The sequence below is a fragment of the Heloderma suspectum genome, chromosome 1 (genome assembly GCF_057233095.1).
Source record: "Heloderma suspectum isolate Gila_16-S chromosome 1, 16-S_ref, whole genome shotgun sequence".
In the NCBI taxonomy this organism is placed as follows: domain Eukaryota; kingdom Metazoa; phylum Chordata; class Lepidosauria; order Squamata; family Helodermatidae; genus Heloderma; species Heloderma suspectum.
This window is the reverse complement of record NC_139458.1, coordinates 330,043,178-330,114,578: the sequence shown is the minus strand read 5'-3', so window position 1 is coordinate 330,114,578 and position 71,401 is coordinate 330,043,178. Positions and strand designations below refer to the sequence as shown.

Sequence of the window (71,401 nt, the reverse complement as noted above, 5' to 3'; positions counted from 1 at the left end):
TCTGAGGCAGGGATGGGGAACATGTGGCCCTCCAGGTGTTGTTGGACTGCAGTTCTCATCAGCCCTAGCTGGTATAGCCACTGGTGAGGGATAATGGGAGTTGCAGTCCAACAGCCTATACTTGGAAGGGAAAGGAGGTCAGTGCTGGGTAGTTTCCCCAGCAACCCAGTCCTATGTAGTGTAAGTTACGTTGCTGGCATGGTTGTGATTTTTTTGTCTCAAAAAACTAGAATTCAGAGTTCTCAATTAAAATTGATAGGAGTTGCACACACAAAAATTATTTCTTCACAAATGCATCATGCGTTGCAACATAATGTGAACATAGGTCTGTCAGTAGTGACAACAAAACTGACAGCAAAACAACCTTAGTACAAGATTGCTGAACTCCATTGAAATAGATGACCGGTTGTCAGCATATCATGCGCACTTCTTGGGGTTGCTAGAATTAATTAGTGCAGCCTTCCCCAATCTGGTGCCCTCCAGAGGTGTTAAACTACAACTCCCAACATTCCCAGCCAGCCATACTGACTGAAGGATGCTAGGCATTCTAGTCCAACACCCCTGGAGGGCACCAGGTTGGGGAATGCTGAATTAGTGTATCAGCAGTTTTGAGTACTTTTGTTTCTTTCTTACATTTTAACAATGTATGGGAAGTACATGCTATTGTCTTTAAAATTTTACAAGTATCCCAATAAAAATTCTACACTGTATAAGATTTAAATCACATTGCATGAGGTTTAGTTTTTTCCCTCAAATATTTCAGATCAAATACTTGTGGTTTATTGGGACAAAAAAAAGAACATGGAGTACTTTTTTAGCTTTGTTGTTTATTTACTTGTATTTTATAAACATGCTACATTAGATCACTCTTCAATGATTTTCCAATGCAGACTGAAAATTTTCCAATGCAAATGACCCTATGCAAATTAGCTAATTTCCCAGAAAATTTTCCAGTTCAAAATTTTCCAGAAACCCCGCATCACTGATTTGCTTCAAGTAATGAAGATGATGTACAATTATTATCTTGAATATTTATAAATTTATACATTTTAAATATTGGCATTACCCTGACTTTGATGGTGCTGTGCTCATTTCCCCCCCCAGATTCTGGTTCTTTAAATTTGTCATAGCAGTTGCAATTACAGTCGGAGCATTTTTCATTCCAGAGGGACCCTTTACAACAGGTAAGATTGCATTAAAAGTCATTTAAGATGCAAAAGTAATTTATGGTGCAATCCTATGCATATTTCAACAGAAAAAGTCCTACTCTCCCAGCATTCCTCAGCAGTGGCTGGCTGGGAATTGTAGGACTTTTCTCTGTTGAAATGTGCATAGGATTCCACTCTTCTATTTCAGAGGTGCAAAAGCGGGTGAAGATGCATAGAGTTGCATCCTTATATTTCGAACAGAAACCATTTCCAGTACCTTTATTCCACTGTACTGAAATCTTATCTAGTCACTCTTTGACCTGGTTTGCATGACACAACAGCCCACGTATCTTAATTTACCTGTGGGGGCTTCACATCGTGCCCAGGTGCCCATGGGTGCCATTTTTGCACAGCTTGCTGTGTCTTGTGTCGTGCAAATCCAGGTGGCAGGGGTTGTTTGAGGGCTAGACAATGCTCAAGTAATTCATGGCTTGTTTTAGCTTTATTTGAGCATTGTCTAAACCTCAAACAACCCCTGCTGCCTAGGTTTGCAACAAGCTACAGCAAGCTGGGTTCCCATGGGTGCCATGGAAAAATTGTGCACCCAGCACAATGCAACAGGCCCCGCAGGTAAATTAAGACACAGTTGGCTATTGTGACTTGCAGTGCTGTATGTTGTGAGTTGTCATGCTGGAGGAAGTCAATAGACCTTTGGTGTAACCGCCTAATTCTCATTCCCAGAGAATCCTCTTAAGTATAAGCAATTGTATTTACCCATGTCTCCCCTTCCCTTTTCTGTGTTTTCTCCATTTTTGGTTGTAGATTCTAAGCTCTCTGGGGCATGGACTTGTCTGTTTTGTCCTATTAAGTTCTTTAGGGCAAAAGGAACACTGATGGCTCTGACTATGTCAGTAATAAAAAGTTGAACCCTTAGAAACCAATTTCTTTACGTAAAATTAATATGTTATCTGTTATTTTTCTTAGTATGGTTCTATGTAGGCATGGCTGGTGCTTTCTGCTTCATTCTTATCCAGCTGGTTTTACTTATTGATTTTGCCCACTCTTGGAATGAATCCTGGGTTGAAAAAATGGAGGAAGGAAACTCAAGATGCTGGTATGCAGGTATGCAGTGTGATTGAGATGTGTGATGCTCTGATTTCAGTTGTAGGAACGATGAGCCCCAAACACTGTGCTATTGCTTTATTTTATTTATTAAATTTATATTCCTCTTTTTTCCTCCTTAAGAAACCCAAGGCAGTATACAGAATCCTCCTCCCCCTCCTCTCCATTTTATCCTCACTACAACAACCCTGTGAGGTAGGTTGGGCTGAGAGTCTGTGACTGGCCCAAAGTTACCCAGTGAGCTTCCATGGCTGAGTGGGGACTAGAACCTGGATTTCCCGACTCCCAGTCCAACACTCTAGCCACTGCACCACACTGGTTCTCACACCCTAGTTGCTGGCAGGGGGAATTAGCAGGGGATTGGCATTTTCAGAAGCATCATGTTGATACTGCTTGCACAGGGGAGGGAAGAAATGCGTCCAAATACTTACATTCCCCACCACCAGTGATTACTAGGAGAAAACTGGCTTTCACAGTACTAACTTGCTGAAGTTGGGGGTGCATTCTGCCCCTAACAATGCAGGAACATTACTTGTGCATGAGGGCTGCTCAGTGTAGGGTTTCCCATTGTGTGCATCTAGATGTTATGCATGCCCATTTAGTAGTGTGTATGCTACCCATGGAGAACTGTGCCCCTTTGCCAGATTTTTAGAGGCAATTGGCTGGTTATCTTCCTACCATTCATAGATTGGCCTCTTTTATGATTTAATTAGTTTTTTTTAAGCTGCACACTAGTAAAGCTGCACACTGTTTCAAAGGTGCTAATAAAACCTTGATCTGCTTTTGTTTGCTTCTTCACAGCATTGCTGTCTGCCACAGCATTAAACTATCTTCTGTCTCTGGTGGCAGTTGTCCTGTTTTTTGTTTATTATACTAATCCAGAAGGCTGTTCTGAAAATAAGGCATTCATCAGTGTCAATATGTTGCTGTGTATTGGAGCGTCTGTAATGTCAATTTTGCCTAAAATTCAGGTACGAAGTTACACTTAGTGAATATTTGCTTGAAAATCTGGCAAAGATTTGAACTATTTCATCAAATTCCTATTTTATTTTGCTGTCTCTGCATGTAGGAATCGCAACCAAGATCTGGGTTGTTGCAGTCATCTGTGATCACAGTTTATACAATGTATCTCACCTGGGCTGCAATGACCAATGAGCCAGGTAAGAGAATTTCATAATCTTGTAAAGGTATTACATATGGAATATTATGATCCAGAAATGGCTTGAGCAGTACTCCTTTGCTTATTGCTTTCAGGCCTATGTTGTGGTAATGTTGAAGTTTTATCAGAAAGATTAGCCCACCCAGATTTCACTGTAGAAGTTAGCTGGAGTTAGCTGGCACATCATTCTTGTTTTTTTAGAGATGGGTTTCAGCTAGGGATGTACGAAAGTCACCTAAGGGTGACAATTGCGGTGGGGGGGAGGTGCTCTGTCCCTCCCCCCAAAATTCTCCCCGGCCGGCTCCGCTCCGCAGCAACTCTGCGGAGCCACCAGCCAGGGCCGCCTGCAGCCGGACATCCGGCCGCTGGGCTGCACAGGGTCGCAAATGGTGGCCGCCATAGCTGCCGCCATTTCTGTCCCTGTATTTTGCTGTGATAGGCTACGTATATATTTATGTAGCCTATCACGGCAAAAAAAAGGGAATGCAAATGGCAGCGGCTACGGCACAAATGGCATCCCTGCGTTAGCTGTGATAGGCTACGTAATTATTTACGTAGCCTATCATGGCAATAATGAAGAAGCAAATGGTGGCTGCAGATGCGGCCGCCATTTGCAGAGCCGCACGAATGGCACCAGGTAAGTGTCCCGTTTTGCACGCCTTTCGCGGGGTGGGGGGGTGGGGAGCTTCGTTCCACCACGGTTTTCGGGGGGCCGAATGCACTGGTATTCGGCCTCACCGAGATCCGTGGCGGAATTCTCTGACGTCCCTTGTTTCAGCTCACCCCTTTATTCTACCCTGTTATATCAAACATAATGTGTTTCACCAGATGATGTTTTTATAGTTTAGTCAAAGCTTCAAGGAAGAGGCAAATGATAGTTAAACAAAAATAAGACTTATTCAAGTAAATATAACAATGCTAAGTCATGGGTCAGATGCCATACTTGATCATTACAAAGAATCTGTGGTTATCTAAATTATTCCTGCAGCGCAATCCTATGCATATCTACTCAGAAGTAAGGCCCTGATTGAGTGTGTATATGGGATTGCAGCCTGGGTAAACAAAAGACTTTGTGTAGGATATATCCACCCCAGCAGTTTGTTAACAACAATAATGGCCAAAGCTAATTCTGAGACACACTTTCCCCTCCTTTCAAAAGGGAAATAAGTTCTTTTTCCTTGTGGGGAAGGAGATCAAGTCATTGGTACAGAATCCTGCTTCCCACTGTGGATTATTTTCTATTGTCTAACAAGCTTCAGAACTTCTTGCTGGACTTAGTGGTACAAGCCACATTCAGTCTTGTGTGAGAGGCCAGTAGCAATTAGGACCCCTCACAGGAAGATGTGGGGGAGGGGTGGTATAACCCACTACAATTTAAAGAATAATTTCAGTTGTAGTTCTTCTGTATCTCAGTTATTTATAACATGTTGTGTCATAGCCCAACAGTTATGTGGGTTAGCCAAAGGCAGAATATTGGCATTCACCATAATCCTCTGTTTTAGGAGGCCAGAGACAAATGTCAGAAAATTCAGAGTTTTACTGCTAAATTCCAAGGATTTGCTCTGGTATTAGGAACATAGGAAGCTGCCTTACATTGATTCGGACCATTGGTCCACCTAGCCCAGTATAAATGACACTGACTGGCAGTGGTTCTCCAGGGTTTCAGGCAGGATCCTTTCCTTAGCCCTTCCTGGAGATGCCAGGGATTGAACCTGAGACCTGCAGGCAAAGCATGTGTTCTACCATGATGGCCCCTCCCTGAGGGGGAGCTCTTATTATAGGCAGCCAACAGTTAGGTCCCTGCTCTGTATATCCTTGTCATTTTGAATGTCCTGCAATTACAATCTTCCTTTTCTCTGTCCCCATCCTTCTCTGAGATTGTGTACACCTGACCTAAAGGACTTGAGTGAATACCCGCTCTCTTGTCGCTGCACAGTATAAAACTAACCCAGCCCTGTTCCATTACAGGTATGGGTAATGCTACTACAGTGCTGTGCACAAGCATGGTTACTTCTATATTAAAGGATCTTTGTATAGAAAGGCCCTAGCTGTGCCTGATTGCAGTGAGGTAGTTCTATCAAAAGTGGCCCAACAATTACAACTTTAAAGTGTGTAAAACACTAGCACCTAGTATGGCTTTTTAATAGTATGTGTTTATTATTTACATTAAATGTTGCTTCTATTTTATAAGGCATCATCTTGTTTACAAGTTACAGATTCACCTTCAGTGAGAAATAGAAATTTTCTTTGAGTAGATTAGAAAATTCTGACTTTCAATTTCTTCTGTTGGTGCCAATCTAGACAGACAGTGCAATCCAAGCTTGCTGAGCATAATTGGCTATAATTCCACAAGCACTCCAAGCAAGGGCCAGTTTGTCCACTGGTGGGATGCCCAAGGAATTGTAGGACTCATTCTGTTTTTACTGTGTGTTCTTTACTCAAGGTGAGCAGAACTTTTGGAAACCCTTTTACAAGTTTTCAGTTAGAAAATAGCCAAATTGGACATCTAATGGCACTACCCACTTTTGTATCTGCAGCATCCGGACATCCAATAATAGTCAGGTAAATAAACTGACACTAACTAGTGATGAGTCAACTTTGATAGAAGATGGACTTCCTAGGAGTGAAGGTTCGCTTGATGATGGAGATGATGGCCGTGCTGTTGATAATGAGAAAGATGGAGTTACTTACAGTTATTCATTCTTTCACTTCATGCTTTTTCTTGCTTCACTTTACATCATGATGACTTTAACCAACTGGTACAGGTATGTAGATCTTACAGGAAGTTATGAAAGGGTGACTTTTGTATAGGCCATATTTTGTGGACAGATTAGAGTTGCTTTAGGCTCTGATAGTGCAGATCACCTAAATGTAAAGTTGGGAGTGGGGAAGCAAGTGATGGACTCTAGGATGGGTCCAGAGAAAAGTGTGCAGACTGGGGCTGGCAGAAGCTGACTTGCCCATCCCTCCTTCCCCCAAAAGCCTCTCCCAAGGCTTTGAATGAGGTGGGCTTGGGACCAGGGGCTGAGGCAGAAGGGAGAGAGAAGTTACCTGAAAATGAGGTGGGGATAGTTTCTGCAAGCTAGCTGTTTTTTTAAAAAGAAAAAACATAAATGATGATCTATGGAGAAATGAAGTTACCGTGTTCCACAAATGATTCAGTAAACTGTTTTTCTCTCTCTCAGTCCTGACCCCACCTCTGCATCAATGACCAGTAAGTGGCCATCTGTCTGGGTGAAGATATCTTCCAGCTGGATTGGTATTGTTCTGTACGTGTGGACGCTGGTGGCTCCACTTGTGTTAACAAACCGTGAATTTGACTAAGCTGAACATCTCATCTGAAGGCTTTTGTTTTGTTGCTTATTTGAAGCTAACAGTATTCCATACTAAGATGTAATTGTAAATATGTGTGCATGTGTGTACTATCTGTGCAGTTTACCATATTTATTCTGCATGATTACTTTTAGATCATGTTATTTTACCATTTCAGTGACTGTTTTCTAATTGAGCTTGATAATGATTACTACTAGATCCAGGGCCAAACCAGATGTGATGGCAGTGGTTCCATGGGTTGTATCCCCCATAATGCTAGCCGGAAACGTACAAGAGTCCACTAGCAGTTTCGCAAATGCTAGTGCAACAATTATACAAGCAACACCTAGTGTGATGAAGTCATAATGAGTTGTGAAAGTGCTTGTGCAACGGCTTACATAAGCAGAATCAAAATACTGGCTTTGATGCTTGTTCAAGGTTGAAAACGGGGTTTCTGCAAGTGGTAGAAGCTTTGCTATAGCATAATGACACTTTTGGATACTGTATTTTTGAGCACAGATCTTCCCCAGTTTGGTAGAGGAGGTGGGATATCTCCTTTTGCTTCAAAAATCAGTGTGCAAGTGAGGAATGCAAAATCCTGTGTGTATCTCTCTACAGCGCCTCTCTCCACGAATTATTTTTGTCCAGCTGGGGCTCTGATACTGGAAGGGTCTATGGCTGAGGGAGAAGCATGCAGTCAGAGGGGCTAAAGGTAAAACATAGGGCAGAGGAGGATTCAGTTCTACTCATCTATGGCTGCGTTTGGACATAACTGAACTATGGTTTATGTTAGTGTGTGTTGAATGGGTTGTCATTGCATACAAACCCAGAACTTTGGGTTAAGTATGGGTTGTTAACCACGAACAACCCACAAAGAGAACCCATGGTTTATTGTTAGGGTGTGAACTCTGGGTTGTTTAAACCATGGATTGTTGCTACGTGTAAACCAGGTCTATATGTCCTTTTTGTGCTTTTCAAATTGGACCCCCCACTGCTGTTTTCTACTTGATGGGAGCATTTCTGTGTTTTTAAACACAGAGAATGCTGGAAGTTCTATCTACTTTGGCCTTTGTTAGTCCTGTGTAGTAGGGCTGAGCTAGAACAGGGAGGTTTCTTGCACTGAACAGTTGCAAACAAAACTACCCCCCATTTCAGTTACCTTTAAGATTGGCAGTGGAAGATGCAGTAAGAATTATTTGCCTCGCTTAGGAGACAGCTGCTACTTTAAATCAAGCTATCTGTAGTGCTGCCAGAACATGCACTGTGATCCTTATACTCTCATCAACTGAGCAGGAGAGGATTGGGGCCCACATATTGCTATGAATTCTTTTCCTTAATGTAGCTCAAGCATCCAGTTTTAAAGGTACTAATCTGTTGGGCATTGCCTCCCTTCTTTTGAGAAACTGTTTTGCCCAGAAAGGGGGATAGAATTCAATTTTACAGTGAAAAGTAATCCCTCCGCCCCAGGAGAGCACTGGTTTTTCTGAGTGAGCATTGCTTGCCATGAAATGTCACCTTTCACTGCAAAAAATGAACCCCACAAGTATTTGGCTCAGCACTACTACTTACTACTGGAGTTTTCCTAGATCTAATGCTGGCTGAGTAAAAGGTAATTTTTTAAAACAATGGAAAGTATTTTTTTTAATGCATATAAATTGGCCAGGGTTCAAAAGCCAAATATTTGCAGCTTTAATCAGATGGCTACTATGAAGAATGTTAGAAATAAGCTAGGGCTGTCTTTGACAATCTTCTTGGCCTTGATTGCAGAGATTAATTCTAATAGTGCGGTTCGTACAATATTCGCTTTGGTCTTCCAAGGAGTGCTAAAAATTTCATGTCATATTTGCAATTGTGATGTGTGCTCTGGAAAGGTGAGGGAATTAGGGCTATGAAAGAGAGCAGGAGAGACAGTTGATGGCTGCTTGCCTTTGAGGTTATTGTAGTACCTCAGTTTTAAGCACGTATGGATGGTTGTTTAGGAGAATTTGATGCTGAACGAAAATCAAATGCCAGAGGTGTGTAACACTTGGTTAGCTTTAGCTGAACTACAGGATCTCGGAACTGGTTTGTTGAATGAACAATGCATTGACTGACAGGAGCACAGAGATCTCAGATCTAACAATGAGCCTTAGCTGATGAAAGAGTAGAGCAAAGAGTGGGCCTAATAAGGAGGGAATGAATGTATCTGTAATTCAGCAGCCACTTCCATGAAATCTTGTTTGTTTTTAAAAAGCCAGCAATGGAATATTTCTACTGAAAGCTTGATGTAGCTGTCATGGGCTGCTATGAGTACATAAGAAAACAGTCCCTTGCATTCTGTAGAAGGGGCTAGTTTCTGTACTTGTAGATGTGTCTCGGTAGTAAAAGGAGATGAACAGGAGTCATTGTTTAAGGGTGAACTTGAAATGGTTAGAAACTTGCATGGATTTTCTGGACATGAAAAATAGCTCCCATTTTGACCAGGTTTGCTTTTTTAAGTGGAATGCAGTGTAATATTAGTCTTATTAAGAGTGCATGTTATAGAATTCACATTGGGGGTTTTTGTATCCATTTCATACTAAGAGCAAGTCTTTTTTTTTTTTAACTAATCAACACTTGAAGGTAGCGTTAGGGCTAGTTGCAAGAAATGAAACATGAAATGGGCTAGTGTCCTTCACTGCTGATAACTATACCTTAGTGTATCCTATGCTAAAAAAGATTTCAGATACCAGTAGTTTAGTGTCCGTTTTGAGGGATGGGGGGAAGAGAGAAAGCAGTAACCACATGCTTTTATACATCATTCTAGCTCAATGTTCCTTGATTGGGTATTACCTAGCTTAGTTTGCAAGACAAGGAAAGTTTATGCCTCTCCTTCCAATAATACTTTACTGGATACATTGACATGTATTTCTATTTTCAGTTAAAAATCTTCTACAAGGATATCATTGATTATTCTGTCCAAACTATTACACAATTCTTTCATTGTAATTTAGTACTGCTGCTAGTCCTTTATGTCCATTGATGGCAGTGGATTTCTACCTGGAAAATCCTGAATCTGCAAACCCGGGAATGATTAGGTCTGTTCTGTATTCTTGTTGATTAATGCTGACATATTTTTAAATCTATTTAAAACACACATTGTAATATATACTGAAAGGCTGATGAAGTTAAACATGAATGCAGTTTGGAGGTAGATTTAATCTTTAGTCATTTCAGTGTGTATGCTGTAGCTATCAATAAACATTCTTATAAGATGGCTGATCGTTGTTTCCTATACTGTACCTGTAGGTTTATTAAGTATTCAAAGATGAGTGAGCTTCATGGGTGGTGAGCTCAACCTGGGTCTTACTGGTCCAATTTTGATACTTGATGCTAGGGCTGTACACACACACACACATACCTTCGCTCAGATGCCCCTATTGCAGGATCTCTATAACAAAGGGTGTAAGTTTCTTCCTAAGGCAATAAACCAAACAAAAGAGAATTGGAGCCTCGAGCCTGCAATGGGCTTTGTCAATTGAGGGGGGAAATTGCTGGTGTCAACACCCCCAAGGATTGTTAGCTATCTCCTGCTCATGAGGAGACATCTAGCGAGCAGTGGGGGCATGTGCCATGCTGTGGGTCAGCTGTTGGCACCCCCCCCCGCTGCTATCTTTTGCTCATGAGGAGACAGTAGCAGGGGCATGCGCTGTGCCTCCTCCTGCCTAGGCGATTCACAGTGCTTTTTGTGCATAAGCCTATGTGCACATAGATTTCCAGTCACCATGTTTTTTAAAAACATCAAGGTGAAAAGACCAGCGAGCAGAGCAGGGTCTGGGGTGTCTGGAGAACCTGGACAGGGGTGGGTTCTCACATCCCTGAGTAACACCACCAGCATGATCTCTGTCTCTGAAATGCAGTTGCTTTTCTCCAGTTATTCAGTCTTCCCCGCTCCTCTACCATCACAGAGTGGAAATTGCTGGGTTACATTCAGCCCTGATTTGGCAGCTAGAGTTTCCATTCACCAAAGCTCCCTCCCCAACCCTTTGCTGAACTTTCTCAAGTTGATACTTTTGGAGCCAGGCTGTCTGGGTTGCTCAGAGCGAATCAGTGAGTCAGACAAGGTGCTTCGTATACAAGCTGCTTCGCTTCAGGGCACTGCGTTGCTATTCTGCGCCACCTCGTTTCTTGCGGAGACACCTCTGAAGCAGCCTGCTTTTGACTTGTGATTTGGGCTTCAGACTGAAGCGGTGCACAGCCCTACTTGACAGAAATTTTGAGTGTTGGCAAGCTTTCACTGCCAGTTGAACCTACTTCGCTTTTTTCTCTTGCCTCACAGGCTCTGGTCAAACTGTATTTACAGGTTGATGTACTACTCTGCAGTATCTGGGAGCAAAGTTGTAATCTAGATGCCATGAAAACATTTGTTCTAGTAGCAAGTACTTGTTGAAGAGTACCTTTAAACAATACTATTGATCTTCATCCCATTATTAACCATGTTTTAGAATGTTAAACACTCATCCTTTCCTGTATTACATCTGTACAATGTAAACTTTTTAAAAGGAGAGTAATTGTGAAATTATGTCACACTTTCTAAGTTTTCCATGGTAATAAATGGAACTACCAAGTTGTCTAAACTGATCAAAACAATTTCACCTCTCCACTGACTTGGACAGACATTTTCCTCAAGTTTGTTCAATTGCCAAGCTAGCAATAATGTAGTACTAGAGTAGCATTAATAGTAATGTTGCTTTCATTGCTCTTTAGAATGGATTGTCTGCACACAGCCATTTCCCAGTTGGATGAGAGAAGCAAAGTGCTAGCCAAATGTACAGTCTACTTTCAGATTGTACAAAAACAGACTGTGGGTGGAATCCAGAGCTCCCCTGAGCAGAATGCCAGTCATGGAATGTTTCTGCTAGAGCAAAGGGGGTAGGGAGAGAAAGAGGTGATTTTCACCAATTCCTTCTTTCCCTTAAACTTATCTGCGAGGGTGGGCGATCCTCTGGAACACTGTGGGAGCTGGCTGAAGGGTCTGCAGGGGGAATGGGCAACAATTGCCTCTCCACTCCTTCAGCAGGAACCTTGACCAGAGGCTCAGATCCTTCTGAAAACAGAAGGTATTTTTTCATATGTGGAAGGAACACACATCTGACCCCAAACTGGATTCTTCACTACTTTCTGAAACGGACATAAGCAGTAACGAAGAAAGGGCGGAAGTGGAACACTGCCAGATCATAGCAGGTAAACAAATATAGCTGATCTTTTCTTCCATGTTGGCTAGTCTGCAGTGGACTAAAATATATAGCAGGAGCATAGAACCTCAGGCCTAGCTACCAAATCCAGTGCTCTGGAGTGCCCCAGGTAGTCCCACCCCCTTTCCTCCAACCCCCAATAGTGTGGTTTTTCACCTTTTGTGCATTTTTTCCCATTCTTAAATGTTGAAATGCCTGTTCTTAAGTCTTAGTTGCTGGCAATATGAACTTTTAAGGTAATATACACTGGTCTTTTGGCCCCACCCTATTTGACTTTGGGTTTACCCCCTTTGCCTTCAGCCCCACCCACCACTGGAATGCAGCCCTGAAGTCTTCTCCAAAATTGAATTCAGCCCATGTGCCTAACATAGTTTGCATTTTCATGGACCTGTCCAACCCAAGCCCCAGATCTCTTTCTTGATCAGTCACCGCTAGTTCAGATCTCATCAGGTTATATTGAAGTTGGGCATTTTTGCCCCAGCACTTTACACCTCTTTGCATTGAACCACATTTGCCATTTAGATACCCATTCTCCCAGTGTGGAGAAATCCTTTCAGAGCTCTTCACAATCCCTTTCCCCCTTGTAATGTATAATTCCTCCCCAGAAGGAGGTTAGCTTAACCCTCAGCAAACCTCTGTGGTGGCCCCCACTCTGTGGAACTCCGCCATGCCCCCTCTTTAACGAGCTTCTGCCTTGCATTAAAACCATGGTTGTTCAGGCAGGCATTTGGGGTGGGTTAGGGTATTTTTAGAAATACGATGTTTGAATGTGGAATTTATTGTTTTAAACTATGGTATTATTGTACATCACCCAGAGTGGCCAGGTGACCAGCCAGATGGACGATTAAGAAATTAATTAATTCAATAAATAACTGAAAAAATATACCACTCCAAAAATTCCCAAGTAATATTAACATCCCCCCTCCCCTATCAACAGCAACTGTGCGTCTGATGAAACTTAAGAAATAGTTGAAGTGTAAAGGAAATAACATATGGTATGTCTACAAAATTAAGTTGGACACTAGCAGTTGAGTGACGCACCATGTTAACTTCTGGTCCCCTAACACAGTTTTATTTAAACAAAGTTGTAAAAATAGAAAACAAAAGTACAGAAGGATAAAACTTGAGTGCTACGACCTCCATCCAGAATTACTTATGAATTACTTGTCAGTCATACATTTGGACTAAAGTGAACAAGAAAAGCCATAAGTGGTTAATACAGAGCATCTGATTACCTGCTGTATTCTGAATACATACCATTCAAAATATAACAGCACTAGAAGTGTAATGAACTAGCGTTAACAAACTGTTGATGGTTTGTATAAATGTTTAAACTGCTCTTTGACTGGGGAAGTGATAAAACTAGCTGTTTTAGGTTCCACATTAGCTGCTTTCACAAAATGCCATTTACAAAAGAGATCCCAAACAGCCTAAATAAATATTTTCAGCTCTCTCATGTTAGTTGTTCAACAACGGCATATCGGTGTCCATTGGCACAGGAGCAAGTTCACACAAATAAAATAGTGTAGCTTCGCTGGCTTCCGCTTCTGTCAATGGTTCCAGACGAACAAGTTTGCTTTGGGTTGGTTGAGTATCCAGACTGCTTTCCAGAAGTTCATCCACTTCCAATGGTTTATCTACAGAGGATACTGATTCAGGTGTCACATTTGTATTCTCCACTGCTGAGCCTGGATTTCCATCAAGGAATGCAAGGAGGGGGAAGGCAGTATACTGAATGAGCTGTTTATCTACAGCAGAAGAAACAAGTCAAACCAAAACAATTACCCAAATTCATCTACAAAAAGTTATTTGCCTATTCCTATAGAAAAAGACAAAATGTGTTTAAAATACAGCACCATCTTACAACTTGCTATATCCAGACTGATCTACGATACAAGGATATGTGCTGTTTTATTTTGTTCATATCTAAAATTAAACTGATGGGATTATGAAAGCAGGCAGAATAATGTAATCCAGCACTACTTACGCTATCTGAACTCACATACCAACCTGCTTTGGGGTTAGAATTAGGCACATCTTGTGTAACTTGTTGAGCACCATTAGTCTTCATAGTTTCAATTCCCTTTGTATCCACCTATGAAGAGATATGATTACACAAATTTGACTTTATATTAAATTTAGGAACAGATAAAACCTGACCAACTAAAATAAGCTGCAATGCTTTTAAAGAACATTCAAAGTGGATTACATGTCTAGAACAATCAGACCGTAGCATATCCAACCGGAAACTGCAAAAAACTTATGTTCAAGGACATCTCTAGTTATTAGCACTGAAAAGTATTCTGTTTGTGACCCATATCACTACACTCCCAATAGAAATGAACTCTGGTTATACCAGAGCCACACATTTACATTCATGCCAAGTTGTTTTAAAGTGATGCAAACCAGTTTCAGCCAGTTCTCAGCTTCTGCCCCCGCCTCCCTTTTCAACAAAAACACTTTTTGACAACACTAAAAATACTGGTGTTAAATTGTACTATGTTTTTGCCAGGATAAGTTAGTCTCAACTGACAGAACTTAAGTTGTGCATGTACAATTTTTTCAAAATGACCAACAAAATTCCAATAGTCAAAAGTATAAAAATACAAGGCATCAAAAAGCTGTATCTTTATAAAGTCACAACCATAGCTTTAAGACACACACAAAATAAAAGAATGTAACAAGCCATTAATTGGACCAGTTAGCCATTAACAAATGACACCATATTTTAAATTGCTGTGCTAATTTAAAACTTACTTTTGTACTATTGATATGACCTGTAGGATTCATCTGCACGGAACTTGAAAAAAGCTGAAGACAAAATATATCAAATTTTAAGATTCTATATTCAAGATGTAAAGTCAGTGATTTTTAAACTGCAAATTGATCTGTAGAATTTTTCTATAGGAGAATTTCTCTGCAGACAATTTCCAAATACAAACCCCTATTTTGCTAGATTTCTCTGAAACCTTAAAGATCTACAATTTGGTATTTATTAATACAGAATTTTTAATCAACACTTTAAAAATGTAAACATGTACTTCTTCTTCTGTATGTAAACATGTACTTCTCTTCCAAAAAATCACTGTGAAATTAAAAGCACAAACAAAACAATGTCAAATATTTACATCAACTAGAAGATCTGGATCTATGCTGAACTGCCGTCCTGACAGCATGGCCTGGAAATCCTCTAAACTGCAATCAATGCTCTCAAGGTAATCCAGGAGTTCCACTCTAAAAGAAATGTAAGAAAATCCCATGAACCTCTAGCTTTTCTGTACAATATGTTATACACATGAATCAAGTACGGTGAAAATCTTTGGATGCAACGTTAATACTGTCTGAATTGGTTCAGGAAAATAATTCGGATACTTCATTTCTGTCCTATGCCCCCAAATCTGAAAATATTTTTCCTGCTCCATGACTTGTAATTATCTAAAGCTTAATGCCATGTATTTTTCCCAGCTGGTACCAGAATGGAGATATCTAGGACAGTGTATAAATACAATCACATAAAAGTTCAAAGGGCAACCATTAACACAATTTGAAATTCAACAGGTGTAGTGTTTTTCTAGGCATCTGCAAATAACCCATGGTGTTTGTCAAGAGTGGGGGCACACACACTGATCATGCAAAGTGATTTTATAGAAGACCTTCAGTATCTAAGAAGGGTTTAGAACACAGACTAAGCTGGCATTTTCACAGTAAGAATCAGGAAAGCTAGCGGCACATCTATTCTAAAATAACCTCTGAATTCAGAACTTAGGGGAATACTGAAGACAGATACGAATCCCACCCATTATACCTGTTTCAAAAAGGAACAAGCCAGCGAACCAATGCAAATGTAAAATACTCATGCAGTTCCGCTTGAAGTCCTTAAAAGGAAAAAAGTGCAAGTCTAAACTTTAAATATGATTTAAAAGAAGTGACTCACTTTCCAAGAAGGTTGATATTTTGTGAAATCACTCCATTCTCACTGAGTATAGAATCCATCATCGAGACTGGGTCTTCTGCTGTTAAGGTTGACTGGCTGTTTAACTGAACAGCACTTGACATTAATGGACTTGTGCTATCAGTGGAAAGACTGACAGAATCACTGGATGGAATGGTGACAGGTTCACCGTTTGTATTTTCTTGAATTATAGGAGCATAATCATCTTCGTTGTCATCTTCTACTATTACAATGTCAGGACTATAGCTGCAATACAAATGTAGGATTACAATAAAAGAAACTACCACTACCTTTCTTTTGCAGCTCAGCTGGAAATATAGAATAGCTATGAAGTTCTTTCCCATTTATGAGGTACACAGCACTATTGTTTTGCATCCCCCACCCCCACCTGCCCCGAGTAAGAAGTTCAAGATACCATTATGTTTCTTCTTGCAGTGTTCATGTAAGAGGGAGTACAGATTTAATTACACCTAGCAATTATATAATACATTTCAAGTGTTCAAAGTTTACACATATTGCCTTCACACAATGGCACCCTGTAAGGCAAAGGATTATTGTTGTTGTTCAGTCGTTAAGTCGTGTCCATCTCTTCGTGACCCCATGGACCATAGAACACCAGGCCTTCCTGTCCTCCGCTCTCTCCCAGAGTGTGCTCAAGTTCATAAAGGATTATTACCATCAGTAAAAGTAGTGATGTGCAACTAGTGTTTTCACTGGTGAGAGAAGATCTGAACCAAAAAGACTTTTCAGCTCACACTCTTAAGTAGCACTACAAGAGCTATTATTTATGGTGTCTTTGTAATAAAACTTTTTAGAAATGTACATCCCGAGCAAGCATTAAAGCAGGGCAGAAGCATGCACAAGCATATTTAATTCTAATTATGCTCCTAACCTAGAGATGTTTCTTACTTTGAGTCTGAGACTGTGTCCTCGCTCGTTTCTGGAGTAACTGGAGCCTTTTCCTCATCGCCAATATCTTCAGTGATATCATAAATAATAATATCATCTGACAGCTGTTCTCTTTGCTTTAAGCCATCAGTCCGATTGTGTGGTACCTGCCCATTTAGAAGTGTGTTAGAAACAAGCTAGTTTCCTAACAAAGCAATGTTTAAAAAATCAGCCATAACCCATTCCTCAAAACAGATCGGAAACAATCAGAACAGCCTTCCCAACTCTTTGGACTTCAACTCCTATCAAGATGAAGCTGGACAGCCATCTCTAAGGGATGCTTCGACTTAGATTCCTGCACTGAGCAAGGGGTTGGACTCGATGGTCTTGTAAGCCCCTTCCAACCCTACTATTCTATAATTCTATGAGACCCAGCCACCATGGCCAATTGTCAGGAATGCTGGGAGTTTTAGGCCAAAATACCTAGAGGGCACCTGGTTGGGGAAGCCTGAATTAGAAAGTACTGAATTTGACAAGTTGAAACTCACTTGAACTAGATTTACACATTATCAATTCAGACATCATGCAAATAAAACATAGTTGAAAGGAAAATATTTTCCCATGGAAAAACAACAGTTATTCTGGAACATCCATTCATTGACCCTCCAACACAGAATGAAGGTAGAGCACACACATTTAGTAGGAAGGTACTGGGAGTGTTGCCACTTGTAGAAAAAGAGCAGGGAGCAATACCCTAGCAAAACCTCAAGGTTAGCCCAAGTCTGCTAACACTTCCCTCTTGTGCATGAGTGGGGTGGGTTTGATTTCATTTGTGCAAGCCTGGAAAAACCTAAATTGGTATCAGAAGGAAGAAGTGGGGTCCAACCAAGTATAATATGTAATTTTAGGGCTATTCCTTTAAAATGTGTCCTAGCAAAATACTGGTTATCTGTAAAATAAATTTTAAACCAGGGACTAGGGTTTTTTGCTTTTTAAAATGCAGATACTATACAGCCTGGGGGAAGATAGTTTGCCACAACCATATTTATTTGATTTGTCCCCCACCTTTCTACCAAAAAGCAGCCCTCAAGCCTTCTTACAGGCACAATTAAAATTGATTAAAATAAATCAATACATTAAAGAATAAAACGTAACAATTACAGAATAAAAATAAAAACACCAAATCCACTTACAGGCCAAAGGCCTTCTTGAATAAAGAAAACAGGGAGTGAACCCAGCCTTTCCTTGGGAGGAGTTCCACAGGTTGGGAGCCACTGAAAAGGCCTTCATTAGGGCTGCCAAACATGCATCTAAAGGTGGCGGTCTTGAAAGAGGGGCCTCTCCAGAAGATCTTAGAACTGGGCAGGCTCATATGGGAGAAGGGAGTCTTTTAGGTCGCCTGGTCCCAAGCTGTATAGGGCTCTATAGATCATAACCAGGACTATGAATTCTGTCTCGAAACAGACCAGCAGCCAGTGAAGCTTTTGTTAGAAGGGAGTCACATGCTCCCTGTAACCAGCCCCAGTTAACAGTCTGGGCACAGCATTTTGGAGCAGCTGAAGTTTCTGAACAGTTTTCGAAAGCAGTCCCAGCTCTACTGTAGAGCATGTAACAGTAGTCCGAATAGGATGTAAGGCATCAGACAATTTAGGAATGAGATCAGTTGGCGCACTACCCTCAGCTATGCAAATGCACTCCTGGCTACCACCGAGACATGGGCATCCAGGTTCAGGGCCAAGTCCAAGAGTACACTCAAATATTGTAGTTAATAATAAATCATAATAGGCCTCACCTCATTACCTATAATGAGATATGGTTTTGTGTTCTAAGCTAGGATGAGTACCAATCATGGTTTCATGTAATTTTGAATTCAACCACAGCATATTTCTAGAGACAGTGGACACATTTGGGTAAGAGTAATCAATTACTGAGTTATCTACTAGTGAAGAGGAAATCAAGTGTTGTGCACACAAGAACACGTCTAAATAGTTATCAGAAAGCTGACTGGTCATATTTTCTCCCTTTTCAGAAGTCTACACACACTGGCTCATTATGATGGAAGCTTCTGTTTGGAACTGCACTCACTATCTCCCCCTCTCATTACAAAGGGTAGTTTCTCCATGTTCTCATTTTAAGCAGCTTTTCAATTCTGTCAAAACAGCCTGCTTGTGGTTACTGTCCAACTTGGCAGTGACACCTTTCACTATCTTAAAGTAAAGGTAAAGGTGTCCCCAACCAGTTGTGCCCGACTCTAGGGTGCGATGCTCATCCCCGTTTCTAAGCCGAAGAGCCAGCGCTGTCCGAAGACGCTTCTGTGGTCATGTGGCTGGCATGACTGAACACCGAGGTGCACGGAACGCTGTTACCTTTCCCGCCGAGGTGGTACCTATTTATCTACTTGCAATTTCTTGCTTTCGAACTGGTATTTCAAAATTAACTCACATGATGTTTGTTTTCTGCTTGTTCTGTGACTATCTGCTGGAATAGGTTGGATTTTGGAGCTCCATTAGTATTCAGAAGCAATGGGCTAAATCAGAAAACAAGAATAGTTAGAAACAATTTGAATTTCTAAAAATGGCATGTCTGCATGAACGAAAACATTACATTTCCAGAATTCTCAATGTTACACTTACCGTTTGCGTTTCAGACTTACAAGTTGGTTATTCTGAACAAGGGTAACAATGAACTGTACAATCTGCACAGAAAAACAGAATGTTGCCTTAGCTGCAATCCTAAACACACACCTGGGAATACATCCAATTGAACTAAATAGGACTTAGTGAGTAGACATGCACAGGGCTGTCCTAAACATTCATTATACAGAAAAAAAAATGGCATTTGGTTTTACATGAATAAAGGGAAATTAATCAAAACAAAATTTCAGATTAAGTCTCCAGTTGCTAAATATCAAATAAAGTGAGATTTTAGTAAGAACAGATATTATACTGAACCCATTTTTATACAAAATATGAACATCCAACATAATGTATCTCAAGACAAAAGTCTCGTGTACACAGAAAGATGACAGCAAGTCATTAAACATACAGGAATATGCACCTTTAAGAACGAAAAGTTAATACCTTAAAAGGATTGAAAAGCTACAGTTACATAGAGGGGCTGTATCCAATGGTGTTCTTCCACCAGTGGAAAATACACTGTTGGTGGATCAAATTCCATCTCCCCTGCACCCCCCCCAAATGTCCTCCAGAGGGTTGGAGGATCCCTGGGGGCCGATATGGGGGAATGTGCAGGGAAGAAGAGGGGAAGGGAAACTCCTGCTGCACAAGCAGACTTCCACTTGCACAATACTGGATTTAGTTCAAAGAATCACAAAGGATATTTTGGGTAGATTAAAGATTTTGTGGTAAAGCAATATGGAACCAAGCACTAGAGTATGTTTCAAGCAATCTTTCTTCCATCACATAACCAAATCCTATTAATTTTTTGAGTCTTTAAAAGATGACAGCCAGCCAATGGACTGGGTTCACAGAAAGGTTTGGCAAACATTTAACAGATATGAACACTTAAGCAATACGTTTAACTGTGAGGGGAACAGTGTAGAGAATACACAACGGTGGTGCCCCTTCAGCCGATATTTGCAAGTATGGAACTCATGACCAATTCTTAGTTGAGCTAGCATAATTTCCTGCCTGTAGTTTTTGTGAGATGCATTTGACCATGATGAGAGTATTAGTGGGAGCTCAAAGTATTTGTCCACTATGTTTTGAGCAATTTCAACTTTTGCAAGATAGCACAGACACCTTGAAAAAAAGAGTATTTATTATTTTGGCTTTCCCACAGCTCTTGCTGTTATACCATCCATTTACATTCAAAAATGTTGAATGTAAAAATCACTAAATGGGATTCCCATGTGCCTAATATCAAGTTGGAATGCCATCTTGGCAGCCTCTTCAGCCAGCTTCAATTCCATTATGTTCAAGAATGGAACAAACACGACAGCCTGGGGATCACAGTTTCTCCAATTGGGAAAAGATGACAGAAAGCAAATGGGTGCTAAACAGCATGAGTCTGGCAGCATAGTTCTATGAATGTTTACTTAGAAATAGGTCCTACTCTATTCATTGAGGCTTACTTCCAATACCTATGATTAGGAGTACAGCCTAAGTAGAAGTTAACATTTATGAACGATCGGCATAGTCCAAGGCTAGTTAGTTGAAAAAAGCTCTGCAGTACATACAGGTACAAGTAAGAAAGGATTAAAGGCCTAAAGTGAACAAAGCCTTGGAACATCTTCATGCTAGGGAAGTCTAAAGCATGTATTTAGCTGTTTTTTGCTAACACAGAAGAGGAAGTCCCCCAATTACAAAATACCACAACTATATGAAGTGGGTATTATTACTGGTAAAAATGACAGTAGATGAGAAGCATTTCTAGCTATGACACAGCTGTTCTTTATAGTGGAAGCAGTTGAACTGCAGGTCTGGGATGCTGCTCCTCAGACCTACTATTTGTTTTTGAGATTCCCAGATTGATGCTATTCTGGGTGTGAGTGTGTAATAAACCCCTTAGGGAATTCTTTTGGTAGATATACTGGAAGACTTGCACCAGATAAGTGGTTTGGAAGAGATACATAAGAAGCCAGGGGGTGCCTTCAGCTGCCCACTGTAAGAAATCTTTCACCTTGGCTTTGATGAAGTAATGAAATGCGATGCAATATAGCAATCTTGTCAACAAACAAGACTATCATTTTACTAACAATTGTTACTGTTCTACTATGAACAGCTGTTACAACTATATTTCAGACCCAGTTACAACAATACTTGTATATTTTCAGTGTTACAGTTTGGCTGTTATATGTATATAAATTATTCATGTAGTATAATTTACCTAATCTCATAGTGTCTTTGGGTTATAACACCTATCATTGTTACATGTTTCCCAATGTATTATTGTCGTTTTCTACCAGTAATAATACCCACTTTATATATTTATCTGGGGCCTTTTGAATTTGTGGTTTTTAGCTGTTTTTAGACAAGGGGTCCTAAAGCAAAGGGAACACTGCATTCTTCAACGGTTAGGGAGAATAATCCTATGTCCCCTTGACAGCGTCTTGGGGGGACATAGGATTGTTCAGTTTCTGGGCTCCAAGGTTGGAAACAGGGCTCCAACCTTGGAACCCAGAAACCACGCTCCCCACACCCTCTCCCCCTTGTAGCCAGCAGTTTTGGAGATGGGAAAAGGGGGTGTTCCTGGGGGCAGGGAGGGGAGGAGACTTGGGCTTCGTCCAGGCAACATTTCCTATGGCTGCCTTAGCCTCCTTCCCTCCCCCTCCAAAGCACCACTGCTAGATGAGCAAAATGCAGGGTGGCCAGAGGGTGGAGGCTGCCTTCGAGTTCAGAGGCTGCTGACTATCTTCATAGGATTGCGCCCTAATTTTTTTATTTTATATAAACATTTTTTTCAAAGAACAAATGAATACAGAGAGACTTAAAAGTATTCAGGATACCAACTACATATATTATGTAGGATCTCTTCTTAATCATCCCAGAGTGCAAGACACAGAATAATGGGCTCAAGTTAAGGAAGCCAGATTCCGGCTGAACATCAGGAAAAACTTCCTGACTGTTAGAGCAATATGGCAATGGAACCAATTACCTAGGGAGGTGATGGGTTCTCCCACAGTGGAGGCATTCAAGACAAGGCTGGAGAGCCATCTGTAAGGGATGCTTTGACTTGGATTCCTGCACCGAACAGGGGGTTGGACTCAGTGGTCTTATAGGCCCCTTCCAACCCTAATATTCTATGATTAACAGTTTTGCCAATTTTATATTCTGTGTGAACAACCTTGACTTTCATCTATTAACTGATTATACTGTCAAAATTTGAATATATGAACACATTCAGATAAACTGTAAGGCTATTAATGTCCTTTACAATTCCATACTACCATGTCTCCAACAAATCATCTGAGCCCCCTTTCCAAGATACCCCTCAAGAAGATCATTTTAAACTACCTTCCAGATCCCCAGTTTGGGTTGAATTCTTGCATTCATCATGTGCTGTTGCTATACTGGGAGATTTCACATACTTGTAAATGTTGCCTGATTGCTCCCACTGCAAGCAATCGGGCAGTGTGCATAAGCAACCCTGGCATATCATGACATACAAATCAGGTCACTGTTTAAGCTACTAGTTTGCATTAAAACTTTCTCCACCTTTACAACAGCTGAAGTTGACTGTTGGAAGCCTAGCCGGTGCAGTTTTACATTTGCTCCCCCCCCCCCCCGCATTTTGTACTGATTATATAGATGCATTTTAATTATTATTTTATGAATCACAGAAGACAGTGACATAATTACCTTTCGAATAACTTGCTGCTGTTGCAGATGTTTTGCTCTCAGTTCTGCCACTTCCCGCCAAAGAGATTCATTTTCTCTGTTTCAAAATGTTTACAGTCAGTGTAAGGATTAGGAATAGTTAACTTAATAAAATACTAGGAAATGTTTCCTGGAAAGTGACATTAACAACCAAGTAATAGAGAGACAGTTCTTAGGGCAAAACTAGAAGACTTTTAAATTTATTTTAGATAATAAAAGCCTACTTCCCCTCTTTTGATACTCCCCCTTCCGAAAATCAAGTTATGGCACACAAGTTCTCACTGCACTTACCTCTTCAGAGCAGAGAGCCTGGATTCAATAGTCTCTTGTTTAATTTGAACCTTCTGAGCACTACTTATGATTTTAGACAGGTCTTCCTGCCGAATTTTATTTTCTTCAGGCCTTGAAGAAGAAACCTATAAAAATTAATACTGTAAATGTAATCTTTCAAATTGAAATAACATGTTATTTCCTCTTCTAAAAAAATTATAATATGAAATTGCTGAATTACCGCAATTCTTTGTCCTAAAAAATTGCATAACAGTGGAGTATCAGCCTTAATCACGAGTTCTATGTTCAAAGAGAAATCTAATTTTCTTTAAAAAACTGAAAACCAAAATGCTGTGGTGCCTATGAGACATCTAATATATCTGAACTTCTGCACCACTTTGTATACACGGAGAGACTGTTCGAAGGTTCTACAGAACCTTCCACTAACCTTTCTTTTAATGTGCTCCAGTAAGTCTTCTCGTCCTTGCTTGAAAAAGGGGTGCTGGAATTCAACAGGGCCATCCCTTTCCAATTTGACAATGCCAGAGTCAACATGGACTACTTTACGAAAACCATCTGAAAAAATGCCAAATCAATTATGCAAAAACTCCAAAGGTCTACAACAAGGTAACAAACTTGGCCAGCTTTATGCAAACAAATTTCATTCACACTCAGTGTTCTACCTTTTGCCTTCACTAAATCCCATTCTGCTAAAGCTACCCCTTATTTGTGCACATTTCTGTGCTACTACCTCAGGTGCATGGTCAACAAACTATGGTTTTGCTTCCCTTCTAGCTTTAGAGGTACAAGGTCTTTCCCTAGGGAGAACAAAGCAATCATACATGAAGCTTTTACACTGCCATTTGCATGGAGAACCGCTCATCTCTTCTCCTACCTTAGAGACAGGTATTCTAAACCTAAGAAGAGAATGAGAAAGCTACCCACATATTCAACAGAGTAGCGCTGTGGAAGCTATACATGGAGTTCTATCTTTAAAGTAACAGTACCTTAAGCACTAAAAAGTGAAAGGAACACAAGCAGTTAACTGTAACATAATGTCATGTTAATGGCAGCTGTGTGGGTCTGCACAATCATCGGGATGGACCTAGTGCACTTCACTGATGAAATTTTCCTCTTCCCTTCCCTTTGCACCCTTGATCGTACGGATGATTAAAGGATAGGTGGAATCTGTTATTACAGCAGCAACAACAAAATAGAACCAATATGAGGACTAAATCCCATAAAAAGTTCTATGTTTTAAGTGTAGATTCAAGTATTTAAGTCAATACTACATACTGCTATAGAACTCACACATATTCAGCTGTCTCACAAAGCTTGCCATGTTGTTGTGCTTGAAGTACTTCGGAAGAATCTCTTTGGCGAACCTTTGCTCATCCAACACAAGAAAACTCTGGCCATTCTGAAATTAAGACAACACTCATCACATGAATAATATGGTTAGAAATGGAAAGCTGTTTCTGAAGCACAGCCAACCATTTCTTATACAACTGTTCATTCAACTACAAAGACAACCTCAAGTTCGCCTCATGATTTATAAAACTTTTTACAGCCTAAAACTAACATGTTTGTAGAACTTTCTAGGAGTTTAAGAAGATTGATACTTTTAGTGTGTTGGATCCAACATCATGCAAGTGGACTTCCTCCTCCTCTCCTTGCGGGACCCACACACGCCCCAAATATGCCCGGGAGGGTCCCCAACCCTCTGGAGCAGTTCTCCGGAGTGGGGGAGGGAGAAATCCATTATCTTAGCACATGAGCAGAATTGGATCCAACCCAGTGAAACATCATTGAACCATTTCCAGTGGATAATGGCATATTTCTCATCTGAAAAGTGTAGTATCCTGTGGTACAAGAATAGTCAGGCCACAATGTCCTTAAGATCATCATCAGCGGCCCTTCTCCGTGAGCCCCTGCCAAAGGAAGCGAGACAGGTGGCTACTAGGAGGAGGGCTTTTTCTGCTGTGGCACCCCGGCATTGGCTCTGGCATGAGGTCCCTGGTGAGGTTCGCCTGGCACCTACATTGTATTCCTTTCGGCGCCAGGTGAAGACCTTTTTATTTTCCCAGGCATTTTAGCATTTTAGCTTTCTAAACTTCTAGCTTTGCTATTTTAAAAATTTGTATTTTAAACTCCTGCACTGCTGCTAGGTTTTATTGTGGTTGTATTGTTATATTGCGGTTTTAATGTTCTATATAGTTTAAATTGTTTTATTGTGTGTTGTTTGGTTTTAATTTTTGTGAACTGCCCAGAGAGCTTCAGCTATTGGGCAGTATAGAAATGAAATGAATAAATAAAATGGTACTGTAATTCTATAGCTGAAAGCAAGAAAGCTGGAAAGTAGTACCACACAGAGCCTACAAGCTACCCTAAGATAACTACTGACCAATTCAACAAACTTAAGATAATGACCAATTCAGTTAAAGTTAAGGGAAAAAAGCTCCTACAGACATTTCTGACAGGGCCTAAAACTACCATTCTGTTGGGGGGGGGGGGGGTTACTTGTCCAATAGGACAAGGAAAATCCTATTATAGTCTGTAGATCTTACCTGAATGAGTAACAATAGAATATGAACTATCGGGACAACTGATAATCACCAAAATATCAACTTAACTCCTTGTTTGTGGGAGTTTATTACATCTATATCTTGCCTTTCCTCCATGATGCTCATGACAGCATACATAGGATTGCCAGGGAGTTAGCAAGGCACTGAGCAGATTAAGAGCTGCTTAACTTAAACAGTCTGAATGCACGTGATACAGCTTATGTCTTGGGCCATTTCACACAGACTTGAAAAGGCATCTGACTTGTTACAGGAAGAAAGGTACAGTAGATTTAGCCTGATTTATAAGATATGTCTGATGGTATTCCCACATACTTTCTCTGACCCTTCCCAGTGAGGTCCTGCAGGGTCTCCTTTTGACACACTATCTGTGCAAAATGCACAAGACCAGTAGCAAGGTCAATGCAAAGGTTTGAAGAGATATGCCATCAGTATGCTGAGGGTACCATCTCAACCCCATCCTCTACTGTGAGTTTTTATATTGTGCCTGGTCACAATGTTTAGAAATTCATTTAGGCAAGCTAACTGAAGTTGAATAGGTATACGTCTGAGATGACAGCTAGCGAGAACACTAAAATGATGATTTTACTTGTACTCCACCTTTGGCATTCAAAGCAGCTAACAATCATAGATAAATAAAAATTTGATTAAAACAATACAACAAATACACTGAAAACACGATTAAAGCAGAACAGAATAAAAACTCAACAGACCCACTTACACACCGAAGGGCTGCTTGAATAAATGGCCTTTGCCTGCTGGTGGAAGGACAACAAAAAGGGAGCCAACCTAGCCTCCCTCAGCAGGAAGTTCCACAGCCTGGAAGTAGTCACCAAGAAGGCCCTCTCTCATGTCACCACCAAACATGCCTCTGAAGGCAGTGGTACCACAAGGGTCTCGCCTAAAGATCTTAAAATCCAGGCTGGCTCCTGTGGGAGAAGGCAGTCTTTCAAGTACCTGGTCCCAAGCCATATAGGGCTTTATAAGTTATAACACTTTGAATTGTGCCCCAAAACATACCAACAACCAGTGAAGCTGTTGTAACAAGGGAGTTACATGCTCCCCTGGTCAACAGTCTGGCTGCTGCGTTCTGGACTAGATGAAGTATCCAGACAGTTTTCAAAAGCAGCCCCACATAGAGTGTGTTATAATAGTCAAACATGATGTAACTAAGGCATGCATGACTCAAAGCAGACATCTCTAGGAAAGGGTGCAGTTGGCACACTAGCTGCGCAAACTATCTCCTGGCCATGCCAAAACCTGGGCATTCCTGTTCAAAGCTGAGTCCAGGAGTACACCCAAGCTATAAGCCTGAGTCTTCAGGGGGAGTGTCACCCCATTCAGCACAGGCTGAGTTCCTATCAGTCTTTTGACTGATGACTGAAGGAAAGGTTCCTCCTGTGCAAGCACCAAGTCATTACTGACCCCTAGAGCGACACCGCTTGCGCTGGCGTTTTCATGGCAGACTATAGTGGGGTGGTTTGCCATTGCCTTCCCCAGTCGTGACTACCTTTCCCCCAGAAAGCTGGGTACTCATTTTACCGACCTCAGAAGGATGGAAGGCTGAGTCGACCTGAACATGATTGAACAGCCTATTTTTATCTACAAAACAGCCCCTGAGCTCAGAATCAAACATTAGAAACAAGGAAGAAACTATGTATCCAGCTCATATGCTAAAAATAAAATGCTAGTGTTAGCAGGGTAGGGCTCATGACACAAAGACAATGTAGAAAATGAGCGTCTCCTAGGATTTTAATTCTATTTGCCTTACTCATGCAAAGACTATGTGTGAAAATCAATCACCCTCGCTTCTCAATTTGTACAAGTCCCCAGACAATCATGATACTAATAAAACAGAGGGCCTCTTCTACACTGCAGAAGCAGAATTAGAAAGAAAGGAAGTGGTATAGTAAGACAATTATGTGAAAATGGTTTTTGCAACACACGGCTCGGTCTTCTCCTGAAAGAGGGTCTATGACCCCCTGGCAAAGGCGAAGTACAAGCTGAAGGGGCAGGACTGCAGCTTGAGATTGATAGGAATATGGTCAAGGAACACCTAATTACTTTGAATGAGTTCAAATCTCCAGGGCCAGATGAATTGCACCCTAGAGTAATAAAGGAACTGGCAGAACAACTCACAGAGCCACTGTCTATTCTCTTTGAGAAATCATGGAGGACGGGTGAAGTGCCAAATGACTGGAGGAGGGCTAATGTTGTCCCTATCTGCAAAAAGGAGGAACCTGGGAACTACAGACCACTCAGTCTGACATCAATCACTGGGAAAATTCACGAGCAGATGATAAAGCAATCCATCTGGAAGCACCTTGAAAACAATGCAGTGATTACTCAAAGCCAACATGGACTTGTCAAGAACAAGTCCTGCCAGATTACTCTGATCTCATTTTTTGATCAGGTAACCTCCCTTGTGGACTGTGGGAATGCTGTACACATAATATACTTCGAATTCAGCAAAGATTTCGACAAGGTGCCCCATGATATCCTGATGAGCAAACTAGCTGAAAGTGGGCTAGATGAAACAATGATCCAGTGGATCCACAGTTGGCTACAGAATCAGACTCAAAGAGTGCTTGTCAATGGGACCTTCTCAAACTGGGGAGAGGTAACGAGTGGGGTACCGCAGGGCTCAGTCCTGGGCCCAGTGCTCTTCAACATTTTTTGGAATGACTTGGAGGAGGTGCAGGGAATGCTGATCACATTTGCAGATGACACAAAATTGGGCGGGATAGCTAATACTTTGGAAGACAGAAACAAAATTCAAAGTGATCTTGATAGACTGGAGCACTGGGCAGAAAACAACAGAATGACATTTAATAGGGATAAATGCCAAGTTCTGCACCTAGGAAAGAAGAAACCAAATGCACAGTTACAAGATGGGCGATACGTGGCTCAACAACACTACAAGCGAGAAGGATCTCAGAATTATTGTCTATCACAAGCTGAATATGGGCCAGCAATGTGATGTGGCTGCAAAAAAGGCAAATGTTATTTGGGGCTGCATTAATAGAAGCACAGCTTCCAAATCCCGGGAAGTACTAGTTTCCCTCTATTCAGCGCTGGTTAGGCCTCATCTGGAGTACTGTGTTCAGTTCTGGGCACCGCACTTTAAGAAGGAAGCAGACAAACTGGAGAGGGTTCAGAGGAAGGCAATGAAGATGATCAGGGGACTGGAAACAAAAGCTGTAGGAGGAGAGACTGAAAGAACTGGGCATGTTTAGCCTTGCAAAGAGAAGATTGAGGAGAGATATGGTAGCGCTCTTCAAGTCCTTGAAAGGTTGTCACAGAGAGGAAGGCCAGGATCTCTTCTTGTTCATCCCAGAGTGCAGGACATGGAATAATGGGCTCAAGTTACAGGAAGCCAGATTCCGGCTGAACATCAGGAAAAACTTCCTGACTGTTAGCGCAATACGACAATGGAACCAATTACCTAGGGAGGTGGTAGGCTCTCCCACACTGGAGGCACTCATGATGAGGCTGGACAGCCATCTGTCAGGGATGCTTTGACTTGGATTCCTGCATTGAGCAGGGGGTTGGACTCAATGGCCTTGTAGGCCCCTTCCAACCCTACTGTTCTATGATTCTATGACTACTTTGCTCATGTGAGCGCACTGACACTCCTATGACAAAAAGAACACTAAAAAGACATTAGAATTTAAGAATATAAGAACGTAAGGGCTATGCTGGATTAGACAAAGGGTCCATCTAGTCCACCATTATGTTCACACAGTGGCCAACCAACTGCTTGTGAGACTTAGTGAGTAAACAGATCTAATAACTATTATACCACCTCACTTGATTAATTAACAGCTGTTTGACTTATGAATAGATACATAACTCCTTTTAAAATTAATATTTTGGTTTATCAGAAATTATTTATAAGCACATCCCTGGGAGCAAAAATAGTTACTCAACTATTTACTCAGCAACCTTTTTTGAAGACACACACCATGTGTACAGAACTACTGAGTCCCTCCCCTCCTAAAATAAGCCTACCATTCCAAAATTGGTATTATTAGAATCAGACCTAAGAGAAAAATATTTAGCATTTATACAGCACTTTTGTTCAAAAGGCTCCACGTTACCTCAGAAATACTTACAATACAACATCTGATGATATGGACTATAGTCCACAGAAGTTTATGCCACAAGAATAATATCTAGGGTGCAAGACTGTTGTTTTTTTTACTACAGCAGACTGACATAGCTATCCCACTAGAGCGTTAAAACAATCTTGTAAGGGATGGTATTGCTAATATCCCCGGAGAGGTGTGGTAAGAAAAGAGTGGCTTGTCTACAACCACCGAGTGAGTTACTGCTAAAGTAAAACAAGGCATGAACCAAGGACTTTTGAACTCACACTCTTAGATAATTCCCAAGATCGTTTAAACCCAGGCAGTAAATATTCATGCCCAAATCGGTGCCCCTGCCTTTGTGTACAAACCCAGCACCATATGCACGCGAACTACCCGGATTCCAGGTACACGCACATGACGTCCCTCCTACAAAGGAGCAGCCTCGTGCAAGGGCAGTACGTTTAACACACGCGTGCTCGATTTGCCCGTAGATCTCCGGCCTGCCCACCACGCGTCGTAATGTCAGTCACGTCTGAAGCGGCACGACACATCCACTTCCTTCTCTGTTCTCACCCCCGCCCCCGCCCCCGCCCGTTCTCTGCCTTTCCAGGAGGCCGGTTTCTCCAGGAGGGCCCCGGGACAGTCCACGATGCCTGTGTCGCGGCCACGGGGCTGCCAAGGCCTTCCCGCTCCCGCCCGCTCACTCCCGTGTGCGTGCGTACTTGCGTGGGGAGGGGAGGGGAGGTTTCGGCCACAGGCCTCGCTGCCCGTCATGGCTGTCGGCGGGGGCCCCACGAGGCTCCCTCCCCCCCACCTCTCCCCGTTAGAAAATAAAAGCGAGACCGACTGACCACGCCCCTTCTCCCACACAGCGACTCCTTCCCTTCCTCCCCTCCCGGCCTTCCGTGCGCCAGAGGAGCCAACCGGGGGGAATGGGGCCGGCCGGCCCGGGTGGGGGAGAAGCGGTCGCGCAGGCCACGCGAGACCCCCTCGGCCCGACAGGGCCGCTGCTTGTCCTCCCCCCTCCGTCGTCGCGCACGGAGAAAGCCTCGCCTCGCCCCCCGGCCCTCCGGAGCGCTTACCTGGCTCCAGGTGATGAGCTGGTTGCTCGGGGCGGCGCCCACCAGCGCCCACAATTTACTGAGGAAGGCCGGAACTGCGGTAGCGGCGCCCGTATTGGCCGCCGACGCCACGGGCTGCTGCTTCATGGTGACACGCTGAAGCAGCCTCCTCCGCCGCCGCGCTCCGCTCCGGCGACGGCCACCCTTTCGGCTCCCGCGCATGCGCGGCGGAGGACACGCGCGCGGGGCGCCGAGCCCTTCGCCCCGCCCTTTACATAACGAATCCACGTGCGCGGCCCTCACGTGCCACAACAGCGCGAATTCTTCCCTCTCATTGGAGGAAGCCTAGGAGAGCTTGCGGGATATCCATTGGCTGGGCACGAAGGGAGACGGAAATTTCCACTGACGTCGAATGCAAAATAGCGAGCCGCGCTAGCCAATTGGGGAAAGATGGTCCTAGTAAGAAGGGACGGCTGGGTTGGAGGTGCGCGCGCGGGAGAGGAAGAGTTTTTCGCGGCAATGAGGGAGGAAGGTGGATGCGGAATAGATGGACTTTCAATAAAGGGAATATTCGCTTATTATGGGTGCAGTCCTATCTCACGCTTATATGGAAGCCCTGTTAAATGCTATGGTGCTTAGTTCTGAGGAGACATGCATAGGATTGTACTGCAAGGCTACGCTCCTGTACACATTTACCTGGAAATAAACCCAGTTAGTTAGATTTACTTGTATAAACGTGCGTAAAATTGCACTGTCAGTTGTTTATTATGTATTTGCTTTATACACTTACAGACCACCCATAACCAGAGTTCTCTATGTGGTGTACAAGTAAATTAAAAACATAAAATACAAAACAATAAGCAATGTTAGAAAGAGAGCACGTTAAAACCACCAGCAAACGATGGAAACGGTGCAGTACAACCCAAAATTTAAAGTAACTCAGCAGCAGAATAAAAGTTATCACACCTAAACACTCTAAAACCAGTTCTTAAAATGCATGGGAGAATACAAAAGGTATTGATTTGATGCTGAAAAAACCATAAAGTGGGTGCCAGGCTGGCTTTTCTGGGGAGGGAATTGCACAGATGGGGAGCCATCACAGAAAGGCCATTCTTGTTGTCACCCGCCTCAACTTACAGTTAGCACATGCATTACTGCAGGTAGAGTGCCCATTTCCTTAGCTATTACCTTCTTTTCCAGAACCCTATACTCCCTTATTTATTCCAGTAAGCCTTAATTCTCCTGTGATGACTTTGTAGACAGAAAAATGGTGCAAAAAAAGAAAGTCAGGAATGGTAGGTGTTAAGACCTGGGCCCAAGTCATTACTGAGATCCTGCAGGCACTTTGTGTAAACTTCAAGTGCAAGTTGCCTGTGGCTGGGTTCACACACCACACTAACCCAAGTTCAGTGGCTGAGTGTGGGTTGTTGTACTGTGGATTGTTGTTGAACCATAGGGTTGTGGTCGAACTATGGGATGTGTTGTCTGAATGCAGCATGTTTTCTGCAGGGTGGCTTGTTAACCATACAGGGTGGCTTATCAAACAAGCCACCTTGTTTGTTGCTGGGTTGTTCAGGGTAGTTAACAAGCCACCCTGCACGGTTAACAAGCCATCCTGCTGAGTCTCCTTTGCTACTGGAAACACTTATTGAAGGTGACCAGGTTACTTAGGGAGGTCGTGGGCTCTCCCACACACGAAGCATTCAAGATGAAGCTGGGCAATCATCTGTCAGGGATACTTTGACTTGGATTCTTGCACTGAGCAGAGGGTTGGACTCGTTGGTCTTATAGGCCCTTTCCAACCATACTATTCTGTGATTTTTGATTCTATATCGACCACGATTTATGTTTATACATACTTATTATCAATGAATGAATATGATACATGGGGTCTATAGGAGAAATGGAATAGGGAGTTGGAATGTCCTATCTTGTCTAATCAATGGACCGCCACTTTAGTGTCTGAATTGGATATCTTTGGTTACACCTTATTCAGCAAAAAAAAATTGTTTCGGGTCTACTGGCTGCCACAACGTCTCTTTAATAAAGGTTTGTCAAACTTGGCTAATTGTTGGAGGTGTAATACAGTTAATGCTTCTTTTTTCACATGTTTTGGAAATGCCCAATAGTTGCCTCCTTTTGGAAGGAAGTTATTATATGGATAAATTCTGTATTGGAAAGCTCTTCAATATTTACTGATGTACATGTTCTCTTAAATTACTTACCTGCTTTTTGGAATGTAACACGTGGTCAGCGTAAATGGATCTTTTGCACCCTTTTGGTTGCTAAAAGACTGATACTACGATACTGGAAGGATAAAAGCTCACCGTCTATGTTGCAATGGATTGAAGCCTTACTACTAGCAGCATTTGAAAGAGTGGTATATAGGCATAACTTGCAAATGGACTTAAATTTGGATATATGGTCTGCTTTTACTGAGGTTTATGTGTAATCTATTATTTTTCTCTTTTTTCTCCCTAGAATATTGTAATATGTGAAACTGAGGATTTTAGAATATGTCGTTATATTTTTAATTTTTGGTTTTGTTATTTTGTTTGTTTGTTTTGTTTTGTTAAAACTCATAATTAAAAATTGAAGGAAAAAAAGCCACCCTGCAGAAAATGCACTGCATTCAGACAACACGATAATGATTCAACATCAACCTATGATTCTACAACGACCCACACTCAACCATTGAGTGTGGGTTAGCATGTTGTGTGAACCCAGCCTGTTTGTATACAGACTTTGCACTTACCGAGGCAACAGATAGTATACTCTCAATATTTAATATAGTTTCATGGCTAGATTGGTATGACTTAGTAAATATACCTTTGTAGGAACGAAATGTAAAATCACTGGCTTTCACTATTTAACTGGTTCATAAATGATCTGGAGTTTAGTGGTAAGCAGTGAGGTGGCCAAACTTGTGGAATACTCCAAATAATTCATGAGCTGAAATTTTGGCAGATTGTGAAGAGCTGCAAAAGGATATTTCCAAAATGGGTGAGTGGACAATAAAATGGCAGCTGAGATTCACTGTAAATCAGTGTAAAGTGATGCACATTGGGGCAAAATAACTAAATAAATCCACACTTATTGATGAGATCTAAACCAACTGTGACTAAGCAGTAAAGAGATCTTCAGGTCATGGTTGATATGTCAATGAAAATGTCAACTCAGAGTGCTTCCAGAATCCATCTTTTCTTTCTCAATGGATTTTCTGCCATAAGAGAAAGATGGAAGAAGCAGTTGGAAAACATGGGAAGATTGTAAGTCGATGACAAGGTCATCTGGACCCCCCCCCCCAAATATATATATGTGGATGAGGCAGGGCAATTGCACATTAAAAATCTCATCTGGAACCACCCTCGGCACGCAGTAATGGTGAAAAAAGCAAATTCCATGTTGGGGATTTTTTTGCAAGGGGATTGAGAGGCAGAGATGCTACAAGGTGAGAGGAGCCTCCCACCCCCACAACTCCCTTGATCCCCCAATCAAATAAAACATTTTTGGAGCAGCAGGGCTGCTCAGCTTGCATGCTCCCTGCCACTTCCACCCCTCTTCCCTGCCTGTTTCTCCCTGCCCTGCAGCTGCCCTGCTTTCTTTGTTGTTGTTTTTTTATCCTTTGGGCAGCAGTGCCCTTCTCCCTGCTGGCTGGCAAGGCTGCTGCCTGCCAGCATGTGGTGCACCAACTGGCTCAAGGCTGCAGCCATTTGCCATTTTAATCAAAAGGGTTTCTCCCAGACTGTGGGCATCTCCACATGGAGGCTTTTTGTCCCACGATTTTACTGGGGCTTCTGCTTCTGGATTCTTTGTGGGATTAGGTTCGGCCCTTTACATGAGCTTCCCTCCCACCCCCCATTTATCTGGGAGATCTATATGTTTCATTATACAGCTACTAGATGGTGCTGTTGTTATATAGGGCCACATCCTCTTTTCACTTGCAAATTCAGGCTGATTGAAAGCAGATCTTTTTGTTAGCTCATTATTTCCGTTTCAAAGTAAGTCATGGAAATGCTCGGAAAACACTAGAGAGGCACTGGAGGTTGATGATGTCGTGTCAAGGACCCGCAAACTTCCATCAGTAACCAATCTCAGTTGCAGGATAAAAGCCCCATGTAGAGAAGCCCTGAGAGTGGCAGGGAGCTGAGCCAATCAGGCGTTACTTTTTGGAGTGTGTGTGCACAATGAGGGCACCAGAGCAGTGATGGGGCTGCCACCTTGACAGCTGTTTCCTGCTTTGCTTCACAGCTCCGGCCAGAAGAGTACTGCTGCTCCTCTGCCCTTGTTTGCGGGGCCCTCTGGGCTGTAGGGTGCACATGTGGCGGGGGCCCCCAAACAGGACACAACTGGTGAAAAACCTATATTTTCCCCAAGGACCTTTTTTTGGAGAAATTGAACAATGCTGGTTTATGAAATATTGTCTTTTAGAATGATGAATGAAGTGTTTAAGACAAGGTGTTTGCATATTGCTACCTGGGCTTTACTCCCCCCCCCCCATGATTTCTAGAAACTACATAATAGGAAGACTTTTATAGGAAGACCAGAAATATAAAATTTCTGGAAATTTTGAAGTCATGGGAGGGAAAAAATTTTTTAACCCTCTCTGTAAGATTCCCAACATTATTATTTCTTCCATTTCTTATTAGAATAATTGACCTATGGAGGCACTCAAGATGAGGCTGGAGCTGGACAGCCATCTGCCAGGGATGCTCTGACTTGGATTCCTGCACTGAGCAGGGGGTTGGACTCGATGGCCTTATACGCCCCTTCCAACCCTACTATTCTATGATTCTATGACCTAATGTATCTTTTACTGATAGACATTGAGGGATACTCCAATAGTCATGATCAGTTTCGTAACATGTGACTAAAGTTACCATATCACAATATGTGAAGAAAATGTGCATTCTTGACAGTTTGGTTTTTGTTCTGCAGTCCTGTGTTCTGCTTAGATGCTGTAGTAGTCAATTAATGTAGTTCTAAAGCCCACATGTGATAGAAACACTGTATGTTATCCCACCACATGTGACAGAACAATGTGTGGGTTATCCCACCTATGTTTTCTTTGTTTAAAAATAAAGGTTGAGGCTTGGGTCTATGAAACTCACTGTCACAGTTTTTAATTTAATTAATTAATTAATTAATTTTATTTTATTCATTTCTATACCACCCAATAGCCGAAGCTCTCTGGGCGGTTCACAAAAATTAAAACCAAACAGCACACAATAAAACAATTTAAAATATATAGAACATTAAAACCGCAATATAACAATACAACCACAATAAAACCTAGCAGCAGTGCAGGAGTTTAAAATACAGATTTAAAACAGCAAAGCTAAAAGTCTAGAAAGCTAAAATGCTAAAATGCCTGGGAAAATAAAACGGTCTTCACCAGGCGCCGAAAGGAATACAATGTAGGTGCCAGGCGAACCTCGCTAGGGAGCTCGTTCAAGAGCCGGGGTGCCACAGCAGAAAAAGCCCTCCTCCTAGTAGCCACCCACCTCACTTCCTTTGGCAGGGGCTCACGGAGAAGGGCCACTGACAAAGATCTTAAGGTCCGGGCAGGCACATATGGGAGGAGGCAATCCTTCAGTTAACCTGGCCCCAAGCCGTTAAGGGCTTTGAATGTTAACACCAGCACTTTGAATCGGGCCCGGAAATGGACTGGCAGCCAGTGCAGCTGGAAAAGTACTGGCGTAATATGAGCTCGCAGGCCAGTCCCTGTTAACAATCTTGCTGCCCTATTTTGGACCAGCTGAAGTTTCTGGACCATTTTCAAAGGCAGCCCCACGTATAACGCATTGCAGTAATCCAGACGAGAAGTTATCAGAGCATGGATCACTGTAGCTAGGCGATCTCTGTCCAGATAAGGGCGTAGTTGGTATACCAGCCTAAGCTGATAAAAAGTGCTCCGTGCCACTGAGTTCACCTGTGCCTCAAGTGACGGTTCTGGATCCAAGAGCACCCCCAAACTACGAACGTGATCCTTAAGGGGGATTGCAACCCCCTCCAGAACAAGTTGAATATCACCTTGCTGGGCAGACGAAACACCCACTAACAGTACCTCTGTCTTGTCTGGATTGAGTCTCAGTTTATTGGCCCTCATCTAGTTTACCATGCCGAGGCACTGATTCAGAACATGGCACAATTGCCATGGCACAGAGCAATAATCCCTCAGCACCACCTTCTGGAAACGGCCATCCAAGTAGGAGCGGAACCACTGCAGTGCAGTGCCTCCAACTCCCATCCCAGACAACCTATCCAGAAGGATACCATGATTGATGGTATCAAAGTAATGCAACATCGGAGAAGTGAATTAACACAACATCAGAGAAGCCAATCAACCTAACATCAGGCAAACAGCAGAGAAGCGCATAAAGATGTGGAAAGGGAGGCTAGTTATTCCTACTTATGAAATGGAAGTACAGCATGATTTTGAAGGCTTGAAAGAGCGCTCTAGCACTTTGATGATTTGGAAAGGCAGGCTAGTTACTGTAGTTACTTTCCCTGGGGATAGTTTCCCAGTGGGGAAAATGAGTGAATGGGAGGGAGGGGCCACCCCACCCCACCCCACCCCACCCCACCCCATGACCACTTCACTGCCAGGTCATACCCAGGAGTTAATGCGGAGGAATGCGGCACACTGCAGTGTGGGAGCTGCTTTAACTGGAGGGGGGGAGGATTTAAAGGCTTTTCAAGATGGCAGCTGCTGGTTGGCAGCGCACTGGTCATGATGTCATGTGCAGTGAACAACCTCAAAACACTCCCAATCCGCAGGACATCCCCTGTGAAGACAGCCCCCTGCTTTCTTCATGTCTCAGCCCAGCTCCCCACTCTTCCATAGGGTGTGCATGCATGTGGTATCCCTAGTGATAACTGCTGCAGGGTGGGGGAAAGAGGATATTGTTGTCAGGTCAATGCTCACCAGTCGGTTGGAGCGAGTTTCAAATAGCTCCAGCTTCTCTCACTACAAATCTAAGGAAATTTGTATTAGAGGTGGTTGTTTGGACAGCTTAGTGTTCACCAGCAAGGGTATCTGTACTCCACATAGCCTTTACTAGTGCATGGCAAGGACGTACCTGCTTTTGGGAGTGCTGCCCACCAGGAGTCCCCTTCTGCACAGCACAAACTTGAAGTGGTGTGAGACATTGTAAAACTTATACAATATTTAATCCTAAAAAATGTCGGAATAAGGGTGCAATCCTATGCGTGTTTAAACAGAGAAAAGGCCTACAACCCCCAGCATGCCCCAGCCAGCTGGCCGGGGCATGCTGGGAGTTGTAGGCCTTTTCTCTGTCTAAACATGCATAGGATTGTGCCCTAAATGTTACAAAAATCTCAATATGCTGTCAGCGTCAACCCCTAGGTGGAGCCAGTGTCATTCCAATGTTCCAAATTGCGGTGAAAGAAGCATTTAATGACAAAGAAAATAACTCCCGGTAGTAATAGATCTAATACTTCTAAATTTTGATTTGTATACAGAAAGACCTCGTACATATAATTTCCACTGAATGACAAACTACCAAATATGTATTGACATAATTATATAGTAAGCTAAAGCAAAAGTTTTCTGGTGATGTGTTACCTAGTGAGACGTAGGCCTAGGATTTCTATTCAAATTGCTTTGATGGATTTCAATACTATTCTTATGCCACTCTTAAACCATGTATATTATTTTGTTGGTTGCTTTCTTATGATCTTCTCTGAGCATTTATAATGTTTTCTGAATACTAATGTTACTGTGTCTGTCTTTGTGTTAACAATATTATTTTCTAAATGAAGGTATTACTTTAGGCATTATGTATCAATAAACTAATTCATTTGTTTCTAGTGTTGCCAGACCCCTGGGCCTCGCCCTGAGTCTCCTGGTGGGATGTGAGTGGGGGGAGGAAATCTCCAGGCAAGAGCTCTCCGCTGGCTATGGTTTTTTTTCCCCCCAAGCAGGAGGAGGAGAAGGTGGATGCGATGGAATTGGTGGATGCCCTCATGCCTGAAAAGGGAATGGAGGGAGGGCTGTGCAAGGTGAGAAGTGGCAGCGGGTCATGAGGGTGGTGGCGGCGGCTCCTCTTGGTCATCCTCCTTCTCCTGTCTGGTCCCCTCAAACAGCATCGACAGGCATGTACTCTCCTCTCACCACCTCAATCTCGGCAGTGGGGAGGGTGGCCCGGGATGGTTGGGTTGGCCTGGCGGGTATTGTGACAGTGCAAGAGGGAAGGGGGAAAGCCAGCAATCATGGCAGGGCGGCAGCAACAGTGAAGTTAAAGGGGGGCCTGGCTTGGCCTGGCCTTGGTCATTCAGGGTAAAGCTGCGGATGGAGAACAGGAAAAACACAAAAGGAAAGAGCGGGAAGGAGAGAGAGAGAGAGAGAGAGAGAGAGAAAGCGGGAAGGAAAGAAAAGAGCGGGAAAGGGGTGAAAGTAAGGAAGAGGGCGAAAAAGGCAAGAGTGGGAGGAAGAAAAGGGGGAAGACACAATGAGAGAGAAAAATGGCCAGGACAAGGCCTAGGAAGGCGACCCTCCACAGATCATTTTGAGAGACAGCTGAGCCCCGCTGTTGGTTTTTTCAGGGACAGAGCTGAGCATAGTTCTTGGGAAGCCACAAGGAAAATAGAAATCCCTCAAGCACATCTCTGAGCATGTACAGAAGACAGGAGGACCCCAGCCAGGAACAATGCCAAGGTGGAAGGAGAGGGAGCCTGCTGCTTGCTGCGACCTCTGCTTCTGCTCTGGGACTCCTGATCCACCACATCACTGTGAGTGCTGCCTCTTCGCAGGATTAAGGCCCTGACTCAGCAGCTTTTCCCAGGACTGCCACCCCATCCCAGACCAATTATGTCATCTTCCTGGGCTGGGGGCATAAAAGCTAGGCTCCTGTGGGGGCGGGACAGCCACTGGAGGGGTGACACCAAAGGGGTTCGCCCCTTTGGGGGAGCCACTTCAGGGGAACATGAGGGCGAAGGCCCTGCCCCTTATCAACGGAGGGGTGGGGGTGTGTTGGGAGAGATGTGCTTCAAAGAAAGAAGGGGAGATGAAGGGACACAGGGAGCAGCCATCACAACTATACAGGGCAGAGGGAGATATGGTGGGGGAGACATTGCGTGTTCAGGGGAGCGGGGACCATAACAGGGTCCTGGTTGTCCCCCAGCAGTCCCCCAGCAGTCCCCCAGCACAAATAACCTAGATAGCCTTGGCAGCAGTCCCCCTGGCTTGAAAATACTGCTGGTGAATGCCGGGTTGGTGAATGGTAAGACAGCTGCCATCCAGGACTTGATCCCGGATGAGCATGCTGACCTGGCATGAATTACAGAGACCTGGTTGGATGAAGCTGGGGGTGTTTATCTCAGCTGTGTCCCCCAGGGTTTTCTGTAGAACAGCAGGCTAGACCTGGGGGGGGCGGAGTTGCAGTGGTCTATCGTGATACAATCCCCTGACCAGGTGCCCTGGCCCACAGTCTGCTGGGTTTGAGTGTGTATACTTAAAAGTGGGTGCTTGGGACATAATAGGGATTCTGTTGGTGTACTGCCCACCCCGCTGCCCAACAGTCTCCCTTCCTGAGCTAGTCGGGGTGATCTTGGCAGTGGTGATGGAGTCCCCTCAGCTTGTTCTGCTGGGAGGCTTCAACATCCATGCTGAGGCTGCCCTGTTGGGAGTGGCTCAGGATTTCATGTCTTCCATGACAACCATGGGTCTGTCCCAAGTGGTTTCTGGCCCCACTCATACATACAGCAGGTCACACTCTAGACCTAGTTTTCTATGCTGAGCAGGATGACGGTGATCTGGGTGCGGAGGAACTTCCTGTTGTTCCGTTGTCATGGACAGATCACTACCTGGTGGGGTGTAGACTCACTGGAACTCAGTGCCTCTGCAGGGGCGGGGGACCGATTAAGCTGGTCCGCCCCAGGAGGCTGATGGATCCTGATGGTTTCCTGACGGCTCTTGGGGATTTTCCTGCTGCCTTGGCAGGTGATTCTGTCGAAGCCCTGGCTGATCTCTGGAATAGGGAAATGGCTGGGCGGTGAACACAATCGCTCCTGAGCGTCCCCTCTCACGGAGTGGAGCCAGACCAGCACCCTGGTTCTCTACGGAACCGGCGGCGATGAAACGAATGAGACGGAGACTAGAGCGACGTTGGCAGAAAACTCGGAACGAGTCCGATTGAACACGGGCGAGAGCTTATTTGAAGGCCTACTCCGTGGCAGTGAGGGCAGCAAAGAAGTCTTTCTTTTCTGCCACCATTGCATTTGCAGGGAGCCAGCAGAGCTGTTTCGAGTGGCCAGGGGCCTTCTCCATCCTGGCCCATGTGATGAAAATTCTGACCACTCGATAGCCCACTGTGAACAATTTGCTCAGCACTTTGCTGAAAAAATCACTCAGATCAGTTCTGACTTGGATGCTGTAGTTGATGCAGATCCTGTGGATGCCACTTTGGCTCCTGCTTGTTCAGCGTTGATGGATTCTTTTCAATTTGTGCAGCCTGAGGATGTGGACAGGATCCTTGGAGCAGTGAGTCACCACATGTATGCTGGATCCTTGCCCCGCCTGGCTTATTAAAGAGGCCAGAGGAGGACTGGCTGAGTGGATAACAGGAGTGGTTAATGCCTCTTTGGAACAAGGTATTGTTCCATTATGCTTAAAAGAGGCAGTTATGAGACCTCTGTTGAAAAAGCCTTCCCTGAATCCCACCATACTAGACAACTATCGTCCAGTCTCTAATGTACCATTTTGGGGCAAGGTATTAGAGCTTGTGGTGACCTCCCAGCTCCAGGGGTTCCTGGATGAAGCAGATTATCTTGATCCATTTCAATCTGGTTTCAGGCCTGGGTATGGGACAGAGACAGCTTTGGTCGCCTTGGTGGATGACCTACGCCAGGAACTTGACAGGGGGAGTGTGTCCCTGTTAGTTCTGCTGGACCTCTCAGCAGCATTCGATACCATCGACCATGGTATTCTTCTAGGATGCCTCGCTTGGATGGGACTTGGGGGTACTGTTTTACAGTGGCTCCATTCCTTCCTAGCGGGGTGAACTCAGAAGGTGGTGTTGAGGGATGCCTGTTCGACTCCGTGGCCGTTAGCTTGCGGGGTCCCTCAGGGTTCTGTTGTGTCCCCCATGCTATTTAATATCTACATGAAACCTCTGGGAGAGGTTGTCCGGAGTTTGGGAGTTTGGTGCCACCAATATGCTGATGACACCCAGCTCCTTTCCACCAGCTTCCAAGAAGCTGCTTCTGTCCTTAACCAGTGTTTGGCATCAGTAATGGACTTGATGAGGGAGAACAAATTGAAACTTAATCCAGACAAGACAGAGGTGCTCCTGGTCAGTCAAAAGGCAGATCAGGGAATAGGGATTCAGCCTGTGTTGGATGAGGTTACACTGTCCCTGAAGACTCAGGTTCGCAGTTTGGGGGTGCTCCTGGATTCAGCCCTAAGCGTGGATGCTCAGGTTTCAGCGACGGCCAGGAGTGCTTTTGCACAGTTAAAACTAGTGCGCCAACTGCGCCCGTTCCTGGAGATGTCTGATCTGGCTACAGTGACACATGCCTTAGTTACATCCTGTTTGGATTACTGCAATGCCCTCTGCTTGGGGCTGCCTATGAAGAGTGTTTGGAAACTGCAGTTGGTTCAAAGAGCTGCTGCCAAACTGTTGACTGGGGCTGGTTACAGGGAACATACAACTCCCTTGTTAAAACAGCTTCACTGGCTTCCAGTCTGTTTCCGGGCACAATTCAAAGTGCTGGCTATGACCTATAAAGCCCTACATGGCTCCAGTCCAGGTTATCTGAAAGACCGTATCCTCCCTTATGAACCTGCCCGTGTTCTGAGATCTTCTGGAGAGGCCCTTCTCTCAGTCCTACCACTGTCACTGGCACGTTTGGTGGGAACCCAGGAGAAGACCTCGGTGGCTGCCCCACAGCTGTGGAACACCCTTCCCAGGGAGGCTAGGATGGCTCCCTCCTTGATGTGTTTCCGGAGGCAGACTAAAACATTCTTATTCCAGCAGGCCTTTGGGACATAGTTGGAATCTGGGGGTAAGCTGCTAAAATGCTGTTTTAAAATGCTGTTTTAATGTTTTATATAATTTTAATTACATTGTTGTTTAATTTATATTTTAACTTTTGTATATTTTCATATGTTTTAATTGTATAGGTTTTAATTTTTGTAAGCCGCCTTGTATCCCAGTACTGGGAAAAAGGCGGGGAATAATAATAATAATAATAATACAGAAGGCTTCCTCCCTTCAAGCTTCCCCTCTAACTGCAGCCTCACCTACCAATTTGAGATAAAGGGTTTCCAGATGACAGGCTGGCTTTTACCCAGAAAAGCTTGAATGACCTGGCACCCTTTTAAAAATAAATGACATGGCAGGTTCCCTCCTGCTGCACCTGTAACAGAGAAAGCAACTTGCCTGGATCTCCCAGCCCAAGCTGCTAGAATAAGGACTTGAGGACTGTTCTGTCACTTAATACAGTTTAGCAATAATGGCACATACAAATTTCTTATTAACTTGCCTATCTGAAAGAAAAGAGAGGTGAATCCTCTTCCAGTTTAATAATGCTTCTGGCATGGTTGGCTGGAAAAGGTTCCTGCTTGAGTGGATGAGTTGGCATTGATAGGATGGGATTAATTACCCCTTATCACTCTTCTCCCTTTATTGCTCTGCTGTGCTCAGAAGCAGGGTTGTTTTAAAAAAAGTGGTAGAAGAGTGGTGCTTATGGATATAGTGGGCTTGTAAAATGAACCAGGGTGCAATCTTAGCATGTTTAGCCAGAAAAAAGCCATACTACTCCCATGCTGGGGCATTCCCCAGGTGGGGAATGCTGGGAATGGTAGGACTTTTTTCTGGCTAAACATGCATGGTATTGCACCCTCAGTGACTGAAAATATGGGACTGTGTTTGTATGTAGGGGTAATGAGTATTTGTACGATCTTGACTGTTGGGTGGGAAATAAAAGAGAGGTGAGAAATCAAATCCTTCAGCCCCAAGGACACTTTCTTCAATTAAACAAAAATGCTGTATGAAGGGATGCAGTAAAGCAATGTTGGTTTTATACTGCCAAAATGTATCACCATCTTCCCTACTTCCCAGCATGCATATGCATGATGGTATCTCTGAACCAGAGCAGTGGTTTTCAATACTTTGTTTTGGGAAGCCCTGGAGTTCCTCAAAAGATTGGTATTGTTGACCTTTCCCCTGCAATGTTGAGGGCGTGTTGCAGGGGGCATGTGCAGTCCATGTGAAGCAACAGTGAGGCTCAACAGGTTTGGCCATTGCCCCTCATGAGATCTGTTCTTAGATTCTGTGGCAAGAATGGCTGGCTGAAGTTGCAGTATATGATTTTATTGTTTTGCAATACGTTTGGTTGCTGTTGTTGCTATTTTTGCTAGAATTGATTTTGTAGTTATGCGGTCATGCTGGGTTTCCTTTCTCTTACAGTCGGATGCAGCGTCTCAGTGTAGCCATAACTATACAGTCATAATCGAGGTATCTTGTGAAAAGAATGGGTGGATTTCTTTGAATAGAGAATGATCATCACAAGAAGTTTCAGTGGGCTATGGATAATTTTGAGAGGAATCCCCACTAGTCAAGCCTTACCAACAACAGCAGCCATATCTACTCATAGATATGAATATCCTAATCATATCTACTCAGAGGTAAGTCCCATTGAGTTCTATGGAGTTTAGGCTCCCCTCTTCCTACGATGGACTTCTGGTGACTGGCTTGAGGGCACTTAAACCCTTCTCGTCAGAAGCAGATCCCAACTCAGGTTTTGTAAACAGGTGAGAAGGAAAGTTTCCCTCACTTCAGCTGGATCTCGGAACATCCCCTTTTACTAAGATTTTTTATCTTAATTTCCAACCAGAGAATGTCTCATTTGTTAGAAATTCTAACTTTTTCATTTACATTATATGTTCTGAGCACCTGTGGTTGATGCTTAATGTATCATGCTTAATGACATCACCAGGGCCTGCTCCCTGTAACATCACCAGGCCTGCCGCCTTTGACATCACGGGGACCTGCCCCATGACATCACCGGGGGCTATCCCTAAGTCTCAGGTTTGGGTCCTGATATCTGAGGGCCTGGGATGTTCTGGACCGGGCAACCCTGTTTGTTTCACCTAAAATCTTGAGTCTGTGGCCACTTACACTGGTCATGCTTTATGATCTGACCCACTGGGTTGCAAAGGTGCACATTCAAACTAGGATTAGACCACCAAATTAACCCTTGCAATACCTGATACCTTGTGGCATTGCAATGATGCAACTTCCTTATCCTATGAATGTTAAAGCTGGGCCAAAATTCAACCTCCATTTCCTGAAAATATTCTCCCCCTTCAAAAAAAAAGCAGCTGGTTTTCTATAGATTCTTCTTGGGGAGGGGGAGAAATTTCTCCAAAATATGTGGGGATGCCTCTTATCTCACTTTGCCTTGTGTTGTGGCTAAGGGTTTTCCATTTTTTCTTGCTTTAAACTTCTTTTTTTTTAAGCTCTGTGCTGCTCCCAGAGCTGTAATGTCTCTCTGACATCGTATTGCCTCCAGGGTATACCAGGAAGTGTGGCTGCAAGGAAGCTGTGGAGAAAGCCTCATGCCACTTCCTGTTGGCCACACTTTCTGGAATGCAATGGGAACAACACAGAGCATGGGTTCTGGGTGGTTTGTTAACCACCCCAGCCACCCACGCTCTCTGGATTCGGACAGCACAACAAGCCATGTGTGATGAGGGTGATGTGGTAAATGAGCTGGCATGCAACTGGTACCCACAGACATGGTTAAGAAGCCACTGTGGTTTATTAACCACCCTCATGTTGTGCTAACCAGGTTAATGAAATGTGATGTTGCTCCCAAGGCATTCCAGGAAGTCCAGCTGTCAAGAAGTTGCAGAACCTTATATCGCTGTGAGCAGCGCAGGGTTGTTTTTTTAAGTTAGGAAGTAAAAAGCAGAAATTGCCTGGCTACCTCATAAGGTTATGTGTGGTAAGTGGCAACCCGCCCCTCCCGCAAATTTCAGAGAAATTTCTCTAATTTCTCTTTACCCCCCACAATCTTTTGGGGGTTGTTTTGCCATCCACCCAACAAATGAATGGTTGAAAAAAGAAATCTTCAACCCAAATGTAATGAATTTTTTTGCTGACACATTGAAGTGTAGGTCAGCTGTACATATTACTTGTTTTCCAGCATGGAGGTGAACATGTGTTTTGGAGAAAGTGTTCAAACTGTAACTGTTGTTTGAGAGGCTGCACGTTAGAAGACCTCATAGAGAAGTTTCAAGTACACAAAAGGCAGTTATTTTAGAATTATCACTCGATTTCAGATTGTTGTTGTCTTTGCCTAATCTTAAGAATTAATGTACCAGTGAAGGAACTCAATTGTTAATGCTACTATGTTTGAGCTCCTGAGCTCTTCCTGCCACCTTTCAGCTCAGGATGAGTGTTTCTACACAAGGTTTTTATTGTGCACTCATGCTTGCTCACAGTAGTTCGTGGGCCCTTTACACAATGCCGTCATCGTCCAGGGCCTTTCTGGTGCTTTGCAACGATTATTGCAGATTTTTTCCTAATGAGGAAAGTGGCATTTTTTCTGAATAGCGTTATAAAGCCCTGTCTAATTGTGCAGTTCCGCAATACCACAGCACCACCTACTGGTTGTGTAATGGAACATATAGAAAGGCAGAGAAAGAAAACCCCTGGAAAAAAAACACTTGTAAAGGAGCCTATCTTAATTCCACAAAGAATCCAGAAGCAGAAGTCCTGGTAAAGGTGCAGAATAAAAGCCTCATGTAGAAATGCCCCATATGATAGCTCAGAGCTGCTTGAGCGAAATCTGATTCTCAGGATTAGGCTGCCAATCAGCTCTTTCATGTTGGTCATAAGTAACTACTCAAGAAATTCAAATGTTAATAGAACTTTATTGGGTTGGGTTCAGATTTAGTCATACTTAGGGTAGACCCATTGAAATCAATGGGACTTAAGTTAGTCATGACTAACTTTAGACCCTTTGATTTCAGTGGGGCTAATCTTAAGTATGACTAAATCTGGAGTCAACCCATTGAACAAACTGCTCAGTCTTCTATCCTAGCTTGCTCTATCCTTGTTTGTTTCTCTTCTAGTGCTCATTTTATTCTTCTAGTCTTCATTTTATTCTTTGAGTCCTCATTTTATTCAGTGTGAGAGCTTCCTTCTCTAAAAGTGAAAGATACTTCCTAGGTTTATCTCAGTATAAGTCACTACACATTCGCTTGTGATTTAGACTTGGCTCCCTCTGTGGGCTACGTCCAGCTTACTGACATGACCTTTCTCTCGTATTTTTTTCCTCTTCCTCCCATCTTGCTGGAAATCACTGATCGTTTTGCAAACAAGTTGCCACAGAGTGGCAGTGTAGGATTATGTGAGAAACAAGTAAAAAAAAACTCAACTTGTTTAATGTATGATTTAAGCATAAACAGGAATTACATCTGCACACACAGATGTTTAACTGTATGGCAATCATTCTCTCTGAAATTGTCATAAATTAATATAATCGAATCTGTAGGTTTTTAGTATTGCATTTTTTAACCATATTGATAGGACTGTTGCTGATTTTGTTGTTGTTGACAACAAAACTGAACTCAACCTGAAATTTGTGGTTCTGGTAAACCAGAATATTGTTTTCAAATTACAGGCAGCTTTACTAAAATCCATATTCATGCTCATCCAGGGATTGTTTTCACCATCACTGCAACGAATATTGTATTCTTCTGATAACTTTATTCTCACAATATTTTTAACTTTTGCACCAAATTTCATCCTTTAGTTTTGTCCATTCCTTGTGCTATGTCTTTCTTGCACTGTGCTTAAAATTGTAAATGTTGATTTTATTGGGGGGTAAGGCTTTATACTGCTTTGACTTCAACCCCCATGATGCAGCACAATTTCAAACAAAATTCACACACATGAAAATGGCTAGGACTAGGAGTTTACGCAATTTTAAGGCTGCTATCCTATTCACATTTACCTGGGAGTAAGTCCCATTGAGCTAACTGGGAATTGCTTCTAAGTAGACATGCATGGAATTGTGTAAGTATACAACATTTGCGAGTGGACAGGGGGAGAAATGACGAGACGACACCAATCAATTTGGGATAAACAGGGCCACATTTATTGATAGATTACAATCTGCGAAGAAAGCACCAGCGGGCACACCACCAACAAGACCAACATGACAGGTGTAGAGTGAGTCATTTGTTGTCTGTCGCGAGGTGTCCGCCCTCGCCCACCAATCGGACATACCCAGTTCTGGGCTGGGAGACCTTCCCCTGTCACCCCCCCTCGAGCCACAGAACCCGAGTGGGTGAGGAGGGTTGGCCTCAAAGGTAAGCCGTATCTCCCAACTGGGGCCACAAAACCCTGAGCCGGAAGCCTCAGGCCTTACCAGTCACCTGAAACAGTACCTATGAATGCTCACCAGTCCACTCCCCCAGTGGAGAGCCCGCCCGGAGCCACCACAGGAGGGTGACAAGCCTCTGCTTATTCGCTCTCCCCCCACCTGCTCAGTAAACACTCCCAAATGCCCCTTCACAGATCGGCCAAAAAGACATCATTGCCTAGTTCGGTGAGATGAACACCATCCGCCCTGTAGAGTATCCCCTGAGCAGGAGAAATGTCAGGGTGGATGATGGTCCAGTCGCCCTGTTTGATCAGAAAGTTCCCAATCTCTCTGTTGACCTTTTTACGGGCCTTATCCATGGCACGAGGATCCAAGCCATCCCTCCAGGCCACTCTAGGCAACAGGTTGGACCAGATAATGGTGATTCCTGGCCAGCGACGCCGAATAAGCCGCAAGTCCTCCCAAGCTTGAAGAATCATTTCAGCAGGCCTAAATCGTTCCCCCCTAAGTGCAACACTAGAATCTGTGGGGGAACCTTCACCAGCCCTTGCTGGAATAACATGGGAAGGAGGCGCTCCCAACGCATCCCGCATCTGCCCAACCACTGAATGGTGGCATAGCGGCTGAGCCCTAGCTGGGATCCGCAGCTGGAGGATGCCCTCCGACCGGCCCAAAAAACCATACTGTGCCCGCAGATGAGCGCCTTCATTGGATCACTTGCACTCCAGTGATCTAGAAGAACAAGAAAAATAATGAACGGAAATGTCCACACAAGCTAAGGGCCCAACAGTGGCCTCACATATGCCCTATACGCCTTGGAGCACCACCTACCGACCAACTGCACCTTATCTGATGTGAACCCCAGAGACGCAGCTGTGGAGGTGGCCCCAATCCGGAAGGAATATGTGCCGAAACGAAGAGCACCCAAATCCAGCGCCTTTAATGCTTGCTGTGTGACTGCCCAAAATTGATATTTGGTTAAAGGAGAAGAGTCTGTATAGCAAAAAAGGGGGCCGGGCAGGTTTCCCCGAACCTTCAGAAAGTCCCTCAATGCCGTGACCGGGCAGAGGTCCGGCACAGGGGCTGGAAACAGGGACACACTGACGCCCCTTCCCCCCTGGTCAGTCTTGGACCTCCTAAGCTGAATACAGGCCCCCTGTTGAGAAAACTGTAAGTCATTAAACTGCAAGGCTCGTCCCGACAGGTTGCCCTTAGCGGACACCACCAATTCCGATATCCTGAATGCCCCAAAGAATGCTGTAACAGCTGCAGCATGAAACAACGAGGCTTCTTGAGGGGATTTGCACAAGGAAGGCCACAGATCCTGCAAGCCCAGCAATATGTCTGGTGGTGACAGAGGGCATCTAGGGTCAGGAGGCACCCTGGACCAGCCCTGAAGCATCCGCCGGACCCGGAAGTCCATGGTGTTATCTGCTACACCCTTCATTTTAGACCAGAAGGCAAGTGCAGCAAGCCTACCCCCGATGGTCCGGGCCACTAGGCCCTGCCTGTGGGCATGCACGCAAAACTGCAGTAGGTGATCGACCGGTATTGGCCAGTACTGTGGAAGATGTGCAGCCGCCCGGAATGAAAAGAACTCCCTACCTGACCTGGCGTAAGCCGCTCTCGTGCTGGGGGCTAAGGACTGCAGGATGGCCTGTTCCGCCTCTTCCAGCCAACTTCCCACAGAGCGGCTGGCATGGTGTCCAGAATAGCCTGCGCCCAAGGGGCCAGTTCTTGGAAACGTTGCACCTGGTTTTGTGACAACGCGTCAGCCAAGGCATTATCCATGCCTGGAATGTGTCATGCACGGAATAAAATATTAAAACGCAGGCACTACAGAGTGAAAGCCCGAAGCAAGGCCATGACCCTACTGTTGCGCGATGACAAAGAATTAATGACCTGGACAGTGGCTTGGTTGTCGCACCAGAAATGCACGACAGAATTAGCAAGCTGGGCTGCCCACAAGTGCGCGGCAACATATATCAGAAAGAGCTCTAAGAAAGTAAGGTCTCTTCCGACGCCTAGCGCTAACCACTCAGCCGGCCAACATGCGTGGCACCATCGATCGCAAAACACAACCCCAAAGCCTAGGGCCCCAGATGAATCGGAATGTATCTGAAGTTCTGCTTCTAATAGCAACTCCTTCCTCCAGAAGGAAACGCCATTGAATGCATTAAGGAAATGCAGCCACTCAAAAAGATCATCTTTCATGGCTGATGATACCCGAATGCGATGGTGCGGCAAGCGCAGGCCCCGCATGGCGCTACAAAGGTGTTTAAGGAAGGCCCCGCCGGGGGCAACTACCTGACAGGTGAAATTAAGATGCCCAACAACTTCCTGCAATGCCAACAGCGTGACTTTCTTAGAATGAAGCATGTGCTGTATCCTGTCCTTTAGGGCCTGTAATTTGTTAGCCGGGAGCCTACACAACTGATTCATGGAGTCCAGTTCTATGCCCAAAAATTTAATAGTGGGGGAAGGGCCCTTGGTTTTTTCCCCCACCAAGTTTAGGGATGTACGAAAGTCACTTACCTTTCCGCGGATTATGTTTATGGGGGGGGGAGGCGTTCCGTCTCTCCTCCTAGAATCCTCGACGGGGGGGAGGCGATTCATTCCTCCCCCCTGGAATCCTCGAACGGCAGCTGTGCTCTGCGGTGGCTCTGTGGAGCAGCTGGCCAGGCCCAGGCCAGAGCCGTCCGCAGCCGGATTTCTGGCCGCGGAGGGCTCTGGGTAAAAAACAAAACAAAACCACGTACGCAAATGGCGGCAGCTACAGCCGCCGCCATTTGTGTTCCTTATTTTTGGCCATCTTAGTCTATGTAAATATTTACATAAACTATTACGGCGAAAATAAAAGGGAACGCAAATAGCGCCCGCTACGCTATTTGCGTTCCCCTTTATTTTCGCCGTAATAGTCTAAGTAAATATTTACGTAGACTAAGATGGCCAAAAATAAGGAACACAAATGGCGGCGGCCATAGCCGCCGCCATTTGCGTACGTGTGTTTTTTTTTTAACCCAGCCGTGATAGGCTACGTAAATCTTTACGTAGCCTATCACGTCTCTGTAAAAAAAAAAAACCACCTCCAGACTGCAAATGGCGGCGGTGGCAGCCGGTCGGAAGACCAGTCGGTGGAGCCGCCGCCACCACCCAGAACATCCGCCCCAGGTAAGTCTCGTCCCGGGGGGGATCGGCGGGGGGGTGGCAGGCCATTCCGCCACAGATTTCGGGAGGCCGAATGCACTGGCATTCGGCCTCACCGAGATCCATGGTGGAATTCTCTGACATCCCTAAGGTACACCCAGCTCATTTGTGAGGGCGGAAAATTCCTGCATTAGCCGTGCGCACTGGGGGGTGCCAGATGGACCTGCAGATAGGAAATCGTCAAGGTAGTGCACGACGCTATGGGACCCGGTTTTATCAATCAGAGCCCATTCCAAAAAGGAACTGAACTTCTCGAACATAGCTCAGGACACAGAACATCCCATGGGTAGGGCCCTGTCGATGTAGAACTGACCAGAAAAGCTGAATCCTTAAAGGTCGAAATCGTCGGGGAAAATTGGCAAGAGGCGGAATGCGGATTTAATGTTGCATTTTCCCATGAGGGCCCCAGGGCCCAGTGCCTTCACCATAGATACTGCCGCGTCAAACGGTGTGTAGTGAACAGAGCACAGGTGCTCAGGAATGGCATCATTCACAGACTCCCCCCTGGGGAAGGACAAGTTGTGGATCAACCGGTATTCACCTGCGGCCTTTTTAGGCACAATGCCCAAAGGGGAGACCCTGAGGTTGGGGAAAGGAGGGGAATTGAATGGACCAATGACCCGCCCCGTGACCACTTCCTTATTGATCTTATCCAAGACTAGGTGTTCGAAACCTGCATTAGATTTCTGATTCTGGCAAATTTGGGCCTGGCGTTGGCCCTGAAACGGAATCCTAAAACCCAGGGAAAATCCCTCTTCCAAGTAGCAGGCGTCCTCCCGAAGCGGGTAGCGCTTCAAAAGGCGCTGTAGGGGCTGCAACTTAATTGGACTGGGCCCCCTTTGGCGGAGGTTGTGTGCTGCCCTCGGGCTTCCTACCACCCTGCCATTCCCAATTTGGGCTCCGCTGACCTTTGTCCTTTGGGCAGCCAATGAAGGTGTGTTGTCCCCCACAAATGGAGCACGCATGGCAAAATCTGCATGGGTTTTTAAAGCAGACGCCCTTGGAACCAAACTCCCAACAGAGAGTGCGGTGTTGAACCAGCTGTCCCACCCCAGCGTTAGGGGCTGAGGCAGGCGTCGGCTTAGCTAATATGTGCCCACTATCAGATCGCTCGCCAAAACCCGGCCTGGCAGGGGTCATAAACTGCAGCCAAAGATCCTGATCTTTGGCGTCCCAGCACAACATGGGGTCAAATGCCGCCCGCATACGGAAGGATTCGTCATAGGCCAGCCAGGCTCCACCCTTGTATTCGGTGTAGGCCCTATGTATAATATCCAAATACTTAGTGAGGACCCAACTACGCTCTGGGTGCTTTTGCTGAATGACACTCATATATATTAAGAAGCCGGGTAGCCAATTTGCCCAAGTGCGTGACACCTTCTTACGCCTGACCCTCTCCTGATCCCTATCACCAGATTTCTCCCCTTCCTTTGTTTCAGACTCATGGAATAACAGGGAGAAGATGTCAACGAATTCTCCCCGGAGTATTTTCTCTTTTGTTGCCGGCAATAGGTGATATCCCAGGGGAGTGGATGTACCCCCGGTTGGGATTGCCCTATTCTCTACCTGGGCATAAGGGTCATTGCTGCCCGCCCCAGGCTCCTCGGAGCTCTCTCCTACGGGGCCTTGCCACACAGCTGCGCAGGCAGCCATGGCGGATGGGGCGTGCTGAGGAGCCACTCTGTCACCAGCCGAAGGAGGCTCAGAAGCCGGAGGGGCCGCGGGTGCTCCCCCCTCGTAAACCCCACCTGAGAGGTTTGGAGCAGGGACGGGGGCCCCCTGGGGTTGGGCAGATGCAGGGATGTCCATTGTAATGGCGGCCCCACCCGGTGTGGCATGGCTTAGTGCCGGGAGTGTGTAACCTGGGCCAAAGCAGTGGGGCGGTACACCTGGATGAGGGAACCCTGGGATGCCCCCTACTGGGTTGTGAAAAGGCCAACTCATTCCCGCTGAAAAGGGGAACCACCTGTATGGCGGGAACTGGTTACGGCCAGTCGTTGGCACGGACCCCCCAGGGACCGAAACCTCACCTCCTGAACCCAGGTTGTTTGCCATGTCAGGGATCTGGCTGTGGTCCAAAACTGCAGGAGCCAGTGAGACGGGTGCCGGCGACCCTTGCACCGGAGGGGGCTGCTCCGAAGATGAGCATGCGAGCGCTGGGGCTGGTGCAGATGCTGTTTGCCCAGTGACGGTGACGACCTCATTGGAAGCCTCGATTGCTGCCAGCCTCTCTGAAACAGATATTAATAGATCCTTGCGAGCTTGCCCTCTAGTAACCCTTGAAGTCCGGGGAGCCTGCCTGGCAGGGGTGATTAATGCAGGGATCCCTAAGTCCCGCTCAGCAGCCTCCAGTCTGGCCAGAATGAGGGCCATGTCTTGATCCTCATCGTTGGATGAGGAAGAGTCGGCCCTACGGAAGTGGCGCTTAGCTGGGGGGCAGGGGGCTGTAGCTGGGGGGCAAGCGGCTTTGCCCTTGCCTTTCCCCCCCCCATACCCTTCTTGGGGGGCATCACTGTGTGTTGGGAGATCTGCCAACCAACTTTAGAATGGAACCCTGAATGAAATGCGCTTACCCTACTTCCTTTCAAAAAATTTGTGTATGGATATATTTGGTATGTTTCCAATTTCTATTTCTATAATTCTTATTTATTTATTTATTGGTAATATTATTATACTATTAATTGTGTGTAAATTAATTTGTTTATTTGTTTGCTTTGTCTTTTATTACTGTTATTATTATTTATATTAAATCGCACCCTATACTTTCCAGGCGAAGCCTTGTGCCTTACTTGTGCTCCCCCCTTTTTTTTTGATTTATTTTCTCCTCCCTCCCCCCTTTCTTCCTTTATGAAGCAAAGGGGGTTGAAGGCACAACAGGCCACTAGGGGCCGGCAGAGTGCTAAAGAAAGCCCTGGAAAATCTCTGTACTCCAGGGACCCAAGGAAAGAAGCCGAAGGCAGCCCAGATAAACGGCCTACGGAGGTGAAAAGGAGGAGGTAAACCCAGGCACCAGAGCCCTTTCCCTTCCCTCACCTTAATAACAGCTACCCGGAAGCGCCGGGAAGCCAAACGGAGACCCCCCCAAGCCCACACAAATATGCAACTGTGAAGATGTTATGGAGCGCGAAAGGGGCGAAACAGGAGACTTTCCCTTCCTGAAATCAGCTGGGGGGGGGCAGAAACGCCGCGGAAACCAGAGCGGGGACCACCAAAGAAAGGGGGAGGGAAGGGTGAAAAGCCTCTCGCTTGTGCTGGGGAAGGGGCGCAAATCACGCAGCTCAGTGGCTTTCTTGTCCCTGGAATGCTGCCACCGCTGCCGATCCGCCGCCAATCCACCACCAATTCACCGCCTCGTCCCGGGGGTGCTGCCGCTGCTGCCACACCGCCAAGCCACCGCCTCGTCCCTGGGGTTGCCGCCACGCTGCTGTTGCTGCCGCGCTGCTGTTGCCGCCGAGATCAAGAACGGACGGAGGATGCTGCCGATGTGCCGCCGCTTGAAAAGGCCACAAAATGAGGAGGCTGTAGGGCAGCGCGGCCTAAATAGTGGCCGGCTTGACCCGCCCCTTGGTGACGCCAGGGGCAAAGGCCAGTGGCCTTTGCCCTTGTCCCGTCCTCCCCCCGCCACCCACAACAGCCCCCTCTGTGGCCAGGTAAGCCGGGTGCGGGGTGAGGGCACTTACGAGTGAAAATTAAATGCGCAGAGACAACTCACTCAGAAAGCTGTGAACAATAGAAACCCATAGTGAACTGGCTGAAGTTTGATTCAGCAATGGATTTTCCACAGAGATCTGTTACTTGCGGCAGAAAGACCTGGAATTAGCAATGGAATTTCAGTGCATTTCATATATTCCTGCTCTTGACTTTTTCTTGATTGCCAAGAAAGATTTCCTGACCCTTCCCAGCTTACTTTTCATTTTATCTACCAATGGTTCTCATCCCACAAATATTCAGAATTGGCTCCGTAATACGGAAACTACTTTAATTCAGCTTATTCCTCCTTGGGTGTTTTCCCCCTTAAGACTAGAATATAGCTAGTTGAGATTTTATGTCTGGAAAATCCCAAATTGTTGGGAGATTCAGTAGGATTCTTGTTTGCTCTACCAACCTACAGTAATGGTTCAGTTGCAGAACTTCTGTTTTTTAGTTGAATTAAATATGGTCCGCTCAATGGCTTGTATCCAATTATGGTGTTGGGCTAGCTCAGCCTTCTTCAACCTGGTGCCCTCCAGATGTGTAGGACTACAACTCCAAGCATGCTCCAACCTCATATTTCGAAGGCTAGTGGAAACTGCTTCTGCCTGCCCAGACCAGGGCACCTGATGTTTGTTATCCCCTCCATCTACTGCAGCCCTCTGTGCCATAATGTTCTAGACGCTACGCTATTTGCGTTCCCCTTATTTTCGCCGTAGTCTACGTAAACGTTTACGTAGACTAGGTGCCAAAATAAGGAATGCAAGTGGCGGCACCCATGGGCGCCGCCATTTGCGTATGCATGGTTTTTTTTTTACTCAGCCGTGATAGGCTACGTAAACATTTACGTAGCCTATCACGGCTGACTGCAGGGACGCAAACGGCAGCGGCTACGGCCGCCGCCATTTGCAGACCCGGCTGGCCAGGATTCGCAGCGGGAGGGACGGGGTGCCTCCCCCTGGCCAGAATTTCGGGGGGGGGGAGAACGGGGCGCCTCCTCCCCGGCCAGAATTTCGGGGGGGAGGGCCAGGGCACCTCCCCCCCACCTCGAATCACATTTCGTCAAAAGGTAAGTGACTTTCGTACATTCCTAATCTCTAGACCTGGGGACAGGGGGGAGAAATATTTTTTTTCTGTTTAGGGCTGTGTTGAGTGTAATAAATTGTGGGCCCAAAACTAGCAGTGGCAGGGCCAGAGCTAAAAGTGAGAGGACTACCCACTTTTGTTTCTCTCTCCCTTGGACTTCCAGAGAACGGACAGATCACTCTTGCCAGAGGTCTGAACCAATCGCTTGCAGAGGGCTGCATGAAATTTGGCCAAGGACCACAGCTTTTTAATTCTATATGTTATTGTTTTGATTTTAAATTTCATTGTTAACCATCCTGGGATAGATGTTTATGAAAGGTAGCATATAAATTCCTCAGATAAATAGAACAAGTATACACACTGCAATACAGTATCGCCTTTGAGCATTGAGAGATCACAATAAAATCTGAATATGTATTGTTTACTACATAATTCTCAAGTTCAAACACCAGCTCAGCCCTTGCAGCTTTTGCACAGGTGGCTGGGGAGGAAGGAGAGATGCAAAATACAGTTGTTAGGCCCATCAAACACTGTGTTTACTGGTGTATGATTAATTGAAAAACATACAGCTGTTTTATGGTATTTTATGCTGCCATTTCAGGGAAACGTTGAAGAGCTTACACTCTGAATAAATCCATCTCCCCCATACTGTCCACTTCTGTTTTGCATCTTTACCTGTCCTGCTCTACAAATAAAAGCCAGTATGTTTTCGTTATTGATAATATCTTGTGTGCTGTTGGTTGTTAAGTGCTTTTTAATGTTGCAAATGTAACAAGACATGATGATAAGGAAAACTATTTTTTTCTCTTAAAGGACAGACCTTTCTGTGAGCACATAATATATATTGACATTTTAGGTCAGAGCAAATTATCCGTGTGCCATATCTGAAGCCAAATCTTTGAACAGGACCTGAAAGAAATTTAGGATCCTATTCAGAGATTCATTAATTGTTAAGTTAAGTGCATATTCAATTCCATGTATGTTCATATGTGTTTGCTCCTAATGGGATCAGTTTCAAAATAATCCAGTAAGCACCAGATGCTGGCTCTTATTCAGGCTTGAATGTGGGTAAATACATTAACTGGATAATTTTCCTTTTATACAAAGCTACCACAAAAATAAAGTCAATCGAACCTTTTCCTCTATCAATTAGCTCATAGAAAGCAAGATTCCATCTAATTCCACAGCAGTTTATTAAAGGGATGTTTTAGGAACACCAAGGCAGCAAATTCCACTATTACATGTTGTTTAAAAAATCTGCATCAACTTCAAGTACTCTTTCTCTCAGGGAGGGTGACGAGGGGCACCTGCCAAGGGCCCACACCCCACCAGGGGCCCACACCCCACCAGGGGCCCACCAACAAGAGCCTCCTGGACTTGCTCTTCCTCTTTAGCATTGCAGCCTTCTTGTTCATCTTGCTCTGGACCAGGTGGTAGTGGTGAAAAGGAGGAGCAGTAGATGCCACTGCAGACTTTTCTACATGGCCGATTTAGTGCAGAGCAACAGCACATCAGGGCTGTTTGTGACAGATGGTGCTGTCACCAATCTGCAGCAACCCCGCAGCTTCCCACTGGAAACGGTGCATTTTTGGAAAGTCTTTTTAGTGAGTCTTTTTTCCTTAAATGTGGCTCCTGCATGGTTCTGCTGCAGTGTGCCCCGTCCCCCAACATTAAATCCTGGGCATGCCTATTTCTGTGACCTGGCAGAGACCTGGTGAAGGGGTGGGGCTGTTCCTCCCCCCTCCCTCTTTTTTCCCATTCGCAGTAAGGCTGCTTTCCCATTCACAATATCTAGCTTCTTTTTCCCATTCACAGTATTGAAACAGGATTGTTTCAAGCATTCACAATAACGCAGTAGCTGTTTTCCCCATTTACCATATGTAGCCTGTTTTCCCCATTCATAAGAGTCAGTAGCGCTGTTTCAGGCATTCACAATAGTGCAGTAGCTGCTTTACCCATTCACAGTTTGCAGTCTGTTTTTTCCGTTCATGAAATTGCAGTTGTGCTGTTTCAAGCATTCACAATAGTGTAGTAGTTGCTTTCTCCAGTCACAGTATGTAGCCTGTTTTCCCCATTCACAATAGCGCAGTAGTGCTGTTTCAAGCATCCACAATAGCGCAGTAGCTGTTTCACCCATTCAGATTATGTAGCCTGTTTTTCCCATTCACAATAGCACATTACCTTTTAATTTTTCACAATATCCCTATGGTGGAGGAGAGGGGAGAGGTGTGAGGTTAAACTACAGGGGCTTAATTCAGTGCTTCCAGTAAACTTCCCTGAGCAGGGGAGACTTGACAGGGATGGGGAACAAGCCTCTCTCATTCACTGAACCTATGACATTCATTTCTACTCTGCCCACCCAACCACGAAGTATGGGGGTTTCAACCCATGAAAGCAGGTTTTTAGGTACTGTATACTCTGCTTTTCTCACTTCGTGTGCTCCTGATGGATCAAAGCGGTTTCGCGAAAACCCAGATATAACAAGAAAACCCTTCTCATTCTGTTTCCATGTAGATGGAGCCTGGCTCTCTGCCAGTCAAGCAAGCGTAGCAATGATGAGAAAGAAGATGAGGAGCGATAGCAGCTGGTGACAATGGCAGTGAGAAGGTGGGCTCAGTGACTTGCCCAAGGGCCCTGAAAAACCTGGAGCCAGCACTGCTTCCTCTCTGCACATGTGTAGCAGGATCACCTTACTATTTCAGTTCCCCATTTGTGGAATGAATTCACGGTTTCACCTCAGAGCTATTTTAAGGGCAAAGATAACAAAGATTGTGGCTCGCATTGCAAATGCTATATAAATGACAAACGATAGCAGTAATTTCCTTTACTTTCTTTCATGAACCCCATCAGAAATCTTTGTGCCATCAGGTGTCTATATAATCTCCTAAAGACTATTTCTTTGAATTGCCACTTGCCTTTTCTGCGAGGTGCTGTTCACCTTTGGGCTAGATCTACACTAGTGCTTTTTATCAGTATTGAAGTGCGCTGATAATTGTTGGGGCATATTAGGCATTACATACACTGCTTTTCTAGCATTATTTCCTGCTTTTTATTCTGTATTATCCAGAATACCACAACAGATGTCATTGTGTGTGCTCCAAGGTATAAATGTGCAAGAGAGATATAGCTTGAGGTGGGATATAGGTGGGATTTATTAATATGACACGAGGCGTAGATCTGGTCCTGGTAAACAAACAGCGTTTCCTGGTGGTTCCATTGTCTGCATATGCACATCTGATGACAACCAGGGGGAGCTTTTTCTGTTGCGGCACCCCACCTTTGGAATACTCCCCCCTCTCCTCAATGTAAGTAGCACCGTCCCTTGTAGTGTTTCGGTGCCTTTAAAAACTCATCTGTTTACCCAGGTGTTTGCTGATTTGAATACCTATCTTAGTAGATTTTTCTGTTTTTATCTGTATTTTATTTTGATTGTTGTCTTTTGTACTCTGCCCTTTGATTTGGTAATGAAAGGCAACATATAAATATTTCAAATAAATAAATCTGATACACACACATACACACACCACCTGACAGAAGCAACACGAGCATGTTTCAGTTAGCAGTGTAGCAACACAGCCTGCTGTGCTTAACTTATCCCATGAGCAACCCAAAGTATTCACTGGTAATGGCTAATCTGTTAATTACTTGTGAAACATCTTGTCTTAATGGGTTTCTCCCCCCAGACTTGTCTGAAATTTTTAAAAGAATGGACAAAAAGGCAAAGCCTTAACATGCTACAGCAAAAAAAGAAAGAATTATATCATATAGTAAAATGTCCAATGTGTTTTGGTGAACATCTTAAGCAGCACCGAAAGAACCACTATGACTATAAGAAATAAAACCATATTTCTTATGGTTTTATTATTATATTAGAGTATTATATATATGGTCATTATAATTAAACAACCCATGTAGGGGCAGCAACTTAGTTATAACATGTTCATCCTCAGAGAGGAGAAGGAGAGCCTGGGGACAGGGTTATGGCATGGAGTCCAGCCTGCACTGCGGCCTACTCTCTGGATCACTAGTACAAAGGCAAAAGTGTGTGTGTGTGTGTGTGTGTGTGGAGAGAGAGAGAAAGCAGTTTTACCCAACCTGGTGCCCTCTAGATGTTTTGGATTACAACTCCCAGCATAATTGTCCATGCTGGCTGGGGCTGATGATAGCTGAAGTCCAAAATATCTGAAGGGCACCAGGTTGGGGAACATTGGTGTAGAGCATATGTCAAAGGGAAGAACCATCAACTATTACGAGGTCATACCTCTATTATGCGGTTCAGGTTTTCCACCCTCCATAAGAAAATCAAGATGACAAATGAAGTACCATGGCAATTGATTACACTGCCTGCAACTTCCACAATTGTGCATCGTATCTGCAAAATAAATGAATTGTTATTACATGCTGTGATGTCAGCCGCAACCATTTTGTCACAAACATTACTGACTTATATTGAATATAAAGATCTATTTCTTGCTAAAATGCTTCTAAGTAGGGACATTATCACTTTAGAGGAATATTGCTGTGCTCTTGTAATTGTCATATTTCCATAAAGTGTTTGTGACATTCTTCTGAAGTAGATACTGTTTCTGAACAGAAAGTTCCTGAAGCTGGAAGTGACTGATTACCCATTTGGTTTCAATTATGAATATATCTATAAAATGTAATGTGGTATAAAAGTAATGGATGAATAAAAATGCAACCAGCTTGCTTGCTTGCTTGGTAATCTGACCAGTGCTGTCTTCTTTCAGTACTTCCATGTTTTTATTATTTTTTATTCAACCCACTTGAACTTAATGGGCCAGATTTGCCTTCCATAGTAATGTAAATTCAGGCAAGACTGTAGTAAAGATAACAGAATGAAGAATATAAAACCTGAAAGTGGATATAAATCCGCTTTATGTCACCACCATGATTTCTGCTATTGCTTCTTGATGCTGCAACAATAACTAAGCAGCAGTTAAAGTCTGCACATCCCACCAGCCCGCTGTTGCTTTGGAGCAGTGGGCTCCCAGGTTGTGTCTCAATGGAAGAGTTTGCACGTATCAGCAAACTGTATTGCCACATCTAGCACCTTCTAGATACATAGGTCTATGCTGATCATTCTGCTGATGATCCAAATGGACTAGCAGAGGAGGACCAGCACGGGTGGCACTGCAAGCGTGACACAAAACAAAAAATAGTAGCATGAAGCCCCTGAGCTCAAGAGAACCCCTACTTTGAGGTCTTTCCTGTTCTGTTCTCTGTTTTGGCACTCAGGGCTGAAATAGACATTACTTTTTATCTGTCTAGCAGCTACATCTTTTGTTCATTTTTACGCTAGAGTACATGGAAGGGGGGCTGATCTGGATCTTAAAGCCCCCCTACATACCACGCTAGGGCCCTGATCTGAATCAGCCCCCCTGTGCTTACTCTGAAATAAAACTGAGGAAAGACAGAGCTGCTAGACACAGCTTTAAAGCAATGTCTGTTTTGGCCGTCATTAGCATTGCTAAGGAAGCTTCAGTCTTTAACTGCCCTTATAAACCTTTCCTTCCATAGCTACTATGGGCTAAACTCACCCCAATCTAAGGGCTTCTCCACATGGAGCTTATATCATGCCATCAAGTTTGGTTGCTCAAGTTTGCGGGTCCTTTACACAACATCGTCAACCTCCAGGGCCTCTCCTGTGGTTTATGACCTTTATCATAGTTGGAAGTAAGCCCTGTTGGAAGAAAAGTGGCTTGGGAGCAACGGAGCGAGATAGTTTCCAAGCCAAATGTATCAGATAGGGCCCCATTCACTACTCCTCCACTTTAAATTGCTTTCACCCTGTTTTACAACTTCATTGATATGGCCCAAGTACTAAGTTCAGGTCATACTGCTGCCTCTAGTTAGGGGCATAGTGTCCTGTTTTCAGATTTTTCTAGTGATATATAATATTATATTAAAAATCAGAGCCTCCCCAACTGTATAAAGACATAGCTAGAAGCTATGATTGTTAATGTGTTGTTGGCTGACTGTAGGTTCTGATGGAAATAAATCAACAGGTTTGATTTTTAGATGGAATTATAGCCTAGTCTTCTACAGTAGCTTGGTCAACTTTCCCCTGCAATTGGGGGTACAGCTGAAGAATACCAAGGAGTAGGGATGGGCAGATTTCTCTAGTACAATTCCCCAGAGTATGTATGTATGTATGTATGTATTTAGGGCACAATCCTATGGCCGCTAGTCAGCGGCTAGACAGCCATAGGATTGGTCATTTCTCAGGAACAGACCTTGGAGCCTGTGCTCCAAGGTCGGTTCTTGAAGAACTGAAATGCACCCCCTCCCACACTGCCTTGTAAGATTGGTCCCATGCGCCGCACTCATAAGAGCAGTGTGGAACAGAGAAAATGGGGCATTCCTGGGGGCAGGCCAGGGCAGGGAGGCCAGAAGTGTCGGTACGACACATCCTATGTGTCGTCCAGCTGCCACTTCTCGTGCTCCGAGGTCCTGCGGTTAGACAGCTGAAATCCGGGGAGCAGGAGCGTAGAGGAGATGCGCTCCTCACCGCTCCTCCTGCCCTGCACTGGATAGGCAGTCGCCCCTGGGATCGGAAGCAACCGTTGATCGTGATAGGATTGCTCCCTCCCTATCCTCATATACTGCTTAATATAATAAAATCCCAAGCAGTTTACATATAGTAATATTAAAATCACAGCTTAAAATACACTATTAAAAACAATTTCAGCTACAATAACAATAAAAGCCATACAAAAACTATAAAATGGAGCAGCAGCAGCATGAATTAAGATTAATGACAAACCAGAGAAAGCCTGCTTAAACAGGCGCATTTTCAGAAGACATTAAAAACATACCACATTTTTGCCTCCTGAACCGCACAGGGAAGGGTGTTCCAGGGGGTTGGTGCCGCTACTGAGAAGGCCTGCTTCCGAGATGTTATGTGGTGACATTCAGGCCTCCTCTGAAGATCAGCTGGGTATATGTAGGGGCAGGTGTTCTGCTATGTATCCGGGTCCCAAGTTGTTTAGGGCATTATATGCCAACTACATAACCTTGAACATGGGACAGTAGCTAATAGGCAGCCAGTGCAGTTCTTTTAGCCCAGGTGTAATGCAAACATGGCTAGCTGCCCCACTGAGCACCCTAGCTGCTGCTATGCACAGCACATAGTTAAACTGTAGAATTCGCTGCCACAAGATGTAGTGATGGCCACCAACTTGGATGGCTTTAAAAGGGGGCTAGGCAAATTTATGGAGGAGAGGGCTATCAATGGCTGCTAGTCCTGATGGCTATGTGCTACTCCAGTATCAGAGGCAGTATGCCTATGTACACCAGTTGCTGGAGAACATGGGTAGGAGGGTGCTGTTGCACTCCTGTCCTGCTTGTCCCAGTTGGGACAAGTCCCAGTTGGGAGCTGGTTGGCCACTATGTGAACAGAATGCTGGACTAGGTGGACCCTTAGTCCAATCCAGCAGGGCTCTCCTTACGTTCTTATCTGCACTAGCTGCAGCTTCCAAACCAGGCACAAGGGCAGCCACACATAGAGGGCTTTACAGTTCCTTTCCCCCCCCCCCACTTCTAAGTGTATCTCATGCTGATGCCATGTGGATGTTGGGTTCTTGTAACAAAAACAAAAAAACACCCGTATAGGTTTTTTGGTGCATTTTAAAAAATGTGGACATTTTTCAAATTGTTCACATTTTTGTATACACCCACCCATTAAGTAAGGCTTGTTTGTACACATCTTTGAAATATATGCATTTTTCTTTGCACACTTTTCAAAAGTGCACATTTAGGGTGCAATCCTATCTGGACGCCTGTCAGTCTCCGAGTCAGAGGCTGATGGGCATCCTATGCAAAGCGGCAGGAGTGCAGAGGCGATCTTTGCTTCCGCACTCCTCCTGCTCTGCAATTTAGCTAGACAGATGTTTTTGGCCATCAGGCTGAGGCATCGGGGAGCAGGAGGCAAAGAGGCTGCGGTGGCCAGAGGATTGTTTGTAAGCCATCCGCCCTGGTCTCCTCCCCATCTTGCCCACAGAACTGTCTCCTTTTCCTCCTCTCCAAGCTCACGTTTGTGAGCTCATATAGGCAGTTGACATGGTTCTCTCCATGCTGGCTGTGAAGGCGGGGGGGAGGGGAGGGGGCAGGGAGCTCAGACTGCTGGTTCTGAGGTCAGAGCACTGTTTCCGACCTTGGATTCAGGAATCCAAACTATCCTATGTCCTCCCCAGCCCACACACACACTCTCTAGGGGCCATAAGATTTCTCTCTTAATTGGACAAGGTTTTTTTTCTGTTCCATGAATGCATTATAAGGCCTGAAATGTACAGATTTCTGAAAGCGAAGTGGATCCAGGCCCATTGCCAGGTGGTCTAGATTGGGGAAATCCTAAAAAAAAAAAATTCCAACAGAGCAGACTCCTCACACTTCTCTACCATGTGGTAGAGAACAGTAGATGTTGTGCCTATTGATATGTAAGCAACATAACTTGTACATCATTGTCATGAATGATTCAGTACTATAATTCGACATATTGAACAGTCTACCATTCTTCTTCTCTGATTAATAAGCTGAAAATTTAAAAACTTTGGAAAATCTTATTGCGTGCATTTTTTTTTTTTTAAAGAACATGAGAGTCTAAAGCAGTACCTAATTTGGGCTCGCTTTTACTGTTCGACAACGACAGTTTTACTTTTAAATGTAAACTGGAATGTTGAAGATTTTGGAGGACATAAAAGCTACCGCAAGAGCTGCTTGTGCTGTAGGTTGGTCATATTTTCATTACGTACCACGTTATCAGTAAACCCTTTTGACATATCAACAGGCCAGACTCCAACACTACAGCATGCGTCTGCACAGACCCATGGCAGGCAACCTTTTTGAGCCTGTGTGCATATTTGAGAATTTGAGGGATTGTTCTGGGCACCGCCACAAAGTGGCTGCCAGGCTAGGCATGGCAAAGGACAAGTAACCTGTCCATAAGACTGAACACAAGGCAGAGGTGAGGTCTGAGCCCCAACAAACTAAACACCTCCTTTGAATTCACTGTTTTCAGCACCGACAGAAACCTATTTCACAGCGATCCCAGCCACTGGAATGAGAATGTGTTGTTGTTGTTGTTGTTGTTGTTGTTGTTGTTATTTTAAGCGGGAGAGGTAGGGCACCCTGGTGGGCATCAAGAAAGGTGTCCAGGGCTGCATTCTTACCTGCGGGCACCATGTTGCCTACGCCTGATAAAGACTGTTTCTAAAAGGTAATTCATTTTCTAGGATTGTCCTTTTCACATACAGTTTTCCAATGGGAGGAGGGGAGAAACTGAGCCTGTGTGGATCTGAACTCTTTCTACAGCCAACTGGAACCGTGGCAATGGGGGCCTTTGCCAAGCAGCCCAAGTTTGCCTTCAAAGTTGTACAGTGTTACTTTTTGCTGTTGTCACTTATCTTCTTCCTCCATCCAGCCATGGAGCAATTCAGTCGTGAAGCAATTCCTGTGCTTTAGGATCATTCGCCACTGAGGAAGGGGCCATTTAAACTAAAGTGCTCTTACACAGGCAGGCTGTGATGAGGCGCTAAACAAAACCAGTTCAGTGTAAAATGTTTTCAGTTGCATATTTTCCTCCATCAACATTTTTGGTAAGACTTTATGAGGACAAAGCTAATTTTTGTGGTCAGCTGTATACTTTTATTCTAAGTCTAACTGGCTACAGAGTTATGAAACGGAACTACTGCCGCTTAATGGTTCCCAGCCGTTGGCAACGGTAAGTTTATTGTTCACAATTTTTCATGGGGCACAAAAAGAAGGTTAATGAAGTGAAAACAAATGTTGGCCCTGCTTAGTTAGGATGCTATAAAGATGCTATTTCTTATTAAAGTACTTTCCAGGGTATTTGCCTCAAGGATCTGTGCCCAGTTCATGTCACTTCTTTTACTTATGTCAATTCTATACAAGTGCTACACCATCGGTGCATGAAAAGTCTGCACCAGACTTTTCATGCTTTTCTCATTTTAATACTCTGGGCATGACACACTTGCATGTACAGAAGTCTCTTTGACTGCCACCTTGATCGGGAAAACACTGGCTGTGATCCAGAAGACCTAAAGTGGATGGGATTCTTCTTGTTAGCTATGAAAAAAGGGTCTCTGTGCACGCTGTGAGGTCACTGGTTATTGCCCTTCCTTAGCTTCCCATTAAGCCCCAATTGCTTCCAGTTTACTCCGTCATTCTGAGTCCCCTTGATATCTATGTGGGTGGAACTTGCTTCTTTCTAATAATGTCAGGATGTCTGTGCTAATCTGCACTTGAGTATTCTGAGCTCTGGACCTTCCAGTGACACATTTGGGAGAATCTGTTGAAAGGGATTTACATGCATAGTTGATTATATTATTACTGTCAGATTTGCAGGGCTTTTCTACATGAGGCTTTTAAGCTGCCTCTTTATTGAGGCTTCTGCTTCTGGATTCTTTGTGGGAGTAAGATCAGCTCCTTTACATTTTTTTTCCTGGGGGGGTGGGTTCTTTTCCTGCCTTTCTATATGCTCCATTACACAAGCACTTATTCATTCATTTCATTTATATCCTGCCTTTTTTCCTCCCTAAGGAACCCAAGGCAGCATACATAATCCTCCTCCTCCTCCATTTTATCCTCACAACAACAACCCTGTGAGGTGGGTTGGGCTGAGAGTCTGTGACTGGCCCAAAGTCCCCCAGTGAGCTTCCATGGCCAAGTGAGGACTAGAACCTGAATCTCCCAGCTCCCAGTCCAACACTCTAGCCACTACACCACACTGGCTCTCAATTTGATGATTGATGGTGCTGTGGTATAGCAGAATTGTGCAACTACACCAGGGTTTCATACCGCTATTCACAGAAATGCCAGACTTTCCTTGTTAGAAAACACACCCACACACACCCACACTGTAATGGCTGTCATCCTCCAGCCTGGAGGATGACAATGTCATGCAAAGCACCCACTGTGAGTGATGAATCACGAGCACACAGTAAATGCCTCATGTAGAAAGGCACTCAGAGAGCACTTCAAGTGGGCAAGAGGCTGATTGCTGACCAGGAGATTTATATAACAACCACTAACATGCAAAATATCCACCAACATCCTTACTGCGACAACGCTACCTCAGCATTTTAGAAGAATATCGACATGGGTCTGGAGCAGCAAAAAGGGGAGAAAATGCTGCATCACTTTAGAAATTAATTGGCTTAATGCTGCCCTTCAATACAGCTCAGTAAGTTCAAAACGCAGCCACCAAGATGCAGGTAGGAGCGTGGTGACTGGATCATACAGCAGCTGTCCTACACCAGCAGTACTGAGGGAGGCAAAGCCAACAGCAACACTGGGCGAAGGCAGTTTAGGCTGGGGAAACCTTGCAGATGGAAAGGGCAGAAACCCCCCTCAGAGTGCTTAGTGTTGTCGGAGTACTCATCGCAGAGAAAGAGGACATGCATTACCAAAACAAAGAGGACACAAGGTTGCACAAACATTGCATATGCTCATGTGTATGTACAGATGCAAATGTCAACATGATCATTCATTCTTATTTAAATAGAAATACATCTCGCCGTAGGGGGGAAGACTGACCAGATGACCTATGACAGTAGACAGTATTCAGTCTACTGACCAGGTGCTAAGGGTTGATGGGCTACTTCAAGGCCCCTGCCTCTCCCCTCTTATGGTTTCTTGGAGTTCTTTATCTTTAAACCTGTCTTGGACTGGATGGATAGTCCTTCACATGGAGGATGTCTTTGAATAGAAGACTGTCCTCTGTAAAGAAGGATACCTGGCTGCTCTATCTGCTGCAATCAAATTCAGACCCCAGAGGCTGCTTGAAAGTAAAAATAAAAGTACCGGGAGATCCAATCACCAGTAGTTTGGCTCTAATCAATAACAGTGCTCCTTGGGAAGGGTGAAGGTGGAAGTGAGAGGTGAGCCAAAGAGCTCATGATTTGCCTTATTGGATGAGACCAGTCTGGTCCAGCAGCCCACGTGTGTGCCTCTGGAGAGGTCACCAGCAAGGCATGGTGGTGATGGCTGGCCACTCTCTGTTGCTTGCCTCCCCCACCCCTGGAATCATAGCTGTACTGCCTTGGAATACTGCGGTTCTGTAAGCAACAGCACTGAGTGCCATTTTTTTCCTGGGCATTTAAGTTCTGGACAGATGATAATTTTATGAGAGGAGCATGAAATGGCTTGGGGCATTTCCTCCCATATTTATTTACCCAAACCCTAAGGAAGGGATAGGAGCATGTGCCCCCACTGCCCCCCCCCCCCGTGTAGCCTCTGCTGCCCTTTGCAACCACACTGCCAAAGTTACAGGTAGCTGAATTTTGGCAGCAAACCACTTGTTGTTGTTCAGTCGTTCAGTCGTGTCCGACTCTTCGTGACCCCATGGACCATAGCATGCCAGGCCTTCCTGTCCTCTGGCTAAAACAGTCAAATTTAGCTTGAAAACAAGCTAAAATTGTCCATTTTATCCCTCTGTAGCAGGTTGCCACTGAAATTCAATGGAAACTGCCAAGTTTTTTTTGCTGCTGTTGCCAAATGTGGTGGCAAGGCAGCAGCAGCAAGAGTGTGGGCCACAGGGGCAAAAGTGTCCCCTGGACCACCCAAGGTTGCCTACTCCTGCGGCCCTAAGATCATCATCTGAGGCCCTTTTCCAGGTGCCCCCTCCAAGTCAGGCAAGGTGGGTTACTACAAGAAAGAGGTCCTTTTCAGTGGTGGTGCCCATCCATGTAATGCCCTGCCCAGAAAGGCTTGCCTGGGGCCTACATTATGGTCTTTGGGGTGCCAGGTGAAGACCTTTTTATTTTCCCAGGCATTTCCCAGGAAACTGGGTTTTAGTGCTTTTATCTCTTTGCACTGTTTTATATCCCTGCTGTTTGCTTTACTTTTGATTTTATTATATGCCACTGGTGGTTTTATTTTGCTTTTATCAGACTTGTTTTTATTATAGTTTTATTGTTACCTGTATGGTATGTTTTTAATTTGTACACTACCAAGATAATGTTGGTTATTGGGCAGTTTAAAGATGTAATAAATAAAAGAAACACTTCCCCTGTCTTAGAGTTCCCATTTTTCTATCCCCAAAGTCCAGACAAAATGAAATGAAGTGGAATACCTGCTGAATGGGGGAGAATCTTACTGTGTGGGGAAAAGCTTTTCCAACCAGGTGCACCACTATCTTAACATGCAGCAACCCAACAGTTGGCAAATCGCATTTTAAACAGGGACCCCAATTTACAATTTGTATGTTGGGAAAACAGCCGAGGAGGCATAATCTCCAAGGAAGATACCTGTACATCTTGCTCTAATTTCTATTAAAAAAAAAAAATCCCCAAAGCTATATGTAAACAGCCTAGATATCCAGGGAGAGCTTGTCTTGGGCATGAGGCGGCATTTTGGACTCTTCAGGCTAATCCTGGACAACTGGAATTCTAATGTGAATTTAGGATTAGGATTTCCATATTTCAGTTAATATAGAGCTACCCTTTAGCTCAAATGTAGCTGTTATTTAAGTCCCTTGAAAGCAATGAACTTTGATAAGAACTTAGCCAGTATCTGAATTACATTTAACACACACACACACACCCTTTGGCTTTATTCCACTAATATTCCCACTACTGTTGTTATTAGTGTTGCTAATGCAAGCATGGATTGAGAGTCTGGTAATGCTTCTGTGGCAGGTTCTAATCAAGAAAAAACATCCATGTGTTTCTGGTTACTTCTTGCATGCATTTGTCTAATAGGCACTTTCAAGGTCAAAAAAGCGATGTTGGCTACAGGCCTCATTGTAGAAATACTTGGATCTAGATAGCCCGTCTTACGAATTCTGTTTCAAGGGTTCTATCTGGTTAGATGATATCGGTCTTATTTTGGCTCCTGATAGTATTATGTAACATGATGCAGCTTGTATGCATGTTGAATATAAGCTATACCTTCAGGTTATAAAAGTTCATGCCACATGATTGCTCTTTTGAGATTCGTCTGGTACATGCTATAATCCTGCAATTTGGAGGGGTAATCATGCTACTGTAAATGCACTGTGACAGTTTTATGCCCTAACATCGATATCCTAACATTTTCAATTTGTTAGTAGCTATTGAAAATATTCATGAGTCATGCTGTTAGAAAAAGAGACTCCATAACCGTTGGCGCCTCAGTTACGTAGCAGCCCGAGCGGCGGGAAAAATGTGGGTGGAGCAAAAAGGAGAACCATAATGACGCGCTCATGACTAACGGCTTGGTAGGCTGATACTGACTGTTTATTGGCTATTAACTTGGTAAGCTGATGTACTGACTGTTTCATTGGTTACTGGCAAGAACAATAGAAGTGATATGATATAAAAGGCTTTTGCACACGTGTCTCGGGGTCCAGACTGCTCTGCACCCGTTTTGCAAAACGTTTCAATAAAATAGTGTTGGATCCACTGCTGCCTGCCTGGCATCCTTTTCTTCTAAACCGAAAGCAAGAACTTTTTATCTAACAATTTGGTGCCGTGACTCGGATCCTGCTTCGGGGCGCGTCCCCTTTGCGCTGAGCTGAGGGGCCGCGGAGGAGAAGTGGCCACAGGCAGTTGTTTTACACTGCCTTCTCCTCACGACGACGGCGGCGGAGGCGCTTGGGGACCAACGCCAGAGGGAGAGGGAGATGTGATCACTCCTTTTTGGCACCGGCAGTGGATCAATAGGCAGCTGGACGCGGCTGCGGGCGGGACAGAGGAGGCCTCGGGGTAAGTGAAACAGCTTACTTTAGGGGATACATGTGGGACAGTGGTGTGTTTGTGATTGTGTGAGACGCCTACGGGCGAAGCGAGTGAGGAGCCCCAATCTGCATTTCCTTGTCTCAGCGACGGGCTGGGTCAGAGGAGGGCGAAGCGCAAAATTTGTTGAGTGAAATCCCACTGTCATGGGCAGGTCCCAATCCAGGC

At 44.5% G+C, this 71,401-nt stretch overlaps 3 protein-coding genes across 9 annotated transcripts in view; 1 reads left to right on the top strand and 2 right to left on the bottom strand.

Moving 5' to 3' along the window:
- The window catches only part of SERINC1 (serine incorporator 1), a 14,211-nt gene extending 4,235 nt beyond the window's left edge, over positions 1-9,976 (top strand). Inside the window, exons 4-10 of the mRNA XM_084827427.1 lie at positions 1,105-1,184; positions 2,133-2,270; positions 3,072-3,241; positions 3,340-3,430; positions 5,731-5,872; positions 5,967-6,194; positions 6,615-9,976. Coding sequence (XP_084683553.1) covers positions 1,105-1,184; positions 2,133-2,270; positions 3,072-3,241; positions 3,340-3,430; positions 5,731-5,872; positions 5,967-6,194; positions 6,615-6,753 — 988 coding nt within the window. The 3' untranslated portion in view covers positions 6,754-9,976. The remainder of the gene's footprint in view (positions 1-1,104; positions 1,185-2,132; positions 2,271-3,071; positions 3,242-3,339; positions 3,431-5,730; positions 5,873-5,966; positions 6,195-6,614) is intronic.
- A 2,736-nt stretch (positions 9,977-12,712) lies between these two features.
- Positions 12,713-31,385, bottom strand: HSF2 (heat shock transcription factor 2). 7 transcript variants are annotated; one of them, XM_084827420.1, is made up of 13 exons: positions 31,158-31,385; positions 24,714-24,822; positions 23,851-23,978; positions 23,424-23,548; positions 23,115-23,190; positions 19,428-19,489; positions 19,237-19,321; positions 16,816-16,961; positions 15,889-16,152; positions 15,083-15,188; positions 14,712-14,765; positions 13,965-14,049; positions 12,713-13,702 (listed from the first exon to the last, which is right to left on the bottom strand). In XM_084827420.1, exons 1-13 carry the CDS (start codon positions 31,356-31,358, stop codon positions 13,413-13,415), a joined length of 1,731 nt encoding a protein of 576 aa, XP_084683546.1. In that variant the 5' UTR covers positions 31,359-31,385; the 3' UTR covers positions 12,713-13,412. The 7 variants fall into 7 exon arrangements, with proteins under 7 accessions (XP_084683546.1, XP_084683550.1, XP_084683548.1 ...); XM_084827424.1 differs by lacking the exon at positions 31,158-31,385 and adding an exon at positions 30,798-30,921; XM_084827422.1 differs by having other exon boundaries at positions 12,720-13,642.
- Positions 31,386-49,272: 17,887 nt separating this feature from the next.
- Positions 49,273-50,759, bottom strand: LOC146359485 (uncharacterized). The gene is made up of 2 exons (XM_084815877.1): positions 50,372-50,759; positions 49,273-50,249 (listed from the first exon to the last, which is right to left on the bottom strand). The coding sequence occupies exons 1-2, from the start codon at positions 50,757-50,759 to the stop codon at positions 49,273-49,275; spliced, it is 1,365 nt and encodes a 454-aa protein (XP_084672003.1).
- Between the last annotated feature and the right edge of the window lie 20,642 nt (positions 50,760-71,401).

Bases quoted from the DNA above. Each gene is read 5' to 3' on its own strand.
- HSF2 (XM_084827420.1), bottom strand. From the start codon at position 31,358: ATGCGCGGGAGCCGAAAGGGTGGCCGTCGCCGGAGCGGAGCGCGGCGG. The intron at 19,490-23,114 runs GTAATTATGTCA...TTTTCTGTGCAG, and splicing joins AGCAGCAAGTTATTCGAAAG to ATTGTACAGTTCATTGTTAC. The intron at 16,153-16,815 runs GTAAGAAACATC...TTTGTATTGCAG, and splicing joins GACACAGTCTCAGACTCAAA to CTATAGTCCTGACATTGTAA.
- LOC146359485 (XM_084815877.1), bottom strand. From the start codon at position 50,759: ATGCGGGGCCTGCGCTTGCCGCACCATCGCATTCGGGTATCATCAGCC. The intron at 50,250-50,371 runs GTAGGGTCATGG...TCACAAAACCAG, and splicing joins TTCTTTGTCATCGCGCAACA to GTGCAACGTTTCCAAGAACT.